Raw genomic sequence first — 72089 nt, 5'->3', positions numbered from 1 at the left:
GAGTTGTTTTGCGTTGACTGGTGCCACTGAGCCGCATAACGTCTTAATGAGTGCTGATGTAAATGCGCTGATGGGGTCTTCCGATGTTGGCATTTGCGGCAAGTCTTAACGTTCCGGTGGACTTTCGCAGCGAGTCTCGGCCACTGATGCTTCAGACATACCAGTTCCAAGGTTCTAGAAAAGCCAAAGTGCCCGAAGGGAAGTTCGTAGTTACATGCATGCAGAACCTAGTCCCGGAGCAGCGCCCGAACCAAAAGCAGGTACGGTGTGTGCTTGAGGCCGTAGTTCTGGTTCTAGAGGGCACCATCGAGCAACAAAAAATGACGACAGCCCGAGCTTGAAGAGACAGGGTTAGGACGAGGCAGTTGCTTGGAAGTACTCTGTGAGCGGCCATAGCCCGGCGTCGTTTCTCTGTTGTTCAGCTAGGGCAGATGCCATGGGAGCGCCAGAAAAAGCAGAATCATCTGCCGTGACAGGTGACGTGCTTGGCATAGGAGCACGGGACAGGCAGTAGCATCAATGTATTTCTTGCTGACTTGTTCACTATGGTTAGGTCTAATTCCTGTATTGGAAAGCTTCAACGAGCTAGTCGTCTCGAGGGGTCCTTGAGGTTTGCTAGCCAACAGAGCGAGTGGTGCATGGTCACTCACCACCCGAAACGAGTGACCGTAGAACGGGCGAAATTTTGTTACCGCCCACACGAATGCAAGGCATTCCTTCTCCTTGAAGGAGTAGTTCGTCCCCCTTTAGGGTGCGGCTTGCGTAAGCATTCAAGCACTGAACACCATCTTGCCACCGCACAAGGACTGCACCAAAGCCGACGTTGCTGGCGTCGGGCTGCGGTTCCTTGTCCGCCTCCTCGTCAAAGTGACCACGAACTGGCATAGGTTAGAGTTGGTTGCGGAGTTCCTCGAAGGCGTCTTACTGGCATTTAGCCCAGATGAAAGGTTTCCCGTTGTTTGTCAACGAAGTTAAAGGTTCGGATAGTCCGGAGAAGACTCGCACAAAACATCTGTAGTAAACGCAGAGGCCCCAAAAAAAGGCGCACAGATCTATCAGTGGGGACCGGGAACGCAGCTACAGCAGTCGTTTTGTCGAGATCAGGGCTGACGCCCTTAGCACTCACGACCTGGCCTAGGAAGTTGAGTCGTCCTTAAGTGTAGGGACATTTTTCTGGCTTTAGATAGAGACCGGCCGAACGGATTGCCTCCAGCACTGCGCTTAACCACTTGAGATACTCGTCGAAGGTGGAATAAAAAATGACAACGTCGTCAAGGTAAACAAGGCACGATTGTCATTTGACACCAAACAGGACCGTGTCCATCATTCTTTGAAACGTGGCAGGAGCGGTAGACAAGACGAAGGGAAGCACCTTGAGCTCATAAAGCCCGTTGGGAGTAATGAACCCGGTCCTCTCGCAGTCACGTTCAACCATTTACATCTGCCAGGAGCCACTGCGGAGATCAATTAATGAAAAGAATAGGGCATGGCGGAGACTGTCGAACGAATCATCAATCCGGGGAAAGGGGTAAGCGCCCTTTTTTGTGACCTTGTTGAGCCATCTATAATAATCATCATCGTCATCAGCCTGAATACACCATCTGCAGGGCAAAGTCCTCCCCCATGTCTCTCCAATTTACCCTATCCTTTGCCAGCTGCGCTCACCCTATGCCTGCAAACTTCCTAATCTCACCCGCCCACCGTACCTTCTGACACCCCCTGCTACGCTTGAATCCTCTTGGAATCCACTCCGTTACCCTTAAGTACCCGCGGTTATCTTGCCTTCGCATTACATGCCCTGCGCAAGCCGCCCATATCTTCCTCTGGATTTCGACTAGGGTGTCATTAACACGGGTTTGTTCCCTCATCCACTCGGCCGGTTTCCGGTCGTTTAGCGTAACACCGTCATTTTTCTTTCCATGGCTCGCTGCGTTGTTCCTAACTTAAGCTGAACCTTTTCGGTTAACCTCCACGTTTCTGCTCCGTAGGGGAGTACCGATGAGATGCAGCTGTTGTACACTTTTCTCTTGAGGGATATTGGTAAACTGCTATTCATGATCTGAGAGAACCTGCAATGTGCGCTCTACCCCATTTTTATTTTTCTAGATATTTCCCTCTCATGATCCAGGTCAGCTGTCACTACCTTCCCTATGTAGACGTATTCCTTTACCACTTCTAGGACCTCGCTGCCAATAGTAAACTGCTGTTCCCTGTCTAGACTGTTGAACATTACTATAGATTTCTGCATGTTAATTTTAAGACCCACCGTTATGATCTGTTTATCTAACTCATTCTTCCACATTTGCAGTTCATCTCCTGATAGAGTGACACAGCAAGCCATATGTCATCAGCCAATCGCAGAATATTTTTAGGTATCCACTGTCGCGGGGTGCCAGCAATCTTATCTGACCGCATGGCGGCGGCGCCAAGTGGCCAGCGGTGTGGCAATGATGCGTTGCCAAAGTAGGTGACACATATGTAAGCACACGGTCTGTTTTAATTACACGAAAAAGAAATGTGTTTCCTTGGTAGGGTCTGCACTCTGCTTTCTCGATCATGCGCATGCTTACACTAATGCAGCTGGCTTTTCTGTCGTTGCGTAAAGAGAGATAATTTTCTGGAATAGATATCAGGTTGTTGAAAGTTTTTCTTGGCGAATTTTGTGTGTTGTTCAAGACTTACCTGCATATCGCGTACGCATGCTAAAGGTTCGCCGTATAGAGCAAGCAGTCAAGTGAAAAACGCTTTATTGAGGTCATCTGTGCCGGCACCTCACGTACTGTATGCATTATGACCGGGCTGGAAAGTTTCTTTTCTAATAAATGAAATGACTGGTGACGGTGAAGGCATGTATTTAATATTCAGGGATATTTAAGCATATCTCAAAGCATGTGCGCCTTTCCACTGCGTAGAAAAGGTGAAAGTTTACACACTCGCATCGCGCTTCTAACGCTGCCGATGTGTTTCCTTTCGCACGTCCGGATGAGCGCGTAACTTAAAAACAACAGGCATTTTTAAATTTCATAATAACGGCACCCCGCACAGCGTACCGGATTTGACCGTTTAAATGAAAAAAAGACCTGCTTCACCAGCCGCTTAGCAAGCACACTAAAGCGTGAATGCTCTTGTGAGCATTCGGTTCTGAACTTGCTGCGTACAACCGCCATGGGCAGCCTGAGAGCAGAGATTGTGACATAAAATATTCAGCGCTTCTTTTTTCAGTTTTCTTTCTTCCCTTAATGTGTTTTGAGCTAGTTTACTACTGCGCTAGCCACGCTGTTTCACACTTATTTCGCCGGTAAATGACCACTTAATAAAAAATGGCGTTTGTCGGGGAAGCTCATAAACGCTTCGCCTGCCATTGTTTGAAACTCTGCGTTGCAGTGCAACGCATACTTCGCTTATACGCAATTTGTAGGCTAACAATAGATTTATTTGCAGTGAATATATCATATGCCCTTTCATTTGATGCTAAACTAGCAGTGTAACCGGTTTCAGTATTGCCGTTTAGTGCACATTTATGCTGGATTTTTACACAATATCCGAACGCGTCTCCATAAACCGTTTTTGTTATGTTCGACAACGTCTTCAATATGCCGAGAGCTTCAATGACTTCGAAGCCTAGGAGCACTTCTTAATTATTCACAACACAGGAACTCAAAATGTATGAATCCGTTTCATTATTACTCAAGAGGAAAATCTTAAAACATACCTATTGCTTTCGATACCATACGCCTCAAGTAGTTCATTTCTCTTGTTTTCAACCTGAAAAGCATGTTTCGGGATTTAGTAAATAGAAATGAGTGCTTTAGAGTCTTGATATCTGCCTACCTTGAACAAATAGCGCTTGATAATATTTATTTTAGACGTTAGAACCTCCCACGAAGCATGAATAACTAATGCAAGCGGGAAATCCAGGGACCTCCTGTCTACCGACTAACTTTCTGAATAAAATGCATATTTATATAGCTTCTAGATAATAGCGCACTTTCCTTTGCATAAGTTTTATTGCGGGACGCCACTATCAAACTGTTCAGTTCAATTGATCAGCTGCAGTAGCACTTCATTTTAGACATGCTCTATGCCATGCGGGTGAGCACCTCGTATATGCCCTGCGAGAGATAACTCAAGGTAGATCACCGCGCAGACTGCTTCGAACACTGTACATTGAGGTTTCAACATTTTTTTGTGATCTATTGCACTTTTTCCGCAGGCAGCACTAATCGCCTGATGGCGGAAGAGTAGTCCCGCCTGCTGGTCGCTCAGCTGATAGCGCGAATAACTTGTACCAGCTATCCCAAGCGCACGGCTGTCAATGTCTCTTGGAATTTCTGTGCCAGCGCTGGAACACAAAGCTCAAAAACGTAGCGACTTTCAAAAAAGAAGTTTTTAGGACAGGAAGGTGTTCAACAAAATCCAACGCACCACTGGCAGCGGCGCCGCGATCTTCTCGACCTTTCCTACTTAATACAAAGCGCTGCAATGCGCCGTCGGGCAGCACGAGAGCGCTGCTCGAGCTCGGCATCACCACCTGAGAGCGCAGCTGTTGTGTGTCTAAGTTGTAGGTATTACTCAAATTGTGCTTACCCACTTTGCTGTGGCTCAGGGCTCTGTCTTCATTAATGCAAACCCTGTACTCCAATTAGTGCAAGTGAAAATATCGTCAGGGAAACAGATGCGTACATTACCTTATATAGCTGAAACAAAGCAGCTAATTTTTTTTTTATATGGCTGCTGAATAATTGCTCATCAGGTTTGTGATTTACCCAATTTAGATAGGTACGTAGTAGGCTCGCGCAAAACACTTTTACTCAAGTGGGACATACAAATAGCTAATGAATCTTTAACTTATCTCTAAAGAACCAACAAGAGCAAAGTACTCAATGAAGCTCACACATTGCAGGAAGCAAGTAGGGGAGTGAAGGATATATATTGCAAAGGGTTCTGACTCTCCTGAGTTAATTTTAATGTTGATTTTTTCGTAAATTTCCACAGTGCTGCGACGGGTTTGCTGTGTTTCCTGCACGAATAACTGCACAACACATTTTCAACCAAATGAGGCAGCTTCTTAAAGCCAGACAACTAACCCGATTAATAAATAAGAGTCGTTTTAGAGTATGGAGCGAAACTTTTTACATGCAGGTATTTCTGAAAGCCAAGTGCATATTGAGGCTGTCTTAACCTTATTCATCTCTAGTTCTCAGCCCTCGGGATGATAAGAATGCACTCTGTATACCCACCGCGGTGGCACAGTGGTTAGGGCGCTCGACTACTGATCCGGAGTCCCCGGGTTCGAATCCGACCGCGGTGGCTGCATTTTTATGAAGGAAAAACGCAAAGGCAACCGTGTGCTGTGCGATGTCAGTGCACGTTAAAGATCCCCAGGTGGTCGGAATTATTCCGGAGCCCTCCACTACGGCACCTCTCTCTTCTTTCACTCCCTCTTTTATCCCTTCCCTTACGGCGCGATTCAGGTGTCCAACGATATATGAGACAGATACTGCGCCAATTCCTATCCCCAAAAATTTATTTTTATTATTATTATTATTATTATTATTATTATTATTATTATTATTATTATTATTATTATTATTATTATTATTATTATTATTATTATTATTATTATTATTATTATTATTATTATTATTATTTTGCAGTACTTGCAAGTTATTATTATTATTATTTTGCAGTACTTGCAATGGACAAAAGAGGCTTGGGTTGGAAAAACGTCTCATCCCAGGTGTACACTGAATTCACCACGTGCCGCCTGGCACCTGCCATAGTCGGCAGGAGGCAAAGTCAAGAGTGGAGCAAGCCCCTCTTAATAAATATGTAAGAAGAGGGGAAGGGCACAAGGCGGCTAACTTGGGTCGAGGAGGTTGTGACGCGGGCAGAAATAGGTCTGCCCCAGCCTGAGGTTAGTCGCCACAGGAAGAACCGGCGTGTGGTTATCGTATCAGGCTGAGGGGGAAGAGGTTAGCTGAGAAAAAGAGCGCAGGTGGTTATCATTTATCTTGTTTCGAGATCTCAACTGCACTGTACTTTGCTGCTCAGCATGGGCGAAGGTCACGAGGCCATGTCAGGTGCCACAGAAACGTCTTTTGCCTCAGGAGCCTCAGCAGAAGTAATCCCAAAATTTGTAACACTTTTTTCTGCTTAAATAAAGCTTTCAAGATATCAGCTGCCCAAATGTGCTTGCGTAGTGAATATTATGGACGTGGTTTCTTTTAGGAGCGGCGCGCAAAGCGCCGAAGATGTAGTATCTGCCGAATCAGCGAGCCGAACACGAGCGCCCTCCGAGGGCACGTCAGAGGAAAGCGTGCGATATTCTCTCAAGATGAAAAGAAGTTGATGTATGGGAGTGTAAACAAGTACAAAAAGAACTGAATGGGTAATAAAGGTGAATTTTATCAAATATATGTGATGTGGCCTTTCATGAAAATTGGAATGAAAATCAAAAGCTACAGATTTTCGTCAGATTTTTCACCAATTGGTTTATATATCTTTTGGAACCTCTATATTAATTTTGTAGTCAAGCTATGTAAAGAGGCAAGAATTAATGGCCTTTAAGGGTCTTGAGAGTGCATTGTACCGTGAGTGGCGGCCGTCCGATGAGGCCGAAGGAGGCCAGAAGGAAAAAAGGAATTTTTCTTTTCTTACCTTCCTCTAATGCCGCAACCTTATTTGACATTATTCAGCGACTCATAGGCTTTTGTGCTGTTTAGTAAATCCAGAGCAGCTCGCGTTAGAAAATAAATGGAAAGCGGGCAGGTCTGACGTCTTTTCTGTTTTCACTCGCTGGCATTTGTGAATAGAAATAAAATGTCTTCAAAGCACACTGAGCATTATGCTATGCTTTGTAGATTCTTTACCAGCGAGGAGTTAAAACGAACATTTAAGGTGATTCCATGGAAGTCAGCATATTGTTCTCTGTGTTGCTACTTCCAGTTATAAGGCGCGTGACTCTTCACTCCTGTATGGCTGTTTTCAAGGTTTTTTCACAATTTTTATGTAGAATTAGAGAGGAATGATAAGGTCGATGGGCATACAATTCGAAGTTTTGTCTATAAACCCCTCCCATGCCATGGACTCCACTTTAAATATTCTAACAATTTGCTTCGGCACAAGATCCAGGTGCAGAATGAACCTTTTCGGCAGAACAGCTGACCAAAATTTACATTTTTAGGCCGTAAAGTCTGCTTTCCAGAAACCAGCTGACCTATAATTTCTTTAGAAATGTCTCTTAGACGCAGCGCACAAAAAATAACGATTACTTACATCGCGAAATCCGAATAGCCACCTTTGACGCAGCTGTTAGGATTCAAGAGGACCGCATGGCCCGACGTAACCTTTTGAAGGTGTACTGAATATGTTCTGAGTCGTAGAGTGACAAATCAATGCTCTAGATGAACCTTCTTATTTATGCTCTACCAGGTGAGGTGCACAAAAGGTCATAAAGGAGGTTCTGGAACAAACTGAGCGTGAAACAGACCTAGAATTGACACGTAGTGAATACGTGACTCATGGCTACCAAAGTAATCTTTCATGAGCGTTTTTTTGCGCGAGAAACTGAAAAATCATGTTTTTTCTGCGTTTGCCTAAATATATCCAAATGTTGATTATTGTTCAAGTAATCTCGTTGTTGTAAAAGTACAAACAACGGCCGGATGATTTATTTTGTAGACCAAATTTTAATTGCTATTGAGCAAGAATAGAACAATTCGTGCCAGTAGTTTTTCTTTTATAAGAAGTATTTTGATAAAAAGTAAGTAAACAATTATACTTTAGACAAGAAATAGAATATATAAGTATTCGCTTAAAATGAAAATAGTGTTTTCTTAACAAAAACCGATGTAAGCCTTAAAAAAATAAACAAAAAATCTTTGTGGAATACATCCAGTGAGAACTGAGCTTAAAATGGCTTTATTATAAATAAAAATCAGCTTAAAACTGAGTCTTCACGCCAAGTATTTAGTGCTAATTTTATCATTCCACTAGCTTAAACTTCCATTTGGACTGTCTGTCGTTTTATATGTCAAGATTACTTTGTACGGTATTTGTACGATTTCAAACGCGTGGCAAGCAGTGGTGAATGCTTTTAAGGCTTTGAATTAGCAATACCTCAGGTTTACTTTGTCCGTTGGCTTTCCAAATGACTTAATATGGCACTAGTTGAGTTCAGGTATGTTATTACCAAGTGTGCTGTGATAAGATGTGAATCTGATTTATCTGATGTGTATCTCCTGTGCTGCATAATGCGATTCCAAATATCATTTCCGGGCATGTCATCTCAGTTGAGAGGAGCGCGGCTTTTTACTGCGATGGCGTTAATAGCTAACTTGTGGAGTGAGCGGCGTCCTTGTAAGAACAAACTGTCACCTGAATACCTCCTACAGAAGTTGCGTCACGTGACCATGGCGTCAGTATCACGTGACCTGCCTCGCGGCGCCGTGCAGTCACGTCACGCTGCTGGCCACATGGCGATACATTGCTGATAACGACACCGGCACCGACCGGCTGTATGAGGACGTTACACAAAAGTGTTTAGAGGGTGCCTCCTACACAGCGCTAATAGCTCACGAAAAAATCGCGGAAGCTGCGCTGAACAGTTTCAGTGATGACATAACGCAGTCGTTCAATCATTTTCTCTTCTGCGTGATGTATCTACAATAAGATGAGAACACAAATTGGGCAAAAGATTTCGATGATCCTTCAGCCAGACTGGAGGTTGCTTGCTCTCCTCGTTCAAAGGCGATTTCTATTTGCAAACGCTTTTTACTGGAATAAAAAGACTATTTTGCCCATGTAACTAGAAAGAACTTTCAGAGAGTGAACGAAAATTAGTCGCGGTTACTCCCGACTTATACAGTGCTGTTTGAGATCTGTAGAATGTCGGGGCCATTTCGCGGTTAGTATTGGTGTTTGAGGGCCTAATAAATTTGCGGCTTGCTTAGTTTTGTGCCTAGGAATCCTTGAAGCAGTGGGAACCGCAGTTTATCAGTGTGCTGTGTGCGGAAACCTGCGAGGTGTGTTCAATATATTGTTTCTCCTGGTCTGCAAGATATTTAACAACGGCCTAAAGTGAAAGATGTGGCAGCGAAAGCTAACATGGATGTTTGCGTTTTGAATGCATCTTATCATTTCTCAGTTGACAGCATTAATATCGCAGCAAATGCAAGTAGAATATCAGCCTACTCGCACGTAAGGTTATAAAACTTCCTGTAATGTAATTCCTGTCAGCAAAAGGTGTTCAACCTCTTGACAGTCGATTAAGTTTTATTTGTGGGAAACCGTGAGTTCACGTTACCAATCGCATGTGCCTGTATCACAAAGACCACAGTGTACGCGCCTTGCCTGCAGCCACTCTAGACCTCGTGCCGCTTGTGGACAGGTTGATTCGGTTATCGTCACATTAAGAAGAGGATTATTGTGGGCATTCTTGCAATAACGCTTGGAACTGTGAACCTCATCGTAAACAACGATCTTGAGTTCAAAAAAGTGTGTTTGAGGTTCGTACGCTGTAAGCTGATAGTCGACATGAAGCAAACCGTACTAGATGTGTGTCAGCAAATTTTGGCGTTTTACACAGCGCGGAGAAATGCATTCCTCAATTGAATATTTGCTACTGATGACTCATAGGCTCATCCGTACTACCCACGAACGAAACGCTAGAGCAAGCAGTACAAGCATAAGTGCTCCCTTTCCCCGAAGAAGATCATAACACAGCCATCAGCTGGCAGACTCATCGCAACCATGTTTTTGGACAATGACGGTATGATTTGACCAAATTTCTGGAACGTGGTGCAACTGTCAACTCGACGTGCTTTAGGCAGGCGTTAAAGAGGTTACGCGCACGTCTGTGCAGATTTCGCCCGAAAAAAAAGGCGAAGATTGTTCAGAATTAGAACGCTCTAGCGTACATCAGTCGGGAAACAACAGCCGCTTTGGAGCAGATGCAGTTCAGGAAGGTTCTGCCTCGCCCACCGTCTTGCCCGCACCTAGCAAACAGGATGTGACTTATATCTGTTCTCAAAGCAGAAGCAACATTTGAAGGGCCCATCCTTTGCCAACGACGAAGAGAATGCAACTGCAGTGCGTTGCGTAGCTGATGCCTATAGTAGTTAGCCTCAGTTTTCATTGACACTAAGCAAACACTAGTGCAGCGACGGCTGATGTACATCAGTCTAGGTGGTGAATATCTTGGAAATAAATTTTTCCTTTCAAGGAAGTGAATTTTCACCAATTAGTAAGCTACAACACAGCAGGCAAAATATAATGAACTTCTCTCGTACAAAACCTGGAACACAAAGGAAAGGTGTGCTGCACGAATTCCCCTTAATGTCCCATAAACTATGCGTCTGCCATGCCGAAGGTAAGCATTTGCGTAATCAATGATTCTATTTCACAGGTTCCTCTTCACAGAGCATAATACAAAAATGACCGCTTATATGCTAAAGTTCAACTTTATTTTCGTACAGCTGCCTGTTGTATGAATACCACTAGGCGATTTAAAGAAAGAGCCGAGGAAGCCGGTTAGTCTGCTGATAATATCGCGATTGTCACAACCAGGAAAAAAGAACACTGTAACAAAAAAGAATGTATGCTTGACGCACCAAGCACACGTATTTACGTCACCACTATTTTTTGTTTGTGCCGATCTACAGATAAATGCTCGGGTATTCAGTTATTGCACAGAGAATGAAATCTCCAAAAATACATACAGCCGACGGACCAGCGCTGTGAGAAGACCAGCGATAAGTGTCACAACGAAATCAATGCAACTAAGAAATAAAATTATTGATGAGGATACGAAATCAGGCTCACATTAACGCGGCTATACCTTAAGGTTAAAAACAGAAATATCAAACTTAAAAGGCATAGAACCCTTATTCTCAGAGGAGAAATAACAAAGCCATAAGAATAAAACAGCTTAGCGCACCTAAGGTGACCCTGAGTGAACGGTAACTCGGCCTTTGCGAATATTTATGGGCAGGTAAAAATTTAGGCATCCTATATATGTATAACCTTTTACATATATAGCACTGGCTTCAGGAGTATAAACGAATTCTGCATGAAAATGTTAAAAGGTGGAAATGTTCTGTAGCAAGACCGGCGCATGAATCACACTGTCGGATGAACTGTTTTACTCATACAGTTTCTTACCATTAACTAGAGGGAAAGCTGGCGGCTCTGCACCTCAGCCACCATGGGTGCTCAAAGCATTATGGGGCGATGAGCTACTTGATGCGGGAAAGTCGGTTTTTTTCAATAACACGGAGAGACGTTACACATCGCATCCCCCCCCCGGCAGACAACTTCGGGACAAACGTAGTGTGCAAAAGCAGTACTAGAGAAAACGCAGCAGCATATGACGCCAATAAAAGGTTTTTGGTTTCCGAATTGTCATCAAGAATCCTCTTAAATTGTTGAAGCGACATTTTTTTGAAACATATTTATTTTTAAAAGTGTGCCTGTTAAGCACGAAATATTGGCTTTTGTAATCTGCAATACTTGGCCAATACGAGAGCAAGCCATCGCTTGTTTTGGACAAACCTTACACTTACATGCTTTTCTGCTGGTTTGCTGCAATTTATATATAGACACGACACTGAATATTAGGACATTCTGGATTATCGAACAACGTTTCTTTTTTCATTATTCTTCGACAAAAAGTTGTGCTTCTGCAGTCGTTATCTCTGTGCCCCATGATGCTTAGAGCGCCCATCGTGGCTGAGGGGGTCTCGAGGAAGCTCCTTGCAAACTCCCCTAGGCGGGACTAAGAAACTCTATGGTTTTACCCCAACGGTTTTCTGCTTCTTCGTGCGTAGTTAAGGACTTTCCACATTCCTGTTCAAGCTTTCTACTCTTCGTCCTCATTGTTACTCCAGTTCACCTTCAGCTATTTTGATATATTTATTGCCAATTGTAGCTTCTAGGTCAAGGGGTTCTTATTGCACGTTGTTTTCAGATTTCGTGCGCTAGCCGTAAGACTTCTATTCAGCAGAAAAGGCTTTGTCTGTCCATTAGTTTGTGCAGTCCTCCGTCTGCCCTTGATGAGTCATATATACGCACTTGGCAACGTACCTACTGGATTGCGAGCGAACTGCTTACCGGAGAATGTGCAGTTCAATGAATTACTGGTGACCAGAAGTTCCCCTGGGAGAGCAACTTGTTTCGCACAAGCCCCCAACATGCAAACACGTCCTATTGCAGGGCATTGGCGCATCGATTAACCACCGCAGCACTGCGCCAGGATTGATATGAGGGCTCCCAGGGGTCTACGGATGTTGAATGTGACCAATACTGAATATATAGGCTTAACGCATTACCCCCATCCGAAAAACTTGCATCCGTGATCAATGAATTCGAATGACAGAATCGTTGTGAAAACCGAAGTGCAAGCGCATCTAATTGACATTTTGCCTAACTATGCAAATTGGCCATCATTTTTTTTACATCGCGCAATCCTGCAGTTTCTTTTTATCTCAGAGTTTATTGTTCGCTTTATCACGGGCACTGCACGCGTGCTTGTCTAGAACGGCACAAAGAGCAGGTGCTGTTCTCACAGCTTCCGATGTTCATCCGTTCAAACTGGTGGATTTTCCTGCGCTACTGCGTCAAGAAAATCCTGCGTCGACATTTTGGGCGACAACTAAGGTGGCGTATGGTTGGCATGGCAGCCACCCCCGGGAAAGTAACATTGGTGGGCAACCTAGGCCAGGTGACTTTGTGGGGTCATCATAACCTACCCACACGATTTTGAGAAAACGAGCCGCAGTGGCATCTGGCAGCTACATTCAAGGTTAAGCAACTTGGTTCGGACAAGAGCCACCGGTGGCCGCGACCGCCATCGCGGGGGAGTGGCGCATGTGTGACCCCTGCACGAGTGTGCTAGCAGTGGTTTGAGGAATTGACAAAATGACCATTTCCACATATATCGCCATTATGTCATTAACGCTATCGATTCATACTCTACAGGTGAAGTTTTAGTGTCCTTTCCAATTGTTCTCCAAAATCCATCATGTCAGTAAATTTGCAAGGTAGATAGGCTCTCAGGTTGTCTGTTTCAATTTTGCAAATCCTTTCTCCACTGTATATAAAATTCTGCTTGCAGCATGATTCATAACGGTCTGCTTTCGATGCCCTGCCCAGATGGTGAGGCCTATTGTTATTTTTTTTATTGCTTCTTACTTTTCTACATATACAAATGAATGCCCCGTGAATAGAGAGTTCGAACTTGGCGCTCTCAGCCGCGGTTCTTTTCGAATCCTCGGTCGGCCTGTTTTACGACTAGTGGTAGCTTCTCTTAAAGTCATCTTGGACTTGACACTTTTACTGCTATCTGTGGCTCCGCTCCGTACCATAATGGATCTCGTACTTTAAACGCAACGATTAGTTGAATATACAACCTTCAGATGCCAATCACGTTGCCGGTTGTAAATATATATTATTTTTATTCAAAAGAAAACATTTGACCGAAGTTTGGTTGGAAAAATTATGTTGTAGAAAGATGACTGACGCCAACCTGGTAAATGTTTGAAAAATACGACGTTTCGAGACCGAGACGCTCCCAAAAACGTAGTGTTTTTCAAAAAAAATTGACCTGGTTGGCGTAAGTCATCCTTCTACTAAATTATTTTTATTGCCATATAGTGAAGGGCAATTAAAGAGGGCGTTTTCTGTGTGGATTTTTCGTCACATGCTAAAAACCGTATCTCCAACCGGGTTTCTTTTTCAACTTCCGACAAAATAAAAATAACATGACAAATTCGTTACCCCTTTCAGTCACAGTGCCTCCATATGGAGACGCGACTTTCTTCGACGTTTTAGTCAGCAAAACGAAAACGCTTCATCCTGCAAAATGGTGCGACTAATATTCAAAACCTGCCGAAGCGAAGGCTGGCGCCATCTAGTGGGAAGTGCAGGAACGGTAATAATAATAATAATAATAATAATAATAATAATAATAATAATAATAATAATAATAATAATAATAATAATAATAATAATAATAATAATAATAATATAAAATAATAATAATATAATAATAATAATAATAATAATATTAATAATAATAATAATAATATAATTGGCTTTTGTGGAAAGGAAATGGCGCAGTATCTGTCTCATATATCGTTGGACACCTGAATCGCACCGTAAGGTAAGGAATAAAAGAAGGAGTGAAAGAAGAAAGAAAGAAAGAGGTGCCGTAGTTGAGGGCTCCGGAATAATTTCGACCACCTGGGGATCTTTAATGTGCACTGACATCGCACAGCACACGAGCGCCTTAGCGTTTTTACTCCATAAAAACGCAGCCGCCGCGGTAGGGTTCCTGCATTTTTATCGAGGAAAAACAGTACTCAAAAACATCGTTTCAATTTGGACGCCGCCACGTTTTATGGGAGCTCCGGTGAGTTGCGGTACAAAGTTCTTTTTCACTGCGATGTAAATAATTTGTAGAGGCTTTAAACACCTGTTTCTTGTGTATAATGAACTGGTTGAACAAAAACAGTCAATGTTTTATTCTTAGGTGTATTTCTTAATAGTTCTGACACCTTTCAGAACCGCGTGCACAAACGGGCACACCGTGGCTAAACCTGTACTCGATTTTAGCATTGTCGCGGGAAGTTAGTTTTCTTGTGCCATTCGTGTTGTGTTCATTTTTGCTTGCATTTGTCTCTTCTCGCCAATCGAGAGGCATCGCAAGCCTCGCCGCAAGGCCAGTATTTCTGCAGCACAGCAAATTTTCTTGGCTATTGCTGACGAAAACCTGTCCGACGCTAACCAATCTGACGACGAGGTCAAAATATCGGACAATGTTGTCGATGTAGTATGTATATTTCGCAAAAGTATTTCAAGATGTTTAGCAAAGCGGAACCCTGTACACTTAAGGTTTATTTTTTATCGTAGGACATTGATATTGGAGGTCCAAGCAATGCTTCTGCGCCAGTGGCCGCGGAGAGCAACGAATTTGATGATGATGTAAGGCTAAAGAAGAAGATGCGTCTGATGATTTGAAAAGACGAAGACGAGGTGACAGTGTTCTCGAGAGTTTTTGCCAGCGCTACGCTTGTGTGTCTTTTGCCGATCTGATCCCAGACTGCTGCCGTTGCCGTTCCCGTCGCCCCAGTACCTCGTAACAAACCCCCCGTTACATTTGGTGGAGGTGCTGGGTCGATTACGATACCGTTGTGAAGCACCCAGAAAAGCGGTCAAAACTTTTAAACTGGGTGAAGAAAAGCTTCGACCCATATGACATTTCATGGATCCTAGTCCCCAGAAAAAACAAGATGCCGGCTGAACCTCTTCTGTATTTCATGAAATACCTCCCTCACAGCACATATCGAAGACATGCTGGGTGCTGAAACCTGTATTACTTACCATCAACCGGCGCAGAGCAGGGTACTACACCAAAGTAATTTAAGCTTTTTTTGGCATTATGCTGTATATGGCCGTGCTAAAATTTACTAGAATATAATGTACTGGCAGCAGCGCGGACCCGTATTGCCGTGGTTGCAGATGCAATGAAAATAAACAATTTTTTAAGCTTCAGACTGCAGTTCACATAAACGATGCGAGATGTCCAGCCCCCAAAAGCACTGATAAATTCTGGAAAGTGCGACCACTGATTGAGGTCGTGAGGGAGCGATGCCTGGAGCTTGACGTAACAGAACAGTCAAGCATCGATGAACAGATGATCCCTTTTACTGAAAAAGTCCCGAAAAAGAGGTATTTATGTCGAAGTTAAACCGTGAGGGTGTTAAACGTTTTGTTCGATGTAGTCCGGATGGAATAATCGCCCACAATTTCGAAATATACCGGGGCAAGGGAACTGGTATTGACCATAGCTAAGCGCATCTCGGTCTTGTTGGCTCTGTTGTAATGCGACAGTGTGAGGAATTGCCAAACAGAAGAAAGTTCAAGTGTTTTTTTTTGACAATTACTCTACATCTGTCAACCTGCTTGGCGAACTACGAATGGTCGGCATACAAGCAACAGCAACAATCAGGAGAAACAGACTGATGGGTTTCAACCTGAAAAATGAGAAAGACCTTAAAAATAAGGAAGAGGAGCGATGGATGTGAATGCGACTGAAAAAGGTGATGTTGGTTTAGTTAGATGGCTTGACAATGGTGTCGTAAACATCGGTTCTACGCAAGTAGGATGCGCTTTGGTTGGTGTCACCAACAGACGGAGTGAAGCATCAAAAAAGAGGGTAAAAATACCGTGCCCGCAAGGAATTCTGGAATACAACAGATTCATGGGAGAAGTGGACAAGCTAAATTTTGTAATGGCCCTCTACCCCATCAAAGAAAAACCTGAAAATGGCCTAACATCACTGGCTTTGGCCAACCCGTGACTGGAGTACGTGCGAGAGGCGAGCAAACAGGGACTTCCGAGACGAAAGGCCCTCGACATGTTCGCCTTCTAGAATGATGTATCTCTTAGCCTGGTGCAATCCAACAAAGGTGCACGGAAGAAGAGAGGGCTGCCGAGTGCCGACTTAGCTGAGGTACCACCACGTCTGAAACACAACTCCCGTAAATCACCGCCAAATGCTGTTAGGTATGATGCAAAGGATCATTGACCTTAGCAAATCCAGTTGCCATTTCCACATCACTGAAAGTAAGATAAATGTTCTGAGAGAACCAGGGTCCGCTGCAGGAAATGCGACGTTTTCTTGTGCATCGCAGCTGAGAAGGACTGTTTCTACTTTTACCACAACCACTGTTGGTCAAAGCACCTATCGCACCCTCATAAATAAATATTTTCCCTCCTCGTTTTACACTGGCTCAGCGAAATTATTAAATTTTTATGAAGAAATGCAGGATTGAGTCACGATGTCGCCATATGAGGACGCGACCGCAATTGCATAATAAATGTTCTGGAGAAATGGAACCATTTTTTTCACCTTCGGGCACTTAAAACATAAAAACCTGTGAATATAGAATTTTTCTCGAGAAAACATAATAATTCGTAACTGAAAAGGGCAGTAAGCAAGAAAACTAGCACAAAGGAGGATGAGATAAATTTTTTTTCTTGCGGAAGGGGTTTCATATTCCTTTCCAATATCTTGCGGTAAAATCTTTATAGACTAAATCGGGAGATGCCTAAATGGAAGGCAACGCGTACACAAGAAATAGACGTAGAAAATAAAGAAGCAAGACCTGCGGAACATCCAGGAGTAGAAGGCAGGTGTATGCATGTTTTTAATTAATGCAAAATTTTAGAAAGAAGAAAACTAACTGGACAAATATAAACTGGAAAGATGATTGTGTGAGAAGTACTTCTCTATCTCTGTAAAGGTAGGAGTTGGTGTGTCGTGATGGCGCGTCCAAAACGTAGAACGTTTGGTGCAAGTTGACCTGGAGGCTAATACGATTTTGTACGGATATGCTCATACTATCGCGGTGTACATAAAACTATATGTGTGCATTGAATAAAAAAAGTTGAAGTCTGCACGTGGGCTATCCAGTTCTCTTCGTCCTGTGTTTCGAGCGCTACATTTATTGTCACGTTCAACCAGCTCGTCCAATTAGCCACGCTTATCTAGCTCGAACTGTGGGTTTGATGCAATGTGGCAACAATAATTTATTTTCTTGCAAAATTTTTTGAAAATGAAAGATATTTACTCAGGCGAAGATATTTACTTAGAACTTGCTGTTTAAATTCTTTGGGACTTTTGTGTCCAGCATACACCTAATAATACGGCACAGGATGTTGGAACAGCAGAACAAATCTTATAACAGCATTCCATAAGTAAACAATAATAACTACATATAATTGTATTAACACATTAGTTTTCTTTGACGAACAAGTGCACTACAGAAGAAACAGGCCAGCTTAATCCTTTACTTGCTTTATATGGCCAGGCTTTATGATGCACAATAAGGACCGTGATAGCAGTAATTAATGAGCCATAAGGAGATGGGCAGGCAAAAATAATCCTGAGAAATGGAGAACATGGTAAAACTATTCAGGCATACCGAAACGAGTAAGAGTCAACTGAAAAACACTAGATATAATAAAGAGAATGAATTAAAGCCAATCTGTTAAAGATTGTTCTATAAAAAGAGCGTTAAAAGTTTTATCGCAGCTCATTCCGAAACCATCCTCAAATATTTATTTTAAAAGATACGCAGGGATTACGAAGTAAATACGTACTAGCATTAACCTGAGCATAGCCACAACGCTACAAACGAAAACTTTACCGCATTGCGACTGGCCTCGCATTTGAAGAACTTTTCGTCTTCGCATCGAAAACGCCCCCACCGGCTGTCTGAGCCACTAATTCTCTCACCGAAAAATGCAAAGACGGTGAGCAGATGGTAGGTCGTCAGGGGAAATTAATCAAAAACTCTAAGTGTTAACAGAGTCAATGTATGTCAGGAAATCGCCAAAATGAAGTAGGGTTTAAATATCCAGTAATTACTAATGAGCCTAAAGCTGACAGCTACCACGAGGTTACAAGGAAAATTACCTGAGGATTCTCTTAAACTTCACAATAAAGAAAAATTCTTTCTGGCCAATGTATCGAACTCCAGACCACCGCCCGTTCAGCGCAGCCGGAATCCAGTCCGGCGTAGGGACACCCCTAAAATATATAAGATTATATACGCGGTTATAAAGAAATCCCGCTATACAATTCAACATTTTCGACGAGAGACTAGTGAACCGTGCTGATGCCTGCGACAATTTTCCCGGTGTAAAATATTCCTTTCTGAATTGGCAATTATGCAAAGCTGTTTATACCAGTAGTAGCGTACGAGGGTGGTACGGAGAGGCTAACGAAAAGGGCAGAACATAAATTGAAGACAGCGCCAGAAGCTACGGGGAAGAAAATGACAGGTTTGGAGTTAGAAGACAAGAAGAAACCAAAGTGGATCAGAGCTCAAACCAGCGGTATTGACATCCTAGACGAAATAAACCCTCAGAAATCGGTATGAGTGGGCCATGCACAATGAAGGCAAGGTAATCCATCGTCCCCTGGGCAAGTAAGGCAAAAGTCGCATTCACGTTTTGAGAAATGCGTTATGCGCGTATGTTGGCAGGCCCTCGTACAGCGCTTTCAAAGATCTTCAGAGTGGCCAAGTGGCTCTTGCTGAAGTCGTTTTTAACAGTGGCAAGCGTCATGGACGTGATATTTCCAACTATGTAATGAGTGTCCACAGCATCTGGTGGCAGGTAGGCCTTCAGGTTTCTAAATTCCGACTTTGTTCTAAGAATGCCGCGACGAATCTGCTGCAACTGATTTGTGCGCGCGGAATGTATCAATTGCACTGCTTGTTGAGCGCGCTGTGGCTACACACCACTGCAGCCCAGGAGTTGTAGAACCGAGTGCGTATGCAACTCGGACCACATGACTAGCTAGGCCATAAATGTATGCAATACGACTAGAATTGAAAGATCTGAGATCGCAGTGTGTGGTTGATCACTGACCGCCTGATAGCTTGGCTTTCAAAAGTTGCTGTGTTCTCACGCCTCTCTTCTACTGAAGATCAGTCGGTACATACGCACGCACAGCTTGACACTGTGGATTGTTGTTGTGCGCTTGACCATCGGTTGTATTTCATCCTTGACTGCTGCTTTCTTAGGCATAGCTATCTTGTTTAGGAAGGGGCGGGTGTGCAGTGGACAGTGGAATATGCTTTTCTGTAACTAAAATGGTGGAATGTTCAATGTTTTTGACTTGCTGAGCCGTGTTCGCACCTCCTTGTTCGCTCTGTCGCCCCTGTAGTACGTTTTATATGATACGCAGGACCATTGCCTGGCATCCTAGCATTAGGCCTGGCATACGTCTATATGGTTGACAGTAAAAGGCGTATGCCTCCAAGCAGGATCCGTACCAGTAGGTCGAAACTAGTAGAACAACCATCTATAACCTCAAGAGCAGTATGACCAAATTAGGGATCCTTGAGCGGACAGACTAAGGAAATTTTTCACTGGGTAAAAACAAGGAGACAGTTCATTGTGCCCGTTTCGTGCGTAGTTGGATTTAGCACTTTCGTGGTAAGGGTGCGGTGGAGTGAAGCGGGGAGTTAGAGGGAGAGTACAGGGTCGCTAGTGCTTAGGAGCCCCCAAAGTAAGGAAGGGACGACAAAGAACCATCTTCTTCTCTGCACTCCAATCTTAGCAGCTATCCTTTATCAGGCTCTCCTGTCAATGGCTTTGGACTATTGTCATGACGTCGCGCGTAAACGTACTTCACCGAAACACTTGGCAATCACCTGCGAGTTATGTTATTGCATTATTTTTTACGTTATTTTATCACATTTTTTTTCTCTGCCCGCACAAATATATATAAGCCCTAATGAGAGATGCCAGGCCTAATGGCATACAATACATTATTATAAGTTGACATGGCTTTCATGGTGCGTGAACAGCGCAACAAAGGCGGGACAAAGGCAAGAAAAGCGCTGTCTTGCCTTTGTCCCGCCTTCGTTGCGCTGTTCACCCACCATGAATGCTTACCAACTCGCCCAACTTACAGCTTTACTCGACATGGCTTTTGCCTCTCAAAATATAAGCTGCACACTCCGCATTAGCAGTTTATTTTTTTTATTTATCAAGAAAGTGCTTGCGCATGCATATTAAGATGTCGTGGAAAGGCAGCGCCTAGTGATACAAAGGTTCCCGGCTAGTCAAGAACAGTTGTGACCTGTTTTATGTATTGCCAGCCAGCTTTAAAGGAAAACAAGTTTTATTGCATAATATTTAACAGGCACAACGGTGTATATATTACATTAAGAAATACTGCAGCATGAAATACAGATCGCTTAAGATAAATAAAAAAAACATTCATGAGGTGCTTCTTTCATCATTTGCATATCTTTAAACCTCCGGGTGTGGTCCTTGTGCCCGGCTTTTAGCCGCTTCTTTGCAAGCTGCGTTGAAACTTCGCCCATGTAGATACGAAAAAGAGCTGCACAACAACGCAAAAAATTGTACGGCATTGAAAAACAACTGGATGCGTGACAAAGGTAAACCTCTAATGCAAGCGATATTCAGAACTAATTAGCACCCTCAACATGAATGAAGCTATGTAGAAAGTAGAAATTTTTTCTGCGCAATATACAAAAATTAATCAAACATAGGTTTTAAGCTTTGGCCCCACTTACTACTTCAGTTTATTAACTTTTAATGTCGGTGCTGCCAGCGTGTAGCACTAGTTCAAGTAGTTCAACGTCAGCTCTGGGCTGCGTGCGGCCAAATTAAGCAGTCAAGTGAATGCAATCCTAAGGATATGCTCACCATAAAATTGCCACCAAATTGCTGTCAGCTGTGGTGCCCATATATAAACAGACACGAAAGGTGCAATATTTTTTTTTCATAACGAAAAACACGGACAACTGCTGGTATGAATCAGAGGCAGGAAATAAATACACTCTAGAGTCATTCTTTGTATTACATGTACTACATTTCCAAATCCCACTGAAATCCTACCCCTGAGGACCGTGTGCTCAGGTCAACAATCTTTGTACGACACAGATTTGCGATAGACAAATACACCAACTCTCTTATGACAAAGCATCCACGTTGATGAGGTACTAGGTTTTTATCCCACAACGAGACGGGGACCAGTATATTTGTTTTTCAATTCACAGGCACCTCCAGCGACAAGCTCGGTTTACATAGGGCGACTCCTAGGAAAAGTTTCTGCAGCAGTGGGCATGTGGAAATATCCTCGTCACAAACTGTTGCTTCTTTCATGACTTCATAGTAGTGATTACCATGCCCGTCGACAAGCAATACAAAGAATCAACTACGCTACAAAAAGACACCCAATTAGTTGAAATATATGCAGTCAGGACCACTTATAATGGCTGCAGTCCTAACGAACACATGCTTCTTAGGATTGAGGGCAGCGATACCGTCTAAATAGGTGCTACGGCAATGGCCCTCCGTATCATATACAACGAACTACAGGGGCGAGCAACTGGGTCAGAGCGAACAAGGAGGCACGAACACGGCTCAGCAAGTCAAAATCCTTGAACATCCCACGATTCTAGTGACCTAAAAGCGTATTCCACTGTCCACTGCACACTCGCCCCCTTCCTAAACAAGAGGGCTATGCCAAAGAAAGCAGCAGTCAAGGATGCAAAACAATTGATGGTGAGGCGCACGCCAACAATCCACAATGCCAGTCTGTGCGTGCGTATGTACCAATTAATCTTCAGTAGAAGATAGGCGTGAGACCACAGCAACAATTGAAAGCCAAGCTATCAGGCGGTCAGTGATCAACCACACTCTGCGATCTCAGATCTTTCAATTCTAGTCGTATTGCATACATTTATGGCCTAGCTAGTCATGTGGTCCAAGTTGCATACGCACTCAGTTCTACAACTCCTGGGCTGCAGTGGTGTGTAGCCCCAGCGCGTTCAACAAGCAGTGCAATTGATACATTCCGCGCGCAGAAATCAGTTGCAGCAGATTCGTCGCTGCATTCTTAGAACTAAGTAGAAATTTAGAGACCTGCAGGCCTACCTGCCACCAGATGCTGTGGACACTCATTACATAGTGTGAAATATCACGTCCATAACGCATGTCTCTGGAAGAAAGGATTTCAGCGAGAGCCACTTTATCAAACTGAAGATCTTTGAAAGCGCTTTACGAGGGCCTGCCAGCATACGTGCATAACGCATTTTTCAAAACATGAATGCGACTTTTGCCTTACTTGCCCAGGGGACAATTTATTTTCTTGCCTTCATTGTGGATGGCCCACTCATACCGATTTCTTAGCCTTTATTTCGACAAGGATGTCAGTACCTCTGATTTGAGCTCTGATCCTCTTTGGTTTCTTCTCGCCTTCTAACTCCAAACCTGTCATTTTCTTCTCTGTGGCTTCTGGCGCTGTCTTCAATTTAGGTTCTGCCCTTTTCGTTAGCCTCTCCGTTCCATCCTTGTGGGCTACTACTGGTATAAACAGCTCTGCATACATGCGAATTCAGGAATGAATAATTAACGAAGAGAAAATTGTCTCATGAATGAGCACGTTACGCTTGTCGCTCGTCCAAAATGTTGAATTGTATAGCGGGGTTTCTTTATAATCGCCTATATAATCTTATATATTTAGGGGTGTCCCCACGCCGGACTAGATTTTGGCTACGTTGAACGGGCGGTCTTCTAGATCTCGATGCATTGCTCAGAAAGAATTTTTTTCTTTATACTAAAGTTTATGAGAAACCTGTGCTGATTTTCTTTGTAGCCTCGTGTTAGCTCTCAATTTTAGACTCATTATTAATTACTGGATATTTAAACCCTACTTAATTTTGGTGCGTTCCTGAGATACATTGGCACTGTTGACACTTAAAGTTGTTGATTAATTTGGCCTGCCCCTCTACCATCTGCTAGCCGTCTTTACTATGTTCGACGACTGAATTAGTGGCTCAGATAGCTGGTGTTGGCGTGATCGATCCTAAGACGAAACGTTCTTGAACTGCGAGGCCTTTCTGAAAGCGGTAAAACTTTCGTTTGTTGCGGTGTGGATGTGCTCACGCTACTGCTAATATATATTTACTTCTTAATTCATTCATAGTACTTAGAAGAAGTATCTGAGGAAGGTTTCGGAATGAACTGCAATAAAACTTTTAACGGTCTCTTTATTGAATAACATTTACAGGTTTTTCAGTTCAATTTTACTCATTTCGGTTTCGCCTGCACAGTTTTACCATGTTCTCCATTTCTCAGGATTATTTTTTGCCCAGCCCATCCGCCTATGGCTCAGTATTTACAGCTATCACCGTTTTTATTGTGCATCGTAAGGCCCGGCTATACAAAGCAGGTAAAGGCTTAAGCTGTCCTGTTTCTGCTGTAGTGGAATTGTTGGTCAAAGAATACTAAAGTGTTAATGCATTTTTATGTTGTTATTATTATTCATTTATTGAACGCTGCTATAAGATTTCTTCAGCTCTTCCAGGCATAGAGGGCAACGAAAGGGCAGACAGCCTAGCTCGAGAAACCGCGTTTCTAGCCGGGAAGTCGCATGCCCCGGAGAATCGCCCACACGCGTGTGAGGAAGGATATACAGACATCCTAAAAATACACAGGGGGACGAGAGCTAAATACCCCCACCACATAAAGCCCTGGCGAAAGAGGAAGCAACGTTTTGGCGCAGACTGCAAACAAACTCCTTCCCAAATTTATACATCCTAAACAAAATGTACCCGACGCCGTACAGAGATACCTGCCCCTGGTGCTGGGCCACACCCACACTCTACCACATCACATGGGAATGTAAACGCAACCAAACATTCCACCAGCACAATAACCCGAGAGCGGAGCAATGGGAGAGTCGGCTCACCAGCTGCGAGCTCACGGCCAAAAGGGCTTTAGTGCAGCACGCAAGTGAGGTAGCTAGGCTCAGTGGAGCCCTGGAATAGGGGCCCAACCTTGCTTAAGAAGAGGCCTCAAGTCGCCAGCACAGTGAAGACGACGGAGGCCTCGAGACGCCAAGCCCTTGAAAGCACCCAAATAAAGTTTTTCTCTCTCTGTCTTTCAGCTCTTCCAACATCTTGTGCCGTATTAGTAGGCGTGTGCTGAACAGAAAAGAACTAATGAAATGAAACAGCATGCTCTGAGTAATCTGATTAATCGTCTGAGTAAATATTGTTTCACTTTCAGAACATTTTGCGCGCAAATAAACGATTGTCGCCAAATTTCATCAAACCCACAGTTCGAGCTAGATAAGCGTGGCTACTTGGGCGAGCTGGTTGGTCGTGACAATAAACGAAGCGCTTGAATCACAGGACCAAATCAACAGGATACCAGATGTGCAAACTTTCAACTCACTTTTATGCGTTGCATATTGCAATCACTCAGTTCAGCCCTTGGGCGCGGCCGGGAAGCCACCAAACCACGTGACGTGACGTCACGACAGCCGGAGGAAAAGCTGGGCCCCAATTCGCGCGGTCGCGCGCGGCCGCAGCCACCACCTGACTCCCGCTCCTCCCGCTAGGGGCGCTGCGCTATGATTGACGTCCCGGCATATGTATAAAAGAGCTGCGCTCCTTCGCCGGGACAGTCTTATACCCCTGTCACACGGGCATTTCGAGGGCCCTCGAACCGACAGTCTATCGACTCAAAGGCGATCGAGCGCTGCTACACGGCCAGTTTCAATGGCGATCGACTGTCAATAGCCTATCGAGTCAACGGAGCAGCACAGAACTCCATCGAGATATGCAACGCATTCTTGGCTTAACCAAGCTAAGCCTGGCCATTTTTAGTTTATTCAATGCACACATACATTTTATGTACACCACGATAGTATGATCATATATCTGCAAAATCCTATCAGCCTTCAGGTCCACTTACACAAAACCTTCTACGTTTTGGACGTGCCATCACGACACACCAAGTCCTACCTTTATAAAGATAGAGAAATCTTGCTCGCACAATCATCTTTCCAGTTTGTATTTGTCTAGCCACAATGATATCCCGTGTTAGTTTTCTTCGATTTATAAGTTTCCATTATTTAAAAAATTCGTACACCTGGCTTCTACTCCTGACTGTACCGCAAGTCTTCCTTAATCATTCTTCGCGTATTTCTTGCGTACACACAGCCTTTCATTTAAGCACCTCCCGATTTGGTCTATGTAGATTTATACGCAAGACAATGGAAAGGATAATGAAACGCCTTCGGCAAAAAAATGCTCATCCTCCTTCTTGCTAATTTTCTTGCTTACTACCAACGACTTTATGTTACACATTTTTATTTTATCGCGAGCTGAAAAAGTAACCCAGTTGGAGATACGGCTTTTACCTTGTGACGAAAAATGCACACAGAAAACGCCCTCTTTAAGTGTTTAGAATATATGGCATTATAAATAATTTATATTTACGACCGGCAATGTGTTTGTCATCTGAAGGTTGTATTTCCAACTGATCGTTGCGTTGAAAGTACGAGTTCCATCAAGGTATGGAGCGGAGTCACAGATAGCAGTAAATGTTACAAGTCCAAGATGGTTTTAAGTGAAGCTACCGCTGAATAAACAAACCGACCGCTTACTGGAAAAGAATCGCGCCTGAGAGCGCTTAGTTCGAAATCTCTATTCACGGTGCAGTCATTTGTATATGTTGCAAAGCAAGAAGCAATAAAAAAAATAACAATATGCCTCACCATCTGGGCAGGGCATCGAAAGCTGATAATTATGAATTATGCTGCAAGCAGAATTTTACATACCGTAGATAAAATATTTGCAAAATAAAAACAGACAACCTGAGAGCCTATCTACAATGCAATTTTACTGACATATGAATTTTTAAGAACAATTGGGAGTCATATTTATGCTCCAACTGTATAGTATGAATCGAGAGCGTTAATGGAATAATGCCCATATATGTGGAAATGGTCATTCTGTGAATTCCTCAGACGACTCCTTGCACACTTGTGCAGGGGTCCAGAAGCGCCACTCCCCCGCGATGGCGGGCGCTGCCACCGGTGGGTCTTGTCCGAACCAAGTTGCTTAACCAGGAATGTACCTGCCAGATGCCACTGCGGTTGGTTTTCTCAGAATCGTATGGGTAGGTTATGATGACCCCACAGTCACTTGGCCTAGGTTGCCCACCAATGTTACTTTCCCGGGGGTGGCTGCCACGGCAACCATACGCCACCTTAACTGTCGCCCAAAATGTCTACACTGGATTTTCTGCGTAACGAGGCCTTTGACGCAGCAGCGCAGAAAAATACACCAGTCTGCACGGATGAACATCGGAAACTATGCCTACAGCAAATGCTCTTTGTGCCGTTCTAGATAAGCACTTAAAGAGGACAACTGGGCTAGTTGATGATCTTTAGATTCAAGGCACATGGTAACTAGCGCTAAAGACAAGGACAGAAGAACGAAACACGGACACCACAAACGCTAGACATCAACTGGTCTTATTCCAGACAGACACATTCAAGATATAGGCAAACATGTACAATAGATCACACCCTAAAGCGCATGTGCAAGGGCACCTTCTCGTTCATGAAATGCAATTCTTTGGGTGACAAATATAACATTGGGCTGCTTACACGCGACTGTCGTTCCAAGTGAATGAGGAATGCTTCCAGTATTTCGCGTTCCTTCTGATCTGAACTAGCAAAAATGACCTAGTCTGATGATAAATCGGAGCACATTTATCCTTGCAACGTTTGCAATGTGCCGCAAGTGTCCCGGACCTGATAATGCCTCGACAGCCAGCTTGTGCTTCATTAGCCGAGCATTGATACAACGGCCAGTTTGGCCGATGTAGCAATTCCCGCATGACAAGAAAATTCTGCAAACCACGTTGGTCCGGCAAGCCACATACGGCATTTGGTGTTTTATCGGGAAATGGGGCTTTTTTCTTTTTTTGAGGCAGCATCAACTGCCTTAAACATTTTTCCGAGTTTATCGGGTGCAGAAAGCACTACTCGGTCCTTGCCTTTCTGCGCCAACTTCTTTTCGCGGTGTGTCGGCTGGTGGATATAAGGTAGTGCCACCCATCTAGCCCGCTCATGAGCTTGTTGCTCATTCGTCGTTGCCTGTTTCGCACAGGTTATCATTTTCAACGGGCCTTCAGCGACAGATGTCACGAGTTCCCTAGTGAAGAATGCTTTCGTCATGCGGTCTGCCTGCAGGTGCACTCTCTCATTCACCTTGTGCGTGCAGGATTTGTCTAGGGCAGCACGAAGGCATATCTTGGAGATACCTCTTTTTACTAATTTAGAATGGGCCAAATTAAAATTAAAAATTTCTTTTTTAGACCTTGGCTGGTACATATATAGCAAACCCGTGCGTCACTCAGAAAGAGCCGGACATCCACGAACTGTAGGCTGCCATCTTTAGGAAGCTCATGAGTGAAATTAAGACCTTAGGCAGAAGACTTAGAAACTTCCAAGGTTCGTTCAACTAGAACATCTTTTCTATCATCCTGAGTAGTTTTTGAAACTACCAAGAAGTCGTCGACATATATAAAGATATTTAAAATCTTTTCGTTGTCAAGGCATGCTTCAATCCGGCTGTCCAAACTGGCTAAAAACAATTCACTTAGCACGGGGGCGACACAAGAATCGATGCACATGCACACCGTCACGCTGAAAATGCATCCCACCATCAAAGTTTACAAATGTACTTGAAGGGTAAAACTCTAGAAGCGTTAAAATTTCCCCAAAGAAATACCCGAACCATTTTGAAAGCCCACATTTCCTAGAGATTCAATGCTTTCTTTCACTGTCACTAAAATTTCATTTTGAGGGATAGGATAAAACATGTTTTCTATGTCAATCGAAAATACAAAGTTAGCCCCAGAAGACAGCTCCTCTTTCGAGAAAAAATCAATTATATCTTTGGACTTGGCCACTCTGAACGGATCGTTAACTGGAAGGACCTTCAACCACTTTTGGATGAACCGGGAAAGGACACCCCGCCAAGAGCCTCCGTCCGTGACAATCGCACGCACGGGGATTTCAGGCTTGTGTGTTTTGGCCGAAAAAAATACTGTCAAGCCATTCTTGTCAGCACCTTCAATTCTTTTTTGCAGACTAGCCAATATCAGGTCATTGCAAATGGAAATAGCATGCTTTTTAATCCTTGCGCCAGTTAAACGCTTTTTCACAAAATTTTTCTCTATAGCCTCGCACTTTGCGTTGCAAGAAGATTCTTAGCAGCACAACAAACCCACCTTCCTTGTCGGCAACAAGCAAGGTGAGGTCATTAGATTTTAAATAGTCAACACAAGCTTTCGCATTGAGCTTAACCTTGCCAGAACGGTAATACTTCCTTAGGAGACAATCCATACCCTCAGACATGCAACGACTTTTTTCCTCCTCAACAGCCGTGTTAGCAACCTTTTTCACTATTGAGACAAGACCCACTGCCGTCATTTGAGGCTCCGTGCAAAACTTTGGCCCGTGACTAAGCACATACTCAACGTCCTGTGGCAGGACACACCCACCAAGGCAGGTAACACTCCCGCGCACAGTGTTCTGAACAATGGTCTCGTTCCGCTCGAAATCCAAGCGTTGTTCTCTCCTTGCCTTCCTTCGCTACGCCATGCCAAGGGGATCATCATAATTGTACGTTCGGAGCTTTGGAGGCAAGTGCGTCACCTGCAGAGGGGCTTGCGTGTCCTTGCCGCGAGCAGAAGTGCCAACCCAGAATGTTGTGATGCTCTCTTCAGGACATGGAACAGGCAATCTGTTCGTATGACTGATTTCCTCTGGCAGTCTTTTCTGCCGAAGCTGTGCACCTGGAAGAAAACTAGTGAAAAGAAGAACAATGTGCGCGAGAGTGTTACCTGCCATGTTGGGTGTGTCCCGCCACAAGACAGGCAACGTGATACTGACGTCATGGTTACGTGACGTAACTTGAATAGGAGGTTTTCATGTGGTAGTTTGTTCTAACAAGGACGCCGCTCACTCAATAAGTTAGCCATTGACGCCGGGACTGTAAAAAGATGCATTACTCTTAACTGACATGAAATGCCCGGAACTGATATTTGGTGCCGCCTTACGTAGCACAGCCGAACTTGGCACAGCAGATACGCAGCAGATATACAGCCATACACGGCAGATAGACAGCATGCTTGGCAAGAACCATCCAGAATACATCTAGCGCCATAATAAGTCGTTTATTAAGTCAACAGACAAAGCAAAATTGAGGTCTTGCTAATTCAAAGCTTTCATGGCAATCACCACAGCTTGCACGCGTTTGAAATGGTACAAATACTCTACAAAGTAATCTTGACATATAAAACGCTGGACATTTACCCAAAGCATGTTTAAGCTAGCATTAAATATCTAGCTTGAAGTCACAGGCTCAAGCTGCTTTTCATTTAATATAAGGCATTTTTAAGCCCAGTTCTCACTGTAAGTATTCTACAAAGCTTTTCCGTTGTTTTTTACTTTTGCGGCTTAATTCAGTCTTTGTTAAGAAAGCAGTATTTTCATTTTTTAGCGAATACTCAGATTCTATTTTTGTAGAAAATTATAAATGCTTACTAACTTTTTATCACAATACTTCTTATAAAAGAAAGACTACTGGCTAGAATTGTTCCATTCTTATTCAGTAGGGACTAAATTCTGTTCTACAAAATAAATCATCCAGCTGCTGTTTGTACGTTTAGGACACCGAGATAACTTGCACAATAATTAACAGTTGGATATATTTAAGCAATCGCAGAGAAAATATGATTTTTCCGTATCCCGCGCAAAAAAGACCCATGAAACATTTGGTAGCCATCAGTGACGTAGTCAATGCGTGCAAATTTTAGGTCTTTTTAACGCTCAGTTTGTTTCGGGGCCTCCTTTGCGACATTTTATGCACCTACCTTTGTAGGTCATAAAAAGAAGGTTCATCTAGAGCGTTCATTTATCACTGTACGGCTCTGAACATATTCAATATACCATCAAAAGGTTTCGTCGGGCCATGCGGTCCTCATGAACCCTAACAGCTGCGTCAACGGTGGATATTTGGACATCGCATTGTAAGTAATCGCTATTATTTTCGCTCTCACATAGGACGCAGTATATGCCTTTTAGATCTGCCCTAAGGGACGTTGCTAAAGAAGTTCCAGGTCAGGTAGTTTCTAGATACTAGACATTTCAAGCTATAGATCTAAATTTTGGTCAGCTTTGCCACCGAAAAGGTTCATTCAGTACCTCGCTCTTGAGCCGAAGCAAACTGTGAGGATCTATCAGGTGGAGTCCATGGCATGGGCATGGTTCATAGACAAACCTTCGATTTGTTATGCCAAGCGGCCTTATCATTCCTCTCTATTGTCACATTAAAAATGGTGAAAAAACCTTCAAAGAAACCATGCAGGAGCAAAGAGTAACGCACCTCGTAAGAGGCAATAGCAACGCAGGGATAAATCTGCTGATTTCCAGTTTATCACCTCAAACGTTGTTTTTAACTCCTCGATGGTAAAGAATCAACTAAGGATACCATAATGCTAAGTGTGCAATGAAGACACTTGATTTTTATTCACAAATGCCAGCGAGTGAAAACAGAAAAGACGTCAGACCTGCCCGCTTTCCATTTGGTTTCAAAAGTGAGCTGCTCTGGATTTACTAAACGGCACAAAACCCTATGCGTCGCTGAATAATGTCAAATAATGTTGCGGCATTACGGAAAGTGGTCCTAGCACGCTGTGGTTGTCGATAGCGGCTCAGCTAAGAGGCGGTTATTTGCGACCATCTGCGGGTCTTCATTGCTCAGTCGGCCGCACTTCTTTGGAGGTGCTCCACAATCGGCTATTTTCATAAAAAACGCTTCAACACTGGAGTCGCTCAACGTTCTCTTTGGACAAGTATAGTTTTCAACGCCCGTATGCAGTAGGCCCATATTGAACCATACGTCCACAAAAAAAAACGCCGCATTGTGGGAGAAAACGCCACTTTGATATTTTCGGCATTAAGGCGTCATGTCCATATTTGTGGATGCACTCTGAACGTCCACCGCAGCACGTCTTCTTCGTCTACGACAATAAAAATTTGTGTGCCGTTTCCACATTACCATATCCACACATTTCGAGCACTAAATTGCATCATTAACGATTATTTGTAAGGACAGAATGCCAAAAGTAAAGCTATTTGCTCGTCGCAGCAAAAACCGACATGATGCACATATTTTTTTTTAGAAACGCATTTCATTGTACCTGCAAGAGATGGCGCCGCAAACTTGTCAGGAAAGGTCCAAATGGTAAGAGCGCGGTATTCAAAGGTGGAAATTCGCCTTGTGTAGAAAAATATGAGGAGGTTCATGTCGCGCCCACTTATGTGAGCACAGCGACCGAAGGGGATATCTTGAAATATTTAGTTTTATTTGAGCAGAAAAAAGTGTTACAATTTTTGGGATTACTTCTTCTGAGGCTCCTGAGGCAAAATGCGTCTATATGGCACCTGACATGGTCTCGTGACTTTTGCGCATGCTCAGCGGCAAAGTACAGTGCAGTTGAGATCTCGAAACAAGATAAATGATAACCATCTCCGCTATTTTTCTCAGCTAACCTCTTCCCCCTCAACCTGATACTATAACCACTTGCCGGTTTTTCCTGTGGCAACCAACCTCAGGCTGGGCTAAAAGCCATGCACAAGCACCACACCCTGAAGTTGAAAGATATGCAAAGGAGTCACGAAAAATGAAGCACCTCATGTATGTTTTTATGCATCTTAAGCCTTTTGTATTTTTCTGTGCAGTATTTTTTAATGGTAATATATACACCATTGTGCCTGCGAAATATTATGCAATGAAGCTTCTATTGCTTTAAAGATGGTTCGCAATACATATAATAGGACACAATTCTTGGCCTCCTGGGAACCTTTGTATCACTAGGCGCTGCCTTTCCCGGACATCTTCTTGTGCATGCGGACGCACTTGCTTGATAATTTAAAAGATAAACAGTTAATGGGCAGTATTTAGCACATGTCTTGAGTGACGAAAACCATGTCGCCATAAGATAGTGTATTGAAATCTAAGGTTCGACGAAATCTCGTCTGGTCGGGTGAATACATTGGCGAAAATAATAAAGCGCCGACCAAAAGGTGTTGTCAAGATGGAAGGACGTTTCGACTTCCACACGGAAGTCTTGTTCACTGATGGAAAAATTCCGCACACAAAGCTTAAGTACGTTGTGCTAATCGTCGCAGGCATCTAGCGTACGAGGGCGGTAGATTGTCGATGTTACGGTTGAGCGTCTGATCTGTTGTCTGGATAAACAGAGACTCCAGATATTGGCGTGACATCCAGTTTTTCTCACGGCCGATAATTGCCGCTTCTTCCCAAGCGATATCATGCTTCGTGTTTTGTTCCAACGCTTGTTCCAACGCACTGGCTGAACACTGGCTGAACACTGGCTGAACACGCTAGATGCCTGCGACGATTAGCACAACGTACTTAAGCTTTGTGTGAGAAATTTTTCCATCAGTGAACAAGACTTCCGTGTGGAAGTCGAAACGTCCTTCCATCTTGACAACACCTTTTGGTCGGCGCTTCATTATTTTCGCCAAGATAGTGTATTGTATGCTATTAGGCCTGTTATCTCTCATTATGGTTGACAGTAAACGGCGGATGCCTCCAAACAGGATCCGTACCAGTAGGTCGAAACTAGTAGAACAACCATCAATAACGTCAAGAGCAGTATGACCAAATTACGAGATCCTTGAGCGTGATAGACTGAGGGAACTTTTCACAAGATAAAGGCAAGGCGACAGTTCATTGTGCCTGTTTCGTGCGTAGTTGGATTTAGCACTTTCGCGGTAAGGGTGCGGTGGATTGAAGCGGGGAGTTGGAGGGAGGGTACAAGGTGGCTGGTGCTTAGAAGCCCCCAAACTAAGGAAGGGATGATACATAACCATCTTCTTCTCTTTCCTTCATTGCGCTTGTTCCATTGCAAGTATAGCGTCAGATGGCAGGTGACTGCCGAGTGTTTCTGTGAAGTGAGATTAAGCGCGATTCATGACAATGCGTCGAAACCATTGGCAGAAGGGCCTGAATAAGGATAGCTGGTCGATTTGGTAATATTAATTCATTGTAAGTGGCAGAGCGCGAAAGAGGCAAAAAAACAGAAGTAGGAGAGGACACGGTCGAGTGCTGTCCATGTCACCTTCTAGGTATTTTTGTCTTTAGTCTGTTTCGCACTTTACACACACGCCATGAACTGCAGAGCGCCTTTTGAAAGGTATTTGCCGCAAGATATCACGGGGTGCTGCCGCATGTCTGTGTCGTATTAGCGGCGGGGCAATCGAACTCTTTTGATCGAGCTCATCTGTTTTCACAGATCTAAATATTTCGTCTTGTGAACCAAGTCGCAAGCAATGTTTCAGTCGACCATGTAGTCGACATATTGCTACGTTACTAACTACTCTAGTTGCGCCATACAGCGGCTAAACTGCATTTCCTGGCAGTTGGCAAGCCTTGAGCCATCTCGTGGCTAGATGCTTCGTCTTTTTCTTCTCTCGTGCTGCCTGCTGCCTTGCGCGTTCCAACGTCTTGCGCGTCTAATTAAAGAAAGTAAACCAGCCCTGCTTACGCCAACCGTCTCTCAGTGACATATTTGGTGGAGGTGCGGGGTAACGGCCCATGTACGCTGACCTCGAGAACACCTTTGACGTCAGCTCTCAACGCGTAGCTACAACACCAGTCCACAAGGCGAGCCGCCGCCTGCGAGGCCTACAACCCGAGTTTGGCCAATTGACAGCGCCGGTAAGGGCCGTGACATCCACCGCGGCCAGCCAGACAAGTCAGCACTCCGAGAGTGCCCCGCCATTTCTCCTTCCCGTACCTCGATCGCCGCCACCGTTCCAAGGGGACAGGTTCGAGGACGTCGAAGACTGGTTGGCCAGCTTTGACCGAGTGGCGGGCTTCAATGAGTGGGACGGCGAGCGCAAGCTGCGCAACGTCTACTTTGCGCTGCAGGACTCGGCCAAAACGTGATTTGAGAACCACGAAGCTTCTTTTACCACATGGGAGGCTTTTCGTCGAGAGCTGCTAGCGACATTTACCAGCAGCGAAAGAAAAGAGAAAGCTGAACTCGCCCTGCGCTCGAGATCACGGCAGCCGAACGAGGGCGTCGCGATGTTCATCGAGGACATGACCCGACTGTTCAATCGGGCCGACCCTGCTATTATGCACGAAGCCCGGAACGTACGCCACTTAATGCGTGGCGTAAAAGAGCAGCTGTTTGCCGGACTGGTCCGTGACCCGCCACGAACCGTGTCCGACTTCACCAAGGAGGCAATGAGTATCGAGCGCTCTTTACAGGAACGGGGCGCCCACTACGGACGTCAGGCTACTGTAGCAGCCTCTTCCCAGTCCCAGTACACGCCTACGTCGCTGCCCGCCGAGGGCCTTCGGGAGCTTGTAAGAAGCCTGGTGCGCGAGGAACTGGCGAAACTTCGCTTTGAAGCTCCACAGGTCAGCGCCGCGGCCGTTACGGACGTGGTCCGCGACGAAATCCGACGAGTTGTGCAGTACCCCCCCGTTCCACACCCGGCGCCCTCGTTTATGACGTACAGCGAGGCGCTACGAAGTCCCGGGCCAGCGATGCGAGCCTTTTCCCCGATCGCTCCTGTGCAATACCTGCAGGAGCCAATCGCAACAGCACCCTCCGTGTAGCAGGAGTTCAGGCCCCCCGTGAGCAAAGCGCACGTTTGGCGTACGCCAAACAATCGGCCGCTCTGTTACCACTGCGGAGAGCCTGGCCACATCCTCCGCCACTGCCCCTACCGCAGGATGGGTTTAAGGGGGTTTTCACCTGACGCACCTCGACCACGCTACGGTGAAAGACCACAGGATATCGAACAGTACTTGGCTGAAAACGTGCAATCTTTGACCTCGCAGTGATGCCAGTCTCGATCGCCATCCCCAAGGCGGTTCTCTTCACCCGGCCGCCCGTCATCCTCTGGCCAGTTCAGAGGTACGTCCCCACGTCGGGAAAACTGAAGACGGCGTCCTCCGGGGGTGGGGCTGCCGCTACTGGACCGAGTCAATTGACTCCACCCGACGATTCGCCGCGGCGCTCCGACCGACGACGACCTGACCCGATGACCTCAACGACGCGCTGCGACCGACTGGCCTCCGCCGAAATTCCGGTATCCGCCGACAACCACGACGTTACCGCACTCGTGGATACCGGCGCCGATTTTTCGGTAATGACAGACGGTTAGCCGCGGTTTTGAGGAAGGTTCTGACCCCTTGGTCTGGGCCACAGATCCGGACAGCTGGTTGCCACGTGGTAACTCCGGGCGGTGTCTGCACTTCGCGAGTCCAGATCCGCGGTGTTACTTTCCCTGGCTGCTTTGCTGTGTTACCCGAGTGCTCCAAAGACCTCATACTCGGTTTGGATTTCCTTCAAGAGTACGGTGCCGTTATCAACCTCCAGGAGCTAATCGTGTCGTTTTCAACCCAAGGTCCTGTCGACGACGATACCGAGCCACGCAGGGCAAAGTTATGCGTCTGACGACCACGTTTTGATCCCATCAAGATCCAGCATGTTTGTTACTGTAGAGTGCGATAACAGCACCAAAATTCGTGGCATTGCTGAAACCAACATATCGCTGCTCCTTGGTCTGCAAGTCTGTGTTGCTCGAGGAATTGTTGAACTGGACAAGGGCCGAACCGAACTCTTGGTGACCAATTTTGGTTGTGAGCCTCAGTGTTTGCCTGGCAGAACAGCTATTGCGTATTTCGAGGAACTCAGCGAATTCGCGGGACAGCACGCTTTGTCCGGAGACCCGGCATCAGTGGAGGAACCGACCACTCCCATAAACACTGACGTGAACCCAAACCTCCCAACTAACCAGAAACGCTGCTTGGAAAGCGTTATCCAGTCTTTTTGCGACTGCTTTGCCTCGACCTCCAAGGTTAGGCAGACACCGCTCACAAAGCACCGAATTATAGTTGACGCCAACCAACGGCTGTCATGTCAGCCGCCCTACCGCATCTCTTCGAAGGAGCGCGATGCCATTCGCCGCCAAGTTCAAGAAATGCTCAAGGACGACGTGATACAGCCGTTGACGAGCCCGTGGGCGTCGCCTGCTGTTCTGGTGGCAAAAAAAGATGGAACCCTACGGTTCTGCGTTGATTACAGAAGTTTAAACAAAGTCACTAAATAGGATGTTTATCCTCTCCCGCGTGTTGATGACTCCCTGACCGGCTGCGCCACGCCAAGTACTTCTCATCGCTAGATTTACGAAGCGGCTATTGGCAAATCGAGGTGGACGAACGCGACCGGCAAAAGACCGCCTTTATTAAACCGGACGGTCTGTACGAATTCCGGGTGCTCCCTTTCGGCCTGTGCTCGGCTCCTGCAACGTTCCAGAGGATTATGGACACCGTTCTTGCCGATCTCAAATGGAAGTCCTGTCTCGTGTACTTGGATGACGTTGTCATCTTTTCTGACACGTTCGAAGAGCACCTGAGACGCCTGCGCGCTATGTTCGAAGCAATTCGGTCGGCCGGTCTTTCCCTGAAGCCCGAAAAGTGTCACTTCACTTTCGAAGAGTTGAAGCTTCTGGGCCACATCGTGAGCGCTAAAGGGGTTAGCCTAGACCCCGATAAGACTACGGCCGTGGCTGCTTTTCCTGTGCTCACCGGTAAGCGCAGTGTGCGCCGCTTTCTGGGTCTCTGCGCCTAATATCAGCGTTTTGTGCAGAACTTCTCCCAGATCTCTGAGCCCCTCACGCGACTCACGAAAGATTCCGAACTATTCTTCTGGGGCCTGGAGCAACAGCAAGCCTTTGAAGACCTCCGCACTCGTCTCCAACGTACGCCCGTCCTTGGAGACTTCGACGAGTCAGCCGACACTGAACTACACACAGACGCCAGCAACATCGGCCTCGGTGCGGTCCTTGTGCAGAGGCAGGATGGTCTCGAACGCGTAATCGCATACGCGAGCCGCACATTGTCGAGATCTGAGGCGAACTATTCCACCACTGAAAAAGAATGCCTGGCCATTCTGTGGGCAGTAGCATAATTTCGCCCGTACATATATGGCCACCCTTTCAGGGTCGTCAGCGACCACCACTCGGTGTGTTGGCTGGCGAACCTCAAAGATCCCTAGGGACGGCGTGCACGCTGGAGGCTTCGACTTCAGGAATTCGATGTCACCATCGTCTATAAGTCTGGTAGGAAGCACAGTGATGCCGACTGTTTGTCTCGTGCTCCTATCGAAAACAACCGAGCTGACCCCGACGACGATTCTGTTTTTCTTGGTGCCATCGCCACGTCCATCCTCATTCAACACCAAAGGGACGACAGCGAACTACGGCCCCTCATTGAGTATCTAGAAGGAAGCGCTCAGTCTCCCCCGCGAATCTTTACGCGCGGGCTGTCGTCGTTCTGTTTACGTGACGGCGTCCTGTATAAAAAACTACAGTCCAACAGAAGCTGTCTATCTACTCGTCGTGCCTACGGCCCTTCGCGACGAAGTCCTGCAGGCGAGCCATGATGACCCATCTTCTGGTCACCTGGGTTTTTATCGAACTTTGGAACGAATACGGCAAAAATACTACTGGCCAAGGGTTGCTGCAGTTGTGAAACGTTACGTAAGAACTTGCCGCGAGTGCCAGCGTCGCAAGACGCCGCCGACTAAGCCAGCCGGCCTACTCCAGCCTATTGATCCGCCTCAAGTCCCCTTCCACCAAGTTGGCATGGACATACTCGGCCCATTTCCGGAGTCCTCGCTGGGCAACCGCTACATTGTGGTCGCCACCGACTACCTCAGCCGATACTGTGAAACTAAAGCTCTTCCCCGTGGTACTGCTGACGAAATTGCGAACTTTTTCATTCAAAGCATTGTGCTTCGTCACGGTGCACCAACCATCGTTTTAACTGACAGGGGAACAGCGTTCACCTCGGCCCTTACGCAGGAGGTTATGCGCCTAAGCGGCACCAGTCACCGCAAAACAACCGCTTACCACCCTCAAATGAACGGCCTCACCGAACGGCTAAACAAGACGATCGCCGACATGATTTCTATGTATGTCGACGCGGACCACCGGAACTGGGACGCCATACTCCCTTACGTCACCTTTGCTTATAATACTGCGGTCCAGGAAACGACACGCTTCACTCCATTTCGTTTAGTACATGGTCGCGAAGCCACAACCATGCTGGATGCAGTGCTGCTTCCAGCTAGCGCTACCCCCTCTGTTATGGGTGCTGCCCAATTTGTTCGTTACGCTGAGGCCGCCCGCCAACTCGCTCGTCAGCGCATCCGGCACCAGCAAGTTCACGACGCTCAGAGCTACAATCTCTGCCACCGAAATGTGCGTTACCTGCCCGGCGAACAAGTCTGGGTGTGGAGCCCAATCCGCATGAGGGGACGCTCTGAGAAGCTTCTACGCAGATACTTTGGCGCCTACTAGGTGCTCCGCCAGCTCAGTCAAGTTACCTACCAAGTTCTCCCCCAAGGAACAGTTCGCTCTTCTAGACGGCTGACCTCCGAAGTTGTCCACGTCACTCGGATGAAGCCGTACCACGCCCGCTAGCCCCTCGCTCGTGAATACACCACACGCCAGACACGTGCGACTACCCTTGTGGTCCTGCCTGCAATTGCTACCACACCGAGTCGGTGTTTTCAAGAGAGGGGGAGCAATGCTACGCTACTAACTACTCTAGTGGCGCCATACAGCGGCTAAACTGCATTTCCTGGCAGTTGGCAAGCCTTGAGCCATCTCGGGGCTAGATGCTTCGTCTTCTTCATCTCTCGTGCTGCCTGCTGCCTTGCGCGTTGCAACGTCTTGCGCGTCTAATTAAAGCAAGTAAACTAGCCCTGCTTACGCCAACCGTCTCTCAGTGAGAATATGCAACACTGTGACATAAGTTGATGCGAGATAAAGATTCCTTTCCTGCAGCTGAAATTTCAGAAATTCCTCGTTTATTGTATCGTGCGTCGTATACGGACGCCAGTTACTTCTGTAGTGGCGCTACCGCACTGAGGGGACATAAAAATGCCTACACAGAGGCAGACGGCATAAATTTTTTCTCGCTGGGAGATTTTAGCCGGTGCTCTTTTTCTCGAAAGCAGGAGTAAATGGCAGCAATATTTTGTGAACGCTGTCGTACTCTGTGCTGGAAAGCGGTGCTTGTTGTGTTTTCTGTGTCTTTTAAAGTTCACTTGACGCGTCACTACGCATATTCTATTTCTACAGCAAACATTTACGAAACCTGACCAGCCATGGCCGATAAAAGGCGCTCTTTAATGTTCTTAACACCACTCTGCGTTCTGCATGTAAAGGAGATAAGCCATTTCCTTTGTGATAATGTAGACCTACGAAATGTGTCAAACGTTTCCATATAGCAAAGGACGTGTTATTTGATAGCCTGTAAATATGCCGCTACTTCTCGCTAGAAAGCCACTGTCAGCACCATAAATAAAAAATAAGCGAAAGGTCGCAAGAGGGAAATTATGTGACAGCCAGTGTGGAAGTCGCTGTGATGACAATCTAGGTGACTTTCCCAGAACCATGCTCTTCGAGGAAAAAAATTTTTTCTCGCAAAATTGATAAAATCTGGGAACGCATAAATGCAGATCAGGGTAGCAGACGCCGCACTGTGAAAGTTTTTCATCGAGCTCTTGAGATGCTTGTTCTACACTTCGTCATTTTCCTCGGTGCCTCATTCTATGCTACAGCTCACAAAGGTGGGGTACTGTGAATATGATTTAGGCTTCAAGAGGAGGTTTATTGTTCTTATAGTCTGTAAAATAACATGCATATCGGAGAAATAGTTTTCACGGCTTTTTCTGGGCATTTGATCTGGTTGTTTTTTGCGAGGAAGAAGTGGAACGACCTCACTTTTTTTAAAGACATTACAGTGCAAGTGCGCGCAGAAAAAGACGAGGAGACGAAGAGCAGCTTTATCCTTAAAGTTTTTTCTATCACTTAACTTAAACTTAATAATAATATGAACTTAATACTTATGCTTAATAAACTGTGTATTCTAAAAGTGAAGCACATCTATTTATAGCATCGAGCTAAGCCCACGTTCACGCTTTCTGTGCCTTATCTTTGCAGACACTTATCGCAGCGCATTCTAGTGTCAGCAGTGAAAGTAAAGCTCTGCCGCATACAATCTTTGGTAGAAGCATCGCTTACGCACAGGGCTGCTTTTTTGCTTTATGTGAAATGTTTATAACACAACCCTCGTTTGCATAGTTTTACTTCTGCCTAGAATCTTCGTCCTGTCTAATCGAGGTTCTCACTTACACGTGCTAACATGCACGTCTTGATTGTCATATTTATCTTGATTTTATTTCTACCTTTTTGTGGTCATTGATGCATCGTCCCCTTTGCCCTGAATATGACATCTCACAGGGCAGGACTATTTCGTGTACCATTCCTTCCACGCAGTGGACGTAAGCTGTCTGATGCTTTTTCTTGTAGCTAGGAGATTCAGCCCCCATAATCCAGTGTATAAGTTTCGATTACTTGTTAGGGGTTTAAAAACCAGCTGCTCCTTGTGTTTGTTAGCTTCTTCCTTCAGACTGTGCGGCATGTTGGGGACATATGCCATAACTGCAGGTTATGCCGAAGAGCCCTCATCTTTAGACATTTTTGATCGAGAGCCACTTTTTGTTTTTATGGGGGAGCTGGCCTTTCAGCGACGGCAGTGAACTCCACAGAAAGAAAGCCGCCAGACAATAGGCGGCCAATTTGATTATCAAAAGAAGCATGCATCTGGTGCGGGAACGACTATGAGAGAGAAGATTCAATCCATGGAGACGGGCTAGCCCATTTCACAATATTTGAATGAGCCGAGTTGAAATGCAACACTTCCTTACTACTCCGAGGGAAGTATCCCTGTTATAAATGGTCATCTCAGAATGCTAGCTTTAAGTCTAAAAACTGTACTTTTTTATTACTTGGGAGTTCGTGTGTAAGCACTGGGTCCCCGCCTACTTCGGCGTTTTTTTCCTTCGTTGCCTGTGATTGTTCGTACTTTTGAATGTGCCGTTTGCTTTTGTGAATACTGGCCCTTATAGCACGAGCATTCAATAATTAGACTTTGTTTAATATAATTTAAGAGATTGGCAGCGTGGAAAGGTGAGCCGAACGTTTACAGTACTCTGTTTTTCACGCCAAAATCTTGTTTGCTGCTGATTTTTTGTTCGCAAATTTCGCAATCGCTGAAAATAATATGCGCATTAGGGCGAACGCATAGAATAGCGTCAAAATATTGTTTGAGCGATCAATATAGTTTTCGTCCTCTAACTACCACCGTCATGAGCGGTCTTACCGGCCGGAAATTTGTTTCTTCGAATAGTGGTTTAATGTGTGGCTTGCCCTGCGGTACATTCATTGCTAGCACTTTAAGCCGTGTTCCCCACGAGCTCTAAATGCAAACAAGAACATTTGTACAGCGCTTTAATACAACAGGATACATCACTAGAATACCGCCAGTTTAGCAGCTTTGTCTAGAACATGAAAACGAAGTAAAAGCCTTAGCTCAAGTTCTACGGGCTCTCATACCGCACCTTCACTACAGGGGCTCTGATACCGCACCTTCCCAACGAGCAAATAATTTTATTTCTCTTATTCCCTTGCGCTTTTTGAAGGGAACATATATAATTTAAGCCTTTCACACACGATTGAAACACGTGAGCGAGTAATCTTACCTATCTGAAACATATGTACCATTAGCTTCACAATGCTTGACCACTGGAACCACTCTCCACCAGCCTTGCCTTACATTATGCCAGTCAGCGTCGGGAGCACAAAGATAGCTGTTGGGTCCCAAGTTGTGTTTTTTCCAGACTTTAGCGCGTTACAATGAAAAGCTTAAGCATTCAATTTTCTTCTCCTTGTTCATAGTCAGCTACATAGAGATGCAACTTTTTGACACAACTTTTCACCGAGAAATCCCGGAAAATGTTGTTGCGAGCATTTTGACCGAAGAGTTCTGTCAGTGCAGGGCGGAGCGATAAAGCTAGAGAGGGATAGGGGCCTGAGAGAGGTCAAGGATGCAGTAGGAGGCCGGCTGCAATACCGGCCATGGCGGCAGGGAGATGAACGGGCGCTCGTTTTGGTGCTACCACTGTCGGACCTACGGAAGGAGTGCGATAAGAGAGGAAGCGCACATCATTAGCACTAAGCCGCGGGAGCGCGGGGAACTAGCTCGCTTCGTAGCCGCTGCCCGCAGCAAGCAGAGGAGGGTGGGCCAGAAACTAATGTAGATGTCGGGCAGCATCAGCATCAGTTGACAGTTGACAGCCGTGCGGTGCGGACGCTTGTTTCGGTGATTTCTGATTACACGTGGTGACCGGGACCGGAAGGACGAACGACTGCGAGAGCGCCGTGAATACGACAAATAGGTGAAAGATTTCCTTTTATATTTTGTGAGTTTAGATTTAGGCTAGTTTTATATCTAGGCTAGTTAGGTGAAGTGATCGCAAAACAGCAGATCAGCAACCTAACGGCCTGTTCTGTTCCGGCCGGCAGTTCTAGATTTGTAGGGCTCATATGTGAGTTCACTAGATTAGACTGCTGGTTTCTATTTCTTTTCTAGGTGATCGGCTTTTGCAGTAGGGAGAAATTTTTTGAGCACGTGGTTGCAAGTGTTTTTTCTTTTCTAGCATTTTGTGGTAGGAATAATAGAGTGCTGGCTAAGATGTTCAAGCAGCTGATGGTTAAATGCAAGGAGTGTGAGGCATCGGTGAATTTGAAAGAAACGCGATTCGAATTTGCAGAGGAGGCCAAAGGCGCGGATTTTATGTGCAAATGCTGCGTATTGAGTGCACGCCTGGACCGGGCTGACGAAGCGGACACCAGCCTAGCGTTAGGCACGGATGCTCTATAAAAAGAGCTACAGATAGAGAGGGCAGAGAAGCGCAAACTACAATAGTAGCTTAGTGAATTGTTGGAAGCGAAAATGGCTGACATCGCCATGCGAAGTCACAATGGCGGACATTCCAGTGCCAGCCTCGTGGATGGGGCCTGCGCTGGCATGTACAGAGCGCTAAGGAATTAGGTCAGGCAGGTTCAGACAGGAACAACTACGCACACGGGGCAGCTAGGAAGTTTGGAGGCGATGTAGAGAAGGGGCACAAGCTAACCCCAAGGAATGAGGTCACAGTCAATGATAAGAGGCAGCATAATCCGGAAGTTAGGAGGGACGAAGGGAATACCTTATTGCTTATCTGTGCTATCTCTGTTATGTGTAGGTGCCAAAGAACTATAAAGGAGCGTGTAAAGGGTGATAAGCGGGTAGCCGTCGGAGCATTCCTAGGCAGGACAATGGACGCAGTACTGAGAGCGACAAAAAGCAGACTTTCTGAGAATATTGCAGAGCGCAATTTAGTTCTGGTAGCGGCGGGGCTAAATGATGTCCTGAATGGTGAAGCCGCAAAAGTAGTGGAAAGATTAGCGGAAGGAATTCACGATTTAAGGGCGATAGCACAGCAAGTCCAGATCGTAGTGTGCACAGTGCCGAAGGTGCGAGGACGGACCGGAGAAATTCCCAAGGACGTTGTAGATGTTTATCAAGAGATAAGGAAGTTAGGCCAGAAAAAAGGCTTTAAAATGACAGACATAAAAAAGGAAGTGCACAGGGCAGGCTTTGGCGGAGGCTTTACACGAGATGGCATCCACTTTAATGGAAGGCTAGGAGCCGAGATCGGCTGGCGCCTGGCAGGCCGGGCAGTAGATTTTTTTATGGGGTCCACAGAGGGTCAGGGCGTACGGGTATGTAGAAGCAAAGTAGAAAGTGTAATTAACATAGGAGGCTGACCATAGCAAAATGGCCACTAGGAGGTCCAGGAAGAAAACTACAAAAAAGAAATTCAACACCAGGATCAGGTACGTAAACATGCAAGGCGGTATAAAGAGAGCGAAGTGGTTTGAAATAGAACAGCATTCGAAGGACGAAGAAGTAAGTGTATACGCGCTATGCGAGACGCTTTTGAGGGATCTAGAGGACCCACCATTTACTGATGGCTACGTCTTGGAAGGGAGCAACAGAACAACTACGAAAAGGAAGGGAGGTGGAGTAGGTATGCTGATACATCAAGGAACAAATCGGCAAAGAATAAAATCAACTTTCGAGGAACATGTCTGGGTATCGGGTACAATAGCCGGTAAAAGAACATGGCTAGGAACAGCTTATTTAGGGACAGGGGACAAATGCAGGCATAAGAACACGGATCTAGTTTAGTGTCTCACTGACGATATAAAGCAGTTCGGAGAAGGCGCCAATATTATTCTATTGGGGGACATGAATGACCACATCGAGGATCTGGATGGATACACAGATTATAACGGGAAGTTGATGTTAGACTTCTGTGAGCGACATAACCTAGTTATTGTATATAGAGAAACTAAGTGCGAGGGACACATCACGTGGGAATCCCGTAACAGGCAAACGACCATTGACTACTGCTTAATCTCGCAGGGGATGTATAGCAAGCTCGCAATGATGGAAATAGACGAATAGGGGAAGTACAGCCTCGGTAGTGATCATAAGCGTATTAGTCTACAGTTTGGAGCCCTGCTCAAAAGAGAAATGAAGGGGAGTCAAAAAGAGTGCGGAAAATTAAATGACGAGCAAATAGCGCAAATAGCGGCGTGCATAGAGGAAGCAATAGAGACACATCCCCTGGAAAAGTGGGATTATAATAATAATATTAAATTAGAACTCCTCATTAGTACAAAAATAAAACAAGTAAAAGGAGTAAACCGCTGGAGAGGAAAGAGGAAGCCACGAAGTTGGTGGAATAAAGAAATTAGGGAGGCCATCGAACAACGACGGTTGGCATCACGGGAACACAGAGAAGCAAAGAGGGCGCAGTTATCTGAAGAGGAAATAGGCCGAAAATGGGAATCTTATCGACAAAAGAAACAGCATGTGCAGGTCCTTGTCCATGCTAAAATGAAGCAGTCGTCTGATCGCTGGCTGGCTGAAGTTCGCGATGTAACTAAAGGGGGGGGGGGGGGGGGGGGGGCAAGAAAATTCTGGAACCATATAAGCTGGCTGGGCAAAGCGAATCACAGAAAGCAGGAACAGATTCACGATGCCCAAGGAATATGTTTAGAGGGAGATGACGTTGTGAATTACATTTCTTCAGTTATAGCTGAGTCATTTAAGAGAGACGATAGAGTAATCACCCCAAATGAGGGAGCAACACAGGAACGCACAATAGAAAACAGCGTGGAACTGACGAATCATAACTGGAAAAAGGCGGAAGCAAATATTCCAAGATGTACGTCAGCAGGAATCGACGAAATTCCAATCAAGCTAATTATTTAACTTGGCCCAAGAGGCATGGAAACGCTGATAAAAGTATAATAACAGGGTGAAGTTTGGGTCACTGACCAAGTCAAAAACAAACGAAAATGACGTTTCGGGTCCCGTACGGGACCCTTGTTCACAATAAGACTGTCAAAGAAGAAGGCGGAATTATATAGTCTTCAGGATTGTTCCTAATCTTTTTGCGTAGATATGATGAAGGGAGCCTTGATTCCTGTTCAAAGTATCTTTCGTCGTCTGGATGACTAATGATTCTAGATGCAGTCTATTCAAATTATTTCTTTCTGTGGCTACAATCTCCGCCTCGTCCCAGGCTATCTTGTGGCCAGTGGTCTGCACGTGCTCGGCGATAGCGTTCTTTGATGCGCGATGGTTCCTTACGTCGCCTTGATGGTCTTTCATTCGTCGCTGGAAGTTCCCGGTTTCGCCGATATAGACGGATGTGCAGTCATTGCAGGGAACTTTGTAAACCACACCAGGAAATTTGGCGCGTGGCAGGGGGTCCTTTACGTTCACAAGTTCGGCACGTAGCTTGCTTGTTGGCACGTGGGCGATGTGCACTCCGTGCTTCCTGAAGATTCGGGAAAGGGTTTCACTGACTCCAGGTACATAAGGAACTGCAGCACGCTTCATGGTTTTTGCGCTTCCATCTCGTTGTACCCTCGTGCGTTGCAAGTTTTTAGACATATTGTTCACAAGGTTCCTGGGGTAACCGTTACGATCGAGATCCCTTTTTATCACCTTGAGTTCGTTGCTGAAGCTTTCCGGGTCTGCGCAGACGTTTCTTGCACGGTTCAATAGTGACGAGATAACTGATCGCTTGTGAGCCAAGGGGTGGGACGATTCAAAGTCGAGATATCGTCCGGAGTGCGTCGGATTTCGGAACACGCTGAAACTTAAGCGGCACGCGGCACGCTTAACATTGATGTCCAAAAACGGGATGCTGCCATTCATTTCCTTTTCCACGGTAAAATTTATAGATGGCTCCGTGGCATTGAGATGGTCAAGGAAGCTTTGTAGATTCTGCTTGTTCAGAATGCAAAAGCAGTCATCCACGTACCTCAGAAACACCTTTGGACGTGACTTGAATGAGTTCAGGGCTTTGCTTTCAATGGCTTCCATTGTAAGGTTGGCAGCTGTCACTGAAATTGACGCTCCCATAGCAGTACCAAAAATCTGCTTGTACAGCGTACCGTTGTAAACGAAATACGTGTTAGCCAGACAGAAGCGAAGGAGTTCAGTGATCTCGCTAACTTCCAACGGCGTACGATCTGGGAAGGATGGATAGTTCTTCAGGGCCGCTTCAGGCAGTCATAACGAATCAGCAAATTCCGCACAGTTGGAAACAAAGTAAAATGAATTTCATTTATTAAGAGAAATGCGATAAGACAAACATAAATTCCTTAAACCGATTACGATACCATCAGTTATATACAAGTTGGGGATGCAGGCGTTGAAATTAAAAATGCAGTCATGGGTAGAAAGTAATAGAATAGTCGGAGAACTTCAGTACGCGTTCAGCAGTGGTAGGCGCTTAGATGATAGCCCGTTATGGCTTACCCAGTGCATAGAAATAGCAAAGGCGGAAAACAGACCTCTGTATTTAGCCTTCCTGGACATAAGCGGTGCATACGACAACGTGAACAGGGAACTCCGGTGGAATATATTAAAATATGAAGGTAGTGGTCATTAGGTCATTTATTTTCAACAGGAAATATATTGAGAAAATAAAGTTGAAATAACATAGAAAGGAATTTGGAGTACGACAACTGTCGAGGTACACAAAGGATTAAGGCATGGTTTTCCTCTATCACCGCTGCTGTTCATGCTCTATATTATAAGTATGGAAAGAAGGCTGCAAGGAAGCAATCTAGGTTATAATCTGTCGTACAGATTAGGCAGAAAGGTTGTTGAAAATCGACTACCGGGTCTAATGTATGCGGACGATATTGTACTGTTAGCAGATAGCCAGGAAGATTTGCAAACTGGTTAATGCTGTGGAGATGAAGGAGACAGTGTAGGTTTCAGTTTTAGCGCAGCTAAGTCTGGTGTGATGATTTTCAATGACACAGCTGATCAGGAGCATACAATACAAGGCCATGAAATACCCCGAGTGGCTGAATACAAATATCTCGGGGTGTGGGTAAACGAAGGGCAGATGTACGCGGGAAAGCACGAGCAGTCTCTCATAGCAAAAGGGCGAAGAGATGCCGGGATAATGAAACATGATGCATTGTGGGGGCACAACAGGTATTAAGTACTGAGAGGTATTTGGAAAGGAATAATGGTGCCGGGCTTACTTTTGGGAATGCGGTTCTGTGCTTAAGGGCAGAAATTCAGTCGAGATTAGAAGTAAATCAGAAAGCTGTTGGAAGATTAGCACTAGGCGCCCACGGAAAAACCACAAACGAAGCTGTACAGGTGGATATGGGCAGGAAATCGTTCGGAGCACGGGAAGCTCAGAGTAAAATGCTATACGAAGAACACATGACGACATTGGACGATGACTTTGGGCAGCTAAAGTATTCAAATACCTATACAGAAAGAGTGTTGAATCACAATGGCGGAAAGAGCTAGGAACATAACCAAGAAGTATGCCAGAGATGAGGCCGGAGAAAGACAGCATTAAAGGACAGGTTAAAAACATGGATGGTAAAAAATGAATAAATTCAATGAAAAAAAGCTTAGTATAAAACTATTTCGTTACTGGAAACACAATATCAGGAATGAAGCGTTTTATGATAAGTCAAGAGGCAGTGCCCTACTCTTTGAAGCTAGGTCAGGATGTCTTAGAACGCGCAGCTATAAAAATGGCATTAACAAAAAAGATGACACATGTGCAGTGTGGGGCAAATTTGCATTAACCAATAGAACACCTCACACTGAAATGTGATGGTATCCATCCCGATCTCAATGCTGGCACAGCCGCTCTTCCTGAGGCCCTAGGGTTTAGAGATAACAATAGTATAGTGTAAAAAAATCTTAGGTGGAAATTAAAAAAGAAGCATTTGGAAGAATGGTGGTACAAAATCAGAGAGTTAGCATAAGTTAATAGTGTAGGAAGACGTATTTAAAAAAATGGGTAGTTTTAATAACTTACAACACAGTTAAACAAATATAAAGGGAAAAAAACCTGAGCATGGTGGCAACTGCCATCACCCCGCTTCAAAGCGGACGCTCCTACCTTAATTCCTTCCCTCCTTTTTTTATTTATTTATTTACAAATACTGCAGGCCCTATTCGGGCCCAAGCAGGAGTGGGTACATACAACAACGTAAATTACCATTGCCAATTAGCAATTAAGAACACAATAAACATGTACATACATCTTTGTAACACTATACGTAACAGAAATAAACATGAACGTACAACAGTGCAATACGTAAACAAAATAACAATGAAAAAGCGTAACGCAAAAGAAACTGCTCTCATTGCGGCAATTTTAGAGGTCAAAGAAAAGGTTATTTGAAAGCTGAACGAACGATTCTATTGTTTTAGCGTTAACTACTTCTTCGGGTAATTTATTCCATAGTGAAATTGCATGGGGAAAAAAAAATATTGATGGATGTTAAGGTTACTTAATGGTTGCTTAATTGTTTTGTTGTGGTCCTTACTTCCTTCATTCCATCCATCCATCCATCCATCCATCCATCCATCCATCCATCCATCCATCCATCCATCCATCCATCCATCCATCCATCCATCCATCCATCCGTCCGTCCGTCCGTCCGTCCGTCCGTCCGTCCGTCCGTCCGTCCATCCATCCATCCATCCATCCATCCATCCATCCATCCATCCATCCATCCATCCATCCATCCATCCATCCATCCATCCATCCATCCATCCATCCATCCATCCATCCATCCATCCAATCGCTGTAAGTGATTTTTTAGGCACGCAAAAGAAATTCTAATATTATAAAAATTTCAAAGGAAAAAACTAAGATATTACTGGTGACGCAGAAAAGCCAATGGTAATATATACTCGCTGGTGTGTGTTACCTATACATATTCAATTTTTGACCGCCCCTTGATTCGAACGCGACCAGTTCGGCACTTGTGCGGCAATTTGGGGCATTTAGTCTCTGCACCAAAAGCTTCTCAGCGGGCAAGATCATGTGTTGTCTTTTGGGGGGTATATATAAGGAACGTTAAGGATCCATTTTGTCAAAGCAATTCCTCTTTCCTGAAGTGACTTTCTGTAGGCATTTTTTACGTGCTGACATCTTCCCATTCAAGTTGCTCCAGCTGACTTTGAAATGTCCATAGACCTCTTGAGTCATTACAACTCCGCGTTTTCTTAGAGACATGCTCCTTATGCTTTTTATTTATAAACAGCTCAGTGATTAGTTCTGCTGTGGACTACTTTAATCAGTCTCGTCCAGTAAATCCGACTATTAGCCTTTTTTAAGCCGAAATCAATATACATTTAACGTATTAATTGTGCATTTATCTTGTATTTTAATCATTGAATGTAATGTATCTATTGCGGATTTTGAGTATATGTTTTGTGTATATTAAATATACTAAGTGGACAAAAGCTGTATTTTTGACGTATTCGTAAGAATGTTCAAAGAAGCACTAGCAGCATACTTCGAAAACATTCGTACTGTAAATTAAGCATAGGAAAAAAATTCAAAATAAATATGAAGTCAATACAATATGTTCGAAATGCATTTTTAGTACAGCCTTTTTTTTTGCAAACGGATTATAGACCTGACAAAATTGTTTCCTTCTGAGAGATAAATAAAATGCCTGTGCTCGCACCTGACACAGTAAGCCGTGCGTCGGCCTATGCAATATGCGAATGACGTAGAACAATTCCACTTCAAAAATATCTGTCGCTGAGATAGCGATGCACTTCTCGTTGTTAACTTACCATCACTTAGACGGTGCGCCAATCAGTGTCTATGTGATCGCCCATATTTCAGCTTCATGTAAAGATCTCTCGAAGCAATGATGGTCGGAATTAAACAAAGTGGCAGTAGTCCTTGCTAGACGATAAATCGCATTTATACAACCAACATAAAATTTCATAACTTTCACATAACTTTCACTTGACTTTCACATGAAATCATGAGGTATCGAAGTCGCTTCGTTATGGTGTCCAAAGCTGAAGCTGGACAGGATTAGTTGAAGACCAATAGGTAACTCCTTTCTGCTTCACTGCACGTAGTTGGGCTGATAGGGATGTTGTTTTTTAGTCCGAAATGGCAAAGTACATGATTTGGTGTTTTTGTGCAATTGTGAATCATATAAATATTTATTCGGGATGCCTCAGCGCTGCAATATCTGTTTCTGTCTCAACCAATTCAGAGCATGGCATCGTCTACCCTAGACTCCTGACCGCCAGAGGAGATAGTGGACCGAATGTATTGAAGATAAACGACAATATTGCGCTGAGTCTAGAAAAGAGTAAAGTGTTCTCTGGAGACTTCCTCTTATTCAGCGAAGCAAATGGGGAATCAGTTCACTATTATGTGAGTATACATTGAGTATCACGAACAAAATTACCTCAAAGCACAAAATAACCTTTCCGGTAATATAAAGAACGCTCATTTCTTATTCCCCAGATGAAAGAAGACGATTACGAAAATAATTTGTACCACAATGACGAACATCAGGCCTCATTGTTGCTTGACACAGAAGATGGTGTTAAAGTGGTGAGTGTTTTTTCTCTGTTTTCATGTGAGTTGTAGAGGCACTAAGCGCAGAAACGGGATATACAGGGTTGCTCTAAAGTTTTCAGACAATACGGTCAGCTTTTGAGCGGTAATAAGAGGAAGTTACCCCCCTCCTTCCTTCTCGAAGCTGTAAATATCTGTTGAGGTAAAATAGGTGTCGTACTAACCTCCGAGATCCTTAATATCTTTATCGGCATCTTTAGTTCTGGATATAACGAAGAAAAGCAGGCCTTTGGCCTGGGAAATTTTGATCAACCCTCTAAGCCACAATTGACGCCGGCGAGATTGAATATGTGTTTTGTGCAGGAGTTTTAGTCTATTGGAAGCAATCCTTAACCATAGAAGAAAGAGAAAAATAGGCGGCGGTAATTCGTTCGTTTCTTCTATCCCCTTTCTTTTATGCAGCTGTCTTTTGGGCTACTTTTAAGATGCTTGCAATTAACTCGCCGACAATTTTTTTTAATGTTTGTTGAGTTGAACACTTCACAAGAAATGCGCAAGCTTCGCGAAGATCTATTCGTAGTGTAAGGTAGGGGTTTATTCGGAGACTCTTCGGAACGGGGGCAGGGCCAACGAAGATCGAGATCAGACAGTGGAACCAGGAACGTGAACTAGGCGGTGTTCATGCGCCTCGCACGTACACCTGTCTTCTTCTTAACAGTATTCATCACAAAAGAATGTAATACCGGAACCTGAAAACCTCTTCCGAATACTTGTCGTCATTCTGATTACAAAACATCTCGGACGTTCCTTTCACGGCCCTGAACTAAAAGATTTCACAGCTGAGTGAATAAAGCGTATGGTAAACGGTCGTAAAGAATGGATGCCTTCCTTTGAAATTTCCATTCCTTCCTTTGAACTTCGCTTACTCTGGAAACGTGCTGAAGGTTTTTTCTTAAGAACTTAAATTCGCATGTCATTTTCTACTGTACGGCATCAACTCTGGAAGCATGATCTCTTCTTCGAAAGTTGGATCTTATTGATATTGATCTGCGCGCTTTTTTTTCAGGAAGGGATTATTAGTAATACGCTTCGCATCAAGCCGCTGCTGGAAATGCCTAGGTCCGACGAAGGCCACATCGCTCATTCTCTGTATGAAATCGAACCGCCAACAGTTGGAGATCCTACTCACAGAGATTATGGTAAAATATTATTATTCTCGCTAATTACTAATGGAAAAAACCGCTCTTTAGTTGCACGAAGCAGCAAGGCAACGGCCTAACATAAAATACAACCTTGGTGCTGAAAACAGCATTAGCACCGAAACATCCGCCGCATATCTATAAGTAACTGTAACCATCTTGTTAAACAGAGACCATGCTGCATCCGTCACAAGGATTTGCTGCGCGATACTAAAGACGTTTAATTTTTGTTGTACCCACTACCTAGGCGCTGGCCGCAATTATAACACATAGAAGCGCTGAGGAGTCCAGGCAGGCGATCATTCAATTGATCAGTGTTGAGCAGATAAACCTGGTTGATGTGGTCCGACGTGTTATTGCGAGCCATGAGCATATCATGAAAGTGATCGTACGGGGCTGAGATCCGGAAGTCGAGCTGCACTAATGGGAGAAGGTCGGAATGATGTGATAGTTGTACAATTCCTTTCCAATTTATTTGCGGATACCGAGTAACACAATCTATAGCCCGAAGTATAGAGAGATATTCAGAGACTAAAATGCCCCCATCTCAAACTCAGCATTACCGATGGCGATCGCGGCAGGTCGATTGGAATGCGCCGGTGACGTGAGCCCAGATTTCATGGCTGTGTAGTTGCTGTTATTAACCTGCTGTGTGAGAATTCTGCAGAAGAGAAAAGAAGAAAAGCGAGACCACGCGCACTGCTTGGCTCGTAGAGAAAGAGCTAAAGTGGGTAAAATCGAGAACGTTCAGCTGACAATATTATTTGCCGCTATTAGAATTAGGATATCGCTATCTCGGAGACATTCGAGGTTCCGCTATGCCTTGACAATAATGTATTTTTTGCTGACACCTAAAAAATATTTTTAACGCCTAGAATGGGAGAAGCACTGATGCGCTGCTTGTCTCAATGAAATGAATCTTTAAAATGCCATATTTATTTCAGCTGTAGGTAACACCACTGGAGATGGCAACTACTCAAGCTATACTGCAGGTAAGATCAATAATATATTAAGCTAGGAGATACTGCCACTAGCAATAACTGAGAAAGAAAGCTCAAATGTTTGTATTCCCGGATGGCAACTTATCCTCATGCATGCAAACACCAAAACACCCAACCTTCACCAGTTTGCAGGCATAACACGACGCGAACTCTGCTGCCCTTAGACAATAGTACTCAGCCTGAACGATAAAATGAAGCAGGTTCATGTGAAGAATTTAGCCCATATGCAGATTGTTTCATCTATAATTTTACATATTTCTTTAAATTGGCTTTTTGATTTATAAAAGCTCTTTTTTCCGCTAGCCTTGTCAACAGTGTAGTATATGTGAATACAGCTAAACAGCAATACATAGTAGTCCGGTTGACTACCATTGAATAGTTAGTTTTTTAGTTAGTATTGTTAGGATGCTAAATTATTAAGGGGGTGTATTCACTGTAAGTCATATACATATCAATTTTAAGAAATTCGAAGACATGAATATCTTTCGCGCTGTGGCCCAACAAATTTTAGCTACAGTGCGTCAAAATACATAAGTTCTCGAGAAGCTTGCAGAAAAAGCACTTTCTCTGGTGCATGCAACTCGGCTAAATAGACAAAGTCTGTTGGGCCACATCTCCGAGGGTAACCGTTTTCTCCAAATTCTAAAAACTGATATAAATATTAACTATGGTTGGCTACACGCCTCTTAACATATTAGGAGCCTACAGGTAATAGCTGTAAAGTTACCTATTCAATGTCACCTAACCAGCCTGCTAGTTAGCACGTCTTTAGCTGTATTCTGATGTAATACATCCCTGACAATGCAACGGCGAAAAATTAACCTTTAAACTGCAAAAGCTTGTTTTGAAATGTGTGTAAAGCCTTAGGTGGAACACCCGACATATACATCTGCTTCAGAGAAGCCGACCATAAATTTTTGTAACTAGCGTTTTTGAGGTAAATGGAAGCGTGCTGCATAATAAAACCACCGTTAGCAGACGCCCAAAAGGCGGCGAATAATGGTAACAAGTAAAGGATTGAACTTTATAATATTTTATAACTTTTCCACTATTACCAATACGACGTACCTGGCGCCAACTAGTGATTGTAGCCAGCCGGCGGTTATTCATAGCCATATCAACGTTTATAATTTGGAAAACGCGATTCTGTGGACTCTTCGCTGTGGCTGAACTAATTTGGGCCAGTTCTTGTGTCATTTGGAAACTGCGCGTTTGGGGATGGGCGAAATGCACGGTAAAATAATACCAGTGTTAGCAGACGCCCAAAAAGCGCCGAATAATGTTAACTAATAAAGGAAACAGGTATATTATATTAGGTAAGTTTTCAAATATTACCAATATGCACCTTGCTGCAATTAGTGTTTGTAGCAAGTCGGCGGTTATTAATAACCATATCAGCGTTTAGAATTTGCAAAACGCGATTCTGTGGACTCTTCGCTCTGGCAGAACTGATTTGGGCTAGTTCTTGTGTCATTCGGAAACTGGCGTTTGGGAATGTGCGCAATGCGCAGTAAAATAAATATTGACACTCTGTGCCGCACGTACCGCGCCACAATTCCAGCCCCGCTAGTGTTCAGGTTTTCCTTGTTACTTCGCTGCTGCAGCACAGGCGGGGCAGATAATGCCATGTTTTATATGGACTACCTAATGTCGCAATTGTATTGACATCGCCATGCACGGCCCGCAAGTGTGCGATTTTCAAATGGCACGAGAAATGGCTCAAGTTAGTTGAGCCACAGCAGCGAGGGCAATCGCATTTCTAAATTCTAAACACTGATGTTGCGATAAATGCGGTGCCTTTAGGTTTCGCGCCATGTTTGTGTATTTTGAAGTCTGCTCCTGCTGTGTAGCGCTGTTTAAAATATTTGCTGTCAAGGAGCACCAACTCGTTAAGTCTGCCATCTGCCTATCGGCAATAGATGAAAAAGTTCACTATTAAAGTCTAGTCATTCACTTAACTAATTAACGCTACTCACCTGTTTTTTTTATGTTCGCCAAAACTGGTCTTGCTATGCCACCAAATGCTTCTGTTTACCTCCAAAATACTAATTTTTTCTTCAAAATTAGTGGTCGATTTTCTGAAACACGTGTAGAAAATGTAGAAATCAAACCGCTATCAAGGATAGTACATAGTATGCCTTACACGCTGTACAGAGCAACTCTAGACCGTAGTGAAATAAAAAGTGATCCTTTTATCATGTACACTTTAGCATGTACGTTAGCATGTAAACTTTACTTTTGCTGTCATCAGTGTGAATGTCAGACTATGAACAAGTATTTTTCCGGGAACTTTAGTCCATCAGCAGAATTTCAAGCGCTTCTATAAGGATATTCCATGAAAATTACAATGCTGTGTAATTCGGCAGAAAAATAAGATAAGAATTCATTGCTTGCAACCAACGGCACCGCGGTACTTCACCAACAGAACCAGAGTAAACTAGACAAGCTGACTCCAGTTAGAAGCACTCCCGTGCCAGCCTTTATTTCTTATTTTCACACGTCTTGAGAGACAAATACCTAGCTAGACTGTACTGAGTCAAAAATGCATTGTATTTTAATGTATACCGTTGACTTATGACCAGTAATCAATTGGTAGACACTGAAAGAACATGACACCGGTACACTGTCGATACGTGCTTGCGTCGGTAATTTCAATACAAATGATAAAGTTGGTAAGCCAGAACCGACTCGCCCCACAAAGCATTCGAATATATAGTGTTGCAAAGACGCATCCCTGCTTCCTTGGTTACTAGGCGAATGGTACTTTCGGTATCATCGTTACCAGCGTTTAAGCATTCCGCCTGTCTCATCATGTTGTTCAGCTATTTAAAACACCCTCCAGCACCTGTTTAAAATACCAATAGCTTTATTGCACTTTTATGCAAAGAATCTTTACATGTACGTTCGAAGTCATGTCGTCACAGGAATTTTCTCAAAACGCTTGAAAAAAATTTCGTTGGCAATTATTTTGCTTTATAGAGGCCAGAAGTGCAAAGGACGTTTTGTATCCAGAAATTCACATTGTAGTAGATTCTGCTTACGCCAAGCACTTCAACTACGACAAAAAAAGCATCACACTTTACTTGGCAGTTCTGGTGAACGCGGTAAGTGTTCAAGGAATTAAATATTTACGTCCAAATTTTAGATCTAAACAAAGGATGTTATTTATTGGACCATTATTTTGTAATCATTGCCTAAACCCTAAGGTATAGTACTTCTGGCTACTAAGTAACACTGCACTACGCAATAACGAAAACTTTATAAATTAGGCGCTGCATTCAAAAGGCTTCTTTCATTCTAGAACGGCGATGAATCCTTCAGTACCTTAGCATTCGTACGCCTCCGTGTACTAATAGCCACTGTGAGAGGAACTAACCATTCATTGATGGGTCTTCCTGAAACGATGCTTGAAATATATATGGCTACTCCTATATTAGGGCGAGCTTTTGTAGTCCTTGTAGTGCTCTCTAGGAACCACTGTCGTGAGTGGACGACATGAAAACATAGTGGAATTAAAGCCCGATTTGCAGAGCGGTCACTGAAAAATTGTTACATCTCATCAATAGGCAAACCTACGCTACAAGAGCATCCAGAATCCGCGAATACAGCTCAGGATAGTTGCAATCACAGTTTCCGAGACGGTGAGTATTCTACTTTTATTTAGTGCAATAAATTCGTTAAGATCAAGTTTTTTTGAAGTTAACGCGAAATCTATCCTGAAACCAGCTCGATCTAAAAGGCTAACATGAGCGTCAGCATCAAGCTGAACACAATGGGGCGCAAAAACTGCAGCTTCTGTTCCGATGCCTTTGTCTATTTGGCAACTGCCGCTGCCTCCCACGGCATATGCTCTAAAGCTTGGTCGCACGATGGACCTTCGGCCCAGAGAACACAGCGAACCAAGCATAACGTTATATTCCACTTCCGCACCGTGAAGGTGGCGCCTACTACGTGTGTTATTCAGTGCAGTATGACGAAAAGCGCTGTCCATGCCTAATCGGCTTACAGCCACCTGAAAATGGGAGGGCGGAAGCTGTGGGTAAAAGTGTGCTGGACATGTGCATGGCCTTTTTCGGTGCGGGGTCATCAAGGCGCGAATGTTTCAAGTACCTTGACACTTCACTGGTGGGCCAAAGGTCTTTCGTCTGAATACGTCTGAACCATTCAACTTTCGCGCTGATCGTTCGAAGTTGTTCTCATTATTGAACCTAACTTTCAAGACCGCGAATGTTTGAGGAACCCGATGACTACCGTTAGAACGCTAGGGGACATCTAGGAGCAAAAGCAAAAGAAGAATTTAGTTCCAAGCACAGCACTATGAAAGGCCACTGATTTCGATGGCACACAAAGCACAAAAGCTGCGAAGGAAGAGGAAGGTAATGTGAGCTCCACACAGCATCTGATTATGAATCCTCCTCTAAAGTCCAAAGCAGCTATGAAGACCACATGCGCTGCCCGCACAAAAGAACACAACGAGGCGAAAGTTTTTTAGGGGCCAATATTAGCGCCGTATGCTAGGACCATTTATGAGCTGTCCTAGAAAGTGCAAAGCGTTTTCTGTAATTCATTTTGTCCTGACATATTTTGTTTTTTTGGTGATGGTAACTTTATTTGCAGTCAAGCACCAGACACGCTAGTCGCAGCTTTCATGACAGATAGATGGTCTCATTACATAACTCTGGTGGTTACTTTCTTCTCGCAGGAAGAGTCATACCTAGTCATTCCAGGAAGAGACAGAAACCAGATACTCGACGAGGAAACACTAATCCAATTTAACAACTACTACAGAGGAAAACGGGCGTTTGAAGAATCGGACTTGACGTTTCTGATAACTGGGTACGTGATGCAAAAACTATTCTTGTAATAATGACATCAATATGGCTCAAGAAATCCAGTACAACTAGATGTGGAGAAGAGCAAAATTTGTATATTCTTGTCAAAAAATAAAGACATTTTTAAAATTCACTTGCAGTATCAGCGCAGAAGAAAAGATGTAAAATTCATTGATACATTTCTACAGATCTCAACGCAACTCAAACAGTAACAAAGCTGTTGAGAATTTTGGCATTCGTTAACATAATCACCGTGTGATAAACAGCAGCGAAATGAAGTATATGTATTCGTCGTTACTCAGTAATCGTATCTTTTTGTCTATGTTGTTTCGGAGTCACAAAACAGAGGTGTACTGTAATATAAATCAGATACAAAACAAATGTTTGATCTCCTAAAAATAATGCTGCGTTGGATTCGTTCCTTGGAACATTTCTGAAAGTGTGAAGAATTTGTGGTATTCAGTCCTTAGTGGGAGCGCTTGTGCGGAGCTCTTAAATAAGATAATTTGATAACTACTTTATTTCACAACTCAACACGTTGAAACATTGCGGATAAAAATAAGTGAAAAAACTATGAAGTACGAAAATTGAGAACGTGAAAAGTGCGGATCCTGTTTTTTTAATATTTTAGCGAGTGGTATTCAGTGTAGAAAACTTGTACGCGCTCTCTCAAACTTTTAACCTTGATACTTCCCCGGCACTCTCCCGGCTCGATTTCTAGCTGTCCTTTGCTTTCTAGCGTTCTCCCAAGTGGTTACTGCGTATTCATGTTGACAGCATTTTAAATGGTGTGCGGTGCATTTGAAGACTAGATTTTTACATTACATTTCAATTTTTATCCTACTCCTGCCCATCACCTTGCTTTTGTATATATTTTTTGCCTTATCTTTATTCCACAACCATTCTTCTTTTTTCCTCTTCTACTCTAACAATAAATTTCCTTGCACTCTGCCCTGTAGCCATAAATGTCTCTGGGTCGGGGACTGTGTCCTTCTTGCAATGAATATTGAGATGACAGTCGTCATTACCTGCAACAATAGGCAAGCAATCAACAGAAAAAATATGGACAGAAAGCAATGTTTGCCTAAAAATACATAAATTACGAGTAAACTATATATAATATTAAGCATTTAAAAAGCACTGAACCATGAAGAGCACTTCTATGTATATTTTCGAGCGTACATCATTTAATCAATTATCATTTCTGTGCTCAAATAGTATAGCTCGGAGAGCAAGTGCACATGAGACCAAATGTATTTTTCTTTTTCAGCCGAGACATGGTTTTTTATGAAGGCGGCCAGCTTCAGACGTGGGTCGGAGGTATGATTTTACTAGGCAGCTGCTTATTCATACTCAAATAACTAGCTGTTGCATGTAGTTCGAGATGGCCTCGTGAACCGAGATTTTATTTTGGGTAAACTCGCTGTAGCTACGCAGCGTGTGTGAAACAACTATTCGCGGAAGGTCACAGAGCCATACAACATCAGTTTTAATTACAAACAGCTTAAGTTCAGTGCAGCTACACTGCGCCCATTTAGCAATGAAGTGCAGATGGAACTAAAAGAGGCGACCACCTTCACTAGCTGCGAGCTTATGGTTACATTTCACTCCGTTTCTTCTGAGAAAGCACTGCTTGAATGCCTCTAGCCTCATACTTTTATAGTCGCGGTCAGCCCTGGTTCTGCATGTAACTGTGTAGATGTGCCTGTAGGAAGATGGACGCCGGCTTCCGGATATGTTATTCTGTCTGGAAGCTGCGACCGCGAGCTTTAATAAGTTTTCGTTGCGCACCATTGCGCTGTTCCTCTGTTTACTAACGCTTTTTTTTTTGCTCTTTAAAGGCAGTCCTTAAGCTACCTTTTGTGTATTTCGTGCACGTTTAGTACTAAACCTCTATTGGCAAGAAACGCAGCGCAGCAGACAACTGCGCTGATAAGTCGAGATGGACAGGCGCACAGCTCTGCATAATTCTAACACGCCACACGAGGTTTTGAATCATCTAACGCTCTTGCACATCAGACATGGTTGTTGCGAATATTTCTTTCTTTAGTTATTAGATACACCCACAGTTCCAATTGGGGCATTACAGTGCGTGTGTGTGTGTGGCGGTGGTTGGGGGGGTTGGTATAGTTATACAAACACAAAAAAATTGTAAGTTGAGTTTCCCCTTTCAGGTGGTCATGAGAGGAAACACCTTGTTGATGATAAATAGGGGTTTCTCGATGACCCGGTGGTTTCAACTCGCAAACATTCACGTTACTCGAAGCAAGGAGAAGGTTAACTATTTATTTACAACGTAAATAAAACGACCAGAAACAAAGCAAAGAGAAAACTATTTACATGACTAAACCGTTTATCAGACGAATTCAGCCCTCGTTCAGCCCAGAGCGCTCGCTTTTAAACCCTCTGTCTCCGCCCTTAGCGGGGACAGCAACCAATAAGATTAAAAGCGACTCACCTCACCAACCAGTGGGTAGGGAAAGAAAAATAAGGTTTCTGCCAACTAATCATGGATTGAGGAAAGACGACTGATTAAACACTTGGGAAATGAGAGGTTGCAATCAAATTCACAGCACCACAAACGCGACCGCCCTCTCCCACGGCCCAGCCGTTAACACTTTCCTACCTCTTTCGCACACGCGACAAACATACTCCTACGAGACGATCACTAAAGTTGTTTACAGAACACACCGAAAGAGAAGAAGACAGTCGTTACGGGAATAGTGGGTTTCCGGTCACTCGGCTAATACTCAGCCGTATCTCGTGCATTCCCGAAGCCTCAGCAACCCCTTGACAACGCACACATGTCGACACCTGTACATGGTTAGGCTTCTTAAGACGGGCTATGCCCGTGATGGCGCGGAGTAAACAAGAACGTCCGCCGCACGAAGGGAAGGCAGGGACGGGACGGGCCCCTTTGTTGGCGACTTCCGACACCACTGCTGCGGCCTTCTCTTCGAACACAAGACCGACCAGTTCGCGGAAAGGTCAGTGAACTCCACAATGTGCATAAAAAGAAATCACAACAATGACGGGAACATCTTTTTAAGTAATATAAATGTACGAGACATTAAGATAAGACATTTATATTTTTAAACAGTATGGGGATAAAAACAATTAATTTAATAAAGTGTGTCTAGACCGGAGTTCACGCACTTTGTGATTCTGATCAACTGGAGTAGATATGTAATGTAGGAGAAAAAGATACTTTTTCTCTTGGAAATACAACTCTGCTGGGATAGATATTATGAAAAAAATTTGCCTCAATTGTCTCCTCTGTTTAAGAGGTTGCCATTCTAATTTCTGTTTATGATTCTCATACTGGGCTGTTTGCTGTCATTACGAGGAACAAAACGTGCCACCAAGTTCTTTATCCTTTCTAATCTACGTGCAGAGTCCAGAAGAGTGCATGAATTATCGAGCACAGACCTAATATATGTTTTATAAAAATAAAGCTCTTAATCTCGAAGGCACATTCTTAAGTTACGCTGCAAAAACACTTTGCGAGCTTTCCCAAAAGCATAATAAATACGTCGATGCCAACAGTTTTGAATTGACAAGCACACTAAGACACGTATATTCGGCGACAGAAAAGACAATAGGTTTTCGTTGCGCACCACTGCGCTTTTGCTCTGTTTGCTAATGTTTTCTTGTTCTCTAAAGGCAGTCCGTAAGCTACATTTTGTGCCTTTCGTGCACTTTTTCTTCTAAACCTCTATTGGCAAGAAACGCAGCGCTACAGACAACTGCGCTGATAAGTCGAGATGGACAGGCGCACAGCTCTGCATAATTCTAACATGACTCACGAGGTTTTGTATCATCTAGCGTTCTTGCACATCAGACAAGGGTGTTGTGAATATTTGTTTCTTTAGCTATTAGATACACCCACAGTGCCACTTGTGGCATTACAGTGCGTGTGTGTGTGTGGAGGGGGGGTACAGATTTACAAACATAAAAAATGTGCATTAAAACATAATACAACAATGACGGAAACATTCCCTTGTTAGTAATATAAACGTGCAAGACATTACGATAAGTCTCCTTATTTATTTAGGTGCGTGCGGCCCTGCCTAAGTAAAATCTTTTACGGTTTAGAATTTCAAAAACGCAGTTACCGTCGGCGCTTCTCCGCAAGAGGTTTTGCTTACATCGCTCCAATATATGTGTGTTTTCTAAAACCCTGCAGCCAAGGTAACCCTTCCAGTCCACTGCAAACTTAGTGGGCCACAGCAACAAGGGTAGCAGCGTTTCAAAATCTGAAATCTTATATAGATATTACCTCCAGTGGGGAAGATGCCTCTTAATAAATAACGAGACTTCTAAGAAAAGTTAAACCGGTAAATACTCAATATTTGAAAGAAGCCTGTTTATTTGGCTGTGAAGTGAATCCACTTTTGTCTACTGTGAAGTGCTCCACAGCTGAAAATGCTATGCCGAAAAAAGGCTCTCCTAACTGTTAACAGTTCTATTTAAAAACTTCGAAGCATCTTATTGTGAAACAGTCTTTATTGCCCGGCGTCATTTTCTCGTTGTATCCGGATTCGCAGTCCAATAAATAGGCTAGCTGACTCGGCAGTTAGAGTGAATTTACGAGCCTCCGAAACGGTATTCTCGGCACAATCCAGAAGCAGCTTCGCGTCAAGCATCATCACAGTTTTTGGCTGGTACGCGAAAACTACGTCCGCTTATGCTTCGCCTTTAAGAGCAGAATTCGATAGCGCTATCATGTCCTGCTAGCGCTGGCTAATCAATTGCCTACTTGGCATGCTTATAATTACTCATGTACCCGAACGCAGGTCTCCGAGACACTTCATCAAGTCAAAGGCCACAACGCATTCACTACGCCTACCTTTATTCATATTGAACCGATAGGCCTTCATGGCTTATGATAATGTGTGCGTCTCGCAAAACGAAGGCCCTGGGTTCGATTTCGCCCCAAACCCGTTCGCCCAAATATCTTCTCCGCTCAATAATTCTGTAAATCCAATCGAGATTTTTCGCTCATGACCATCGACGCCGGCCTTTCTCCGGCTAGTAACCCTTCTCTAACACATTAAAATCAAACCCGCTTGAATAGAGTGCTTTCTTCAAGGCGAACGTTGCTGCGATACCCTAGGAAATAAAGCGTCTCGTCATATTTTTTTATCATTGTGCACGTACATAGAAATTATATAATATATGGTGGTTTTCATCCACTCTGTGTAATCTTCCTTCTTTTTCCATTCTTTATAAGAACATTTTCTTTATGCTGGAGGTTACACCTGCTGCTTCTTTCCTTTTTTCTTTTGATACTGCTGGTTCTTGCAAAGATGCCACTGAAAGCTTTCTTTAGGATTATTGACATCCGCATGCATTCCTTTGAGGGCATTCACGGCTTAATACCGGTATTAAGGAGAGTATTTTTCTTCAACGTCATCAATATCGCAATCTCTCATTCACCGTTAAGGGTGCCGTGTGGACATTACATAATAGAAGGTGGAGACAGATGGTATAACCGGTAACATAAATGGCAATAACAAGTAAAACAGTTGTTGATATCATTAAAGGGTTGGGAAGGAATCATAGAGAAACAGACTGAATATTACTGTATTAATTTTGTGATTTCTTTCATTGTCGTCATCATCGCGAACTGTGCTCTAGTTCGCTATAGAAGCAGACAAAAAAACTGATTTAATATGTGCTCGATTTTATTTATAGTGACGTAGTTTACACTGAGGATATTCTATAGCTGCAGCTGGTGTAATTTATGTTCGCACTTTGCAGAATATTTCACCTAATAGTACTTTGACTGAACATCCCTACTTGTAGCGTGCAGTTACCCCTGCTCCCAAACAGTTAACATCACCTTGCACGCGAACAGGTGCCGGAAGACATTGTATGCTGTAAGACATGGCAAACAATATGTCGTGCGACATTCTAAAGGTGTTTTAGGGCACGTAGTATCAGCTTTAGAATTTCTAGAACATGCGAGGTGCTAGAAGTGACAATGAAAGAAGACTTAGGGAACGGGGAGGGGGGGGGGGGGGGGGGGGGGCAATCGCTTCCCGTCCAGAATTTGCTCCTCGCCGTTTTTGCATAGGTGTTGATATTTATGAAATATTCTCAAAATGCCCTCATGGAGGGTGTTAGGAGTAATGAGTTGAAAATTGCAAGTCAATGTCGATCTTTACAGAAAAATAAGCATCATTTTTTTCTGCACTAAGAGCACTGAGCGCAGCCCTTTGTTGCGTATGAATGCGAAAAGAAAGTCATAAACTCTACCTAAAGCTCTCCTATGTCGAAGACTCAATTCTTTTCAGATAAGCTTGTTCTTAATATTACATGCTTTTTACAGGTTATGCTTTTGTTGCTGGAATGTGCCAGGACTATAGAGTCGGAATGTGTGAAGATCGTGCCACTAGTTATTACGGCGTCTATGTATTCGCACATGAAGTGGGACATTCGTAAGTAAACAAAAATAAGTTATGTTTACACTGCATAAATATTCCACAATTAAGCTTTCGTGAGTGCAGAAGATATTTGACTGCTTCTATTTCGCATTATAAATTGTGAGCCTTTGAAGGGCCTCTAAAAGAGTAAATGGAGTCCACCGTCTGTCAGTAGCCAGTGGAAAAAAGGTCGCTCACAACCACCCTGACAGGGAACAGCCCACTATCTCGGATATAGCGACCTTTCACGTGTTAACGTCGAATATAAGGAACTTTTTGTGTCGCCAAAGTTACAAGGAACATAATAATTCTACATCAGATACAACGAACTTTAGCAAGTCCTTCTGACATATAAAGAACTTAAGGCTGTTAGGGCATTCAGTCGATCCGTGGAGGATAGCGTAACTGGTTTATTGTGAATTAAATTTAGAACCAAATTTACTTTGCTGCTATACCGCAGTGGTCACGTGTTTCTCGGCATGGCCGTAAATGAGTAGACCCTGAGCACTTGTCAGATCTTTTAATGCATGAAATGTTTATTCAGCACCCTATTTTCTCACTCATTATTTCAGTCTCTTGAACCAATACACTGCTGCTAATCAGAATCCTATTGGCGCATAAAACTCGTTCTTTTTTTCCAATAATGCACCTGTTTGAGAATCCTTCAGTGTTTGTCGGCTACTTTGCCTTGAAAAAGCAATTCCGATTCTTTTACCTTCATGATAAATGTTAATTCTGCGTTCGCCTATTTAGTGCAAAACAACTACGATTGGAAGGCAATATGAAGCTGATGCTTTGAAATTTGCGACTTCAGCTACAAAATTTATGCTTCACCACGCGCACCTATGCATAAAGAGCTGCAGTAAACTGCTCGATAGGTCTGATGTTTTTTGTTTTTTCATTCACTACTAACCCTTCAGGATAATAAACAATAATAAATGCTTGGTATTATTTCGTTTTTTTAAGGAAATGATCTGAAATAATGACCACGCATATTGAAATGAAACATTTCTTGATGTGGTTAGCGGTATACAAATAGGGTAATAATAACTGCTAAATAAAAAAACACAATTTTCTTGTAAGCCAAAAGATGCATATCCCCGGTTTTATGTAAACCGTCATAACTATATCACATAATCTAAAGTAGGACCGTTGAGTTTATAACAGAAGCGTTTTTCAGACATCTGTCGTGCATTCCTTCCGTACTTTTTTTCCACCTTCCATCCGTCCTTCCTTCCGTCCTTCGTTCCTTGCTTCTTCCGTTCCCCCATTCTTCCTTCCTTCCGTCGTTGCTTCCTTGGTTCTTTCGTTGCACCCATCCTTCCTTCCTTCCTTCCTTCCTTCCTTCCTTCCTTCCTTCCTTCCTTCCTTCCTTCCTTCCTTCCTTCCGTCATTGCTTCCTTGGTTCTTTCGTTGCACCCATCCTTCCTTCCTTCCTTCCTTCCTTCCTTCCTTCCTTCCTTCCTTCCTTCCTTCCTTCCTTCCTTCCTTCCTTCCTTCCTTCCTTCCTTCCTTCCTTCCGTCATTGCTTCCTTGGTTCTTTCGTTGCACCCATCCTTCCTTCCGTTCCTCCTCCCAGTCGTCCTTCCTTTCTTGGTTGCGTGGTTCTAACGGTTCTTCACACCGTCGTCTTTCACTACTGCCACAAGAGAGAAAACAGGAACGGTTATAACGTTTATCGAGTCAGCGTTATTATATTCCGAAAAAACGCCTTTCTCTTACTAAATACCCTGATAGAAGCGATAAAGAACGTCGATAATGGCCACACGCCTAATATTTCGACTATATTCTTCTGGGACTCCTATGCAAACAAATACTTACACTTCATAAAGACGATTCTAACATGTGCGGCTACTATTATAGCAGTCACTTCGCTGTATAGGATTCCTGAGGCATACCAGCTAAGAACACACGTTGGTCATTAACAAAGATTTAGTCCTTACGAACCGTTCTGAGTATTTTTTTTTACTTCCAAGAAAGCGCAATCGCGAAGATCTTCGCAATACTGATGACACTATATCATCCCATATTGTGACCGTAGCAGAACCAAGATATGGAAGCCAAACCAAACTCATCAAATTTATACAACATTTCAAGCCAGTAAGAGAGTTGGCGTCTTGACGTTCTTACATATATTTCGAGCCATAGGCAATAAAAAGTGCACACTCTTTCAAGAAGCGCCTAGAGTAACGATTATTGTGGCTTCAATGAATATTATTCTGCTAACTGTAACTGCTTCAAAATTTTGAAATTACGGGCTAACTAGTGGAGAGGCAAAGGAGGAATGCAGAACTGTCAGTAAATACTCCTTTAAAGACAGATCTGGAACAAATTGACCTTTTACCGGTATTAGTAGAAAACATAACTTATAATCATTTGTAACCGTTTGTAAAAGACCAAGGCGAAAAAGTTCCGGTGTCGTTATGACCAACCAATTTCGAAGTGGAATGCGGATGCTGGCGTCAAGTATGTCTGGGTGTTTATACCTGAATCTACAATACACCGCCGTGCTTTTTGAAAGGCTGGCAACGCTGAAAGGCTGGCAAAGGCTGTATGAACGTCACGAGTGTAAATTGACTCGAGGAAAGATGCCAGTTGATTTTCTCGGTCACAGATTCGTTATTTTCTCCCGCCCAACAGTCAGCATAGGCAATAAGATAAAGAGTCAATCCCCACTGCCAACCAGGATTGAATAGAGTTGCTTTCAGTGGCCCTTCTAATCTGAAAGTATAATGTTTTAATGTGGCAAATTGCCGATTCGTTGTTCACGAAAGGCAAGATGTATTGTATGAAAGGCCCTCCTTTTTGGCCGCTAGTGAAAAACGCGCCGCGCCTCAAACGTCAAAATCAATACAAGCCGAGGCTGCTATTCTTTTTTGGCTGTAAAAAATAACTGAATTTTTCTACTTAGATCATTCTTAACTTGCATTAAAACACTTAATATCGGCGAAGCATAGGAAGCCAATCTTTTTCTGTAATAGGCGCAGAATTTTCTTGAATGCAATGCAATATTGGGTATGAAAGCAGTACAGGTTTAGGAGCTTTCCGTTGCTGTAATGTTCTCTTAATTTTTACAGACTAGGATGTGTTCACGACGGGTCACCGGCTGAATCGCAAGTACCAGGCCACAGAGGGTCGCAGCAATGCCCTTGGAGTGAAGGATACATCATGAGCTACGAGATGAAAGATAGCAGGCAGTACCAATTTTCAACGTGCTGTCAGAACGACATCAGGAATTTGATAAGGTAATTGAAATTTCGGCGTACTGCCGTCTTATGTTGAAAATCTTATTTAACACCGAAATAGGCAGTGTAGCAAACGGTAAAAAATTTCTGCGCGTATCCGCAGCGAAGGGTTCTGCAAACCGCATTTCAGCGTTAGAAAACGTGTAGCTATCTACGCATTTTTTTCCATGATGTTTATCCCGAGCTTGGTGCGGGTAAGAATAAAAAAACATTTAGAACATATTTTGTAGGTCCCTGCACTGTTAAAAAATGTCGAAATGAGCTCATGTTTCTAAATTTAATAAACCAGTAAAGGGCTTCACAAAAGATTACGCTAATTTGAGCATGGTAGTCAGCTGCAGTTTTCAACTTTTATACTTTATTCTCCTTTAGACAGGCGCAATGGAGATGCCTGATAGAACGGAAGAAGAAAAGCATAAAAAAGAAGGGCTTTCCAGGACAGCATACTTCGGGAGATAACTACTGCAAGAGAGTTTATTACCAAGAACCTGGAATTTACTATGACAGGGTAACGTGCTTTTCCTAATCTCTCTCACCAAAAACGCTCGCGTCTCTATACAAAGGCGCAGCTCAATTCAAAATGTGACCTTTTATTTTTTTAGCATTATGGAGTTCAAAATTGCAAAGTTCGCTGTCAAGGGCAGCGATACCATTATACGATTGGTGTGGTCGACGGAACCCCTTGTGACCAAGAAAGGAAGGGAAGACTGGTATGTTTTGAAACGTGCACTTCTTGGTTCTTTTATATTGCTATCATTTAGAACGAAAAATCTAAGAGATCACAGATATCAGTGGTAAAGGTAATTCTCTCAGTTGTTCTTCAGAGAAGGTCCGTAACTTCTGATTAACCTCCGCTTGCGCATTCAGTTCAACTTGCACCATGATTGGAGCCGTTTCCGCAGCAACAGCAGAGAATTCGTGTAGCCATATCTTTGCAACCGACTCTACCCTCACAGCAGTTATGAAGATATATAAGCACTTCTTGCTACCAGCGCTAGCAGGTGTGCTGCGCGGGTGCTTTTTGCTGGGCGTGCTTTTTTATAAATTTTTTTCTTGCGAAGTTAGCCTGCTCGAACGGCCCAATAGTAGCGGTCACCTGCTTTGGGGAGCATTTGAGCACTAGACGCAAAAAGAAAACGCGCGCTTCCCTTGAATCCTTCAATTAAAATGAGTTGAGACACCTCAGAAGTGCGTGCTGTCGTCGATGCATTGAATTTCAAACGCGCTGCTCTCACATTTTCATTGCTGTCAAATTGTCTAAGAGAACGTCTTATTCAAGAAGCACGCTCTAGGGATTTGGAATCTTTGGCAAGCTTAAGTGTTAATCTTCTTCTCTGTTCTCTGAAAGCAACATGTGGTTGTATAATTAGAGGCAGATATTTGTCCGCATCATTTTGCCGCCGAATCTTTAAATTCTAAATATGGCGAAGGCATCAGGCGAGCAGGTGTTAAATCATGGGGCAATGAGAACGGGTGGTGGTATAAATTTTTTATTTGGTGGCATCTCAAAGATTCGTTTCGGCATTAACGGGCTTACCAGGACAGCATACATCAGGAGAAAACTACTAAAAGATAGTTTATTATGTAGCTCAGCTCAGTATAAAAGTTCAGTATTTGTTGAAAGAGGTCTTTCTGCAATATGAAAGCAGATCCTTTCAGTACTTATCAACTTCGCAGTGACAAAGCAGTGTGCCGACGGTATTGAATATGGAGTGATAAGCATTACAAACAGTTCCTGCAGTAAAATATCGAAAACTGAGATAGAATAAATCTTCCAAATGAAAATAAAGGCCATAGTAAGTGAGAACAGTACTCTTACAAACAAAATAATTAAATACAGGTACCTTCTAGCTAAAGGCCATTCCACAAAAAACTCGGCGCCATCCGGAAGTTATAGACTAGAAGACGGAACAAGGTACTCCGCTTCATTGCGTTTGGTTATTGTCCTTTACAGTACGGCTACTCCAGCCTGCTAGAATAAGCCCTTTCCCTTTACCATTATTTCTTAATAACCAGGAAAAGCGCAGCTATCAAATTTTACTACCAAGGCAAGACCGACATCGTTTTGCTCATCGTACTATAACAACTCTCTCTTGCAACCTTTTTTTCTCTTGAGTGATTGGATAAAATTCTTCAGAAGTTTTACTGCTTTCGCATAATACCTTTCATCAAATTGAACTGCAAAATATGTGCTTTATCACTGTCCACAGTCCTCCCCAGCGAAGAACACGTAGAGGGAATGTTAACACTCCGCAACTTCATTCTGGCGATAAAGGCGGAGATAACACAGCGTTAAAAATTATGGCTGCCCCGGCTCTTGATGCGCTCCCCCACCTCGGGCATATCTTCTTCAAGCCCACGATTAGCAATGCCCCACCAACGTCTGCAGGAACACGTCATTGCTGCTTCCATCTACACATAGATATATGATTATTCTTAGGCTACACAGGAACATCAAAGAAAAACTGGCTTCGGTCAAGACGGCATTTTAGTACGATTCTGAAATCTCAGCAACGTCAGCCTATTTCTTCAAGTTTGTTTCTGTTATACGCTCTCCTGTTATGCGAAAACTTTGCAGCTCTCTGTCTTGGGCAGGCATCCCTGAAGCTCGTTTTCTGAAGTGGTTAGACATATCGAAATTCTGGCATCGACCGCAATCTATAATCCTCATGGCCTATGCAGAGTTTTGTGTTTAAAATTAGCAACTTTTGGGACAGAGGTTTCAGTGCTTCTTTTGCAAAGAACTTGAGCCTTTCTTCGCGGGCACTAACCGACGAAACAAGATCTTTTTTTGTTTTGTGGAATAAAAATGCGGAACAGATGGTAATAACAATTACAAGCTTTAATTTACCTTAAATTAAAACTTGAACGCGAGCAGTCGAATACGAACTCGGAAAAAGTTAAACCACCTTTGTCCCTGTGTCATGCGAAGCAACTCGCCCTAAAAGCTTGTTTTCTTCCCATTATAGCAATTATGTCAGATATACCTGCTTTTGCTGAAACAATAATCTTGTTCGCAGAATAAAGATGGAGAGTGCTTATCCTAGTTTCAGGAAAACAACGTAGCTAGGTAGGTAGGCCTCAAGCAATGCTGGCACATACCCACTGCGGGGGAGTGGCGCGAACAAGGTTATTGTGAGAAATTTCTTCGTTCTCCTTCAACGTAAATTCTGCTGAAGAGCATTCAATCCTTGCTTGAGGTTCCGCATTTAAGCTGCGGAATAATTTGGAAGGTAATGTAGACTAAGCCTTCCCTATTGTTAGAACTGACACCACAGATATAGGCCAGTCCGTAAGCTAGCCACGGAAGCGCTAAAAAGAACAATATGTTGCCTACCCTATAAAGCGGGTATGCTATTTTTAACAGTACCGCTCTACTACCAACGGTGACTCTAAATCTAAATTTTTTTGAAAAGCGTATATTTTTATTTTCACCACTCATTCTTTCATTTATGTTTTTTTACAGCGATGTATGCTGGGTGAATGCGTCCGAAGGAAGGAGTAGCATTAAAACTTGTTCTTGGTTAAGAGCTGTGCTCATCTCCACTTGTAAGGTGTCACCGACACCTCAGTGAAACATGCATTCTAATAAATGCCATCATGAACTAAAACCATAAAATGCATCGACTTCCCAGTTTGTTTCGCAACTTCCCTTTCGTTAATTATAATGCCCTCCAGCGTTAATTTTTCTGGCTGCCTCTCAAGCAGCCACAATTGTCAATGTGTCTTTCCGTATCTCGCTTGGATTTTATACAGGTTCTTGCACGTAAGACTTCCAGAAATTTATAAAAGCATCTATTGCTTTTTGAAGACGGCTCTCATCGTAATGAAAGTCTCCGCAGTGCTTTGTACCAAGAACACTTGCAAGTTTTAAATAACAGGGCATTTAGCTTGTACAAAATATTTTCCTTTTTAACTATGTTTGCTGCACTTTTCATTTAATGAGATATTTGTAGTTCTGCGCGCCTAACATTCGTATCTGTTTTTAGCATTTTCTAAAATACCACTCTCGAACTCGCTGCAGCTCTAGGAGTTTAAGCGCCGCGTACGG

The 72089-nt window shown here is 43.9% G+C and overlaps 1 protein-coding gene across 1 annotated transcript; it reads left to right on the top strand.

The window, feature by feature from the left end:
• Positions 1-39998: 39998 nt before the first annotated feature.
• LOC144104412 (venom metalloproteinase antarease-like TtrivMP_A) lies at positions 39999-71657 on the top strand. The gene is made up of 14 exons (XM_077637397.1): positions 39999-40107; positions 51023-51186; positions 51280-51369; positions 52400-52532; positions 53477-53524; positions 56513-56637; positions 57100-57174; positions 58236-58369; positions 59636-59685; positions 64700-64808; positions 67871-68038; positions 68411-68546; positions 68641-68748; positions 71505-71657. The coding sequence occupies exons 1-14, from the start codon at positions 40047-40049 to the stop codon at positions 71541-71543; spliced, it is 1440 nt and encodes a 479-aa protein (XP_077493523.1). The 5' UTR covers positions 39999-40046; the 3' UTR covers positions 71544-71657.
• The last annotated feature ends 432 nt before the right edge of the window (positions 71658-72089 follow it).

Source organism: Amblyomma americanum, chromosome 9, assembly GCF_052857255.1.
Source record: "Amblyomma americanum isolate KBUSLIRL-KWMA chromosome 9, ASM5285725v1, whole genome shotgun sequence".
Classification (NCBI taxonomy): Eukaryota; Metazoa; Arthropoda; class Arachnida; order Ixodida; family Ixodidae; genus Amblyomma; species Amblyomma americanum.
This window is presented reverse-complemented; position numbering and strand designations above follow the sequence as displayed.

What these genes read in the sequence shown, in the direction of transcription:
- LOC144104412 (XM_077637397.1), top strand. Translation starts at nt 40,047, where the DNA reads ATGCTTGTTCTACACTTCGTCATTTTCCTCGGTGCCTCATTCTATGCT. An exon ending in TGGCAGTTCTGGTGAACGCG is followed by an intron (nt 56,638 to 57,099) that starts GTAAGTGTTCAA and finishes TCTCATCAATAG; the next exon opens with GCAAACCTACGCTACAAGAG. An exon ending in CAATCACAGTTTCCGAGACG is followed by an intron (nt 57,175 to 58,235) that starts GTGAGTATTCTA and finishes TTCTTCTCGCAG; the next exon opens with GAAGAGTCATACCTAGTCAT.